Source organism: Ranitomeya imitator, chromosome 1, assembly GCF_032444005.1.
Source record: "Ranitomeya imitator isolate aRanImi1 chromosome 1, aRanImi1.pri, whole genome shotgun sequence".
NCBI lineage: Eukaryota > Metazoa > Chordata > Amphibia > Anura > Dendrobatidae > Ranitomeya > Ranitomeya imitator.
The window spans coordinates 630848036-630920124 of NC_091282.1; positions in this window are offsets into that span (position 1 = coordinate 630848036).

A 72089-nucleotide genomic window follows, 5' to 3' on the forward strand; every position below is an offset into this window, starting at 1 on the left:
TCAGCCACAACCCGATGTCTTTTTGGTCCCACCTTATCTCCGGCCTCACTGCTTTTCGCTGCCTGAACTATTCATCGTATCTCAGCCAAGCCTGGCCCCCGTAGGTACGATGCGCTTCACCAATAGCATCCAAATAACAAAACAGGCCCGAGCAATTCTCGGGGAATTTCTCCCCTATAACACTCGCTAGAATGGCAAAGGCCTGCTGCCAGTTAACGAACGTCTGAGGAATAAGGCGCCAACGCCTCTTTTCTTCCTCTTCCTTTTTGCTGTCGTCTTTCTTTCCTTTATCCAAGTTAAATTTTTCTAAAGGAAGGAGAGAGAAAATCTCTACGTATTCATCTTTCCAAATCTTTTCCTTGACTTCTTTCTTCAAATGGGCCCCCAGCGGACCCTCAAAACACACATATACCTCGCCTTTTGCCCTGTCGTCTAACTTAACGGTATCACCTTTTCCCGTTTCCGTTTGTACCGACACCGACACCCCCGCCACAGAAACAGGTGTCCCGCTACACGAGCTCGCAATCTCGTTCGAACCCCCTGCTACGCCCCCGGCAACTGACACCCAGGCACCAGCGGGCGACGATCCCACACTGTTAGCAACTGAGCTACCCCCGCCCCCATCCAATCTACGCAAAATCTGCGACATACCCGCTAGAAGTTCTCTGACCCCCGGGACCTCATTACAGCCCCCACCCCGCTCCACCACACCCGAAACACCCGGCACTGGGGAAAGACTGGACATGTACTCACGTGGCTGCGCAGGTGCTGTGTCCCCACCAGCCGTGCTTCCTGAATCCTGCTGGTCAATTTCGTCGCGATGTTCGTTCCCGGAATCATCGCTGCCGCTCATCTGCCCCAGGCCCGCGCCCCTGGCCTCCACGTCACCAGGGGGGACCGAGACTGGCGAAGGCGACCGGTCCCTTGACCTCCTGCTGGATCTGGATCTGTCCGGCTCCGTGATTCCTCTGCCTCCAGCCGCTGGACTGTCTCCTCTGGACGCCGCTCCTGCGGCCCGACCGCGACCCGCTCCTTGCCGTGATGCCGCCGCTGTCCTGCCCGATAGTCTGCTCTGCCGTCCTGTCGCAGAGCCAGGTGCACTGGGGGGATGGGATCCGGGTGCCCCCGCCGCAATTGCGCCCGCCGCGATACTCCCCGGCTCCTGCCTGGTGGATGCTGCCGCCGCCGCTGGGCTCCTTCCCCGTCCCCCTGCTCGTGTCGCCGCCACCGCGGGAGGTGCTCCCCGGCAGGTAGAAGCTGCTGCTATCGGTGCTGCGGCGCCGCCGCGCCCTCTGCTAGGCCGCACCGGAAGTGCGGCCCTGACATCCTGTGCAGCGCCGGCGTCCTGCCGCGTCTGCACCGCTCGCCCAGCACCGCGCCGCCTCGCGCCGGCAGGGCCGCCAGGTGGATTCCTGCCGGGGGAGGGGGCGGGCAAGGTGGATCGGCCGCGTCCCCCAGCCCCCGCAGGGTCCCTGGAGGGGCTCCGCGGCCTGCGCCTGCCGCGCGGTGTAGTGTCGGGGGACAGCCTGTCTGGCGGCCTAGACCGCCTGGTTCTGCTGCCCCAGCTCCCGCTGTCCTGGCTCCCACTGCCTCCGAGCAGCCCTGTGAGCTGCTCCTCCAGCCATCCGGCCCTCCTGGAACTGGCCTCCCGACGAAGCTGAGCTACCAGGCTGTCCACAGAAGACATGGTGAGAGGGATGTGGCAGCAGGTCCACTCACTTCGCCCGTCTAAGGTAACTGATCTCCCCTTTTCCCGCACTTTCCCAAGCCCCCACCTCCCTTTTTGCATAAATCCCCACCCCAAATCCTACTCTTCCAATCCCCGGGCTCCTTTACTCAATAACACCTTTATTTTTTAAAAGAAAACCTACTGCACTGCTCCCATGGCAACGCAGTCATGTGGGGGCCTCCTTTTAGCTGCGCCCCATACAGCCCCCCCTCTTTCTGCTTTGGACCAGGTAGAAGATAATGCAAAGGAACTGGAGCCATTCTCAGCCATCCAGTCTAACACCTTTTTAAAATCTTGTGACCTCACCATTCATGCAGCAGTATTCAAGCCTACGAAAGGATGCATAACGTCCTGTTGCGTGCGTGCACCAGAGGAAGGTGTTGTATTTGGCCAGGTAGTAGGTGCAGAATGACTATGTCCTCTCACTGCATCAGCTACACCACCACTATCAGCAGCTACACTAGCATCAGCACGGCCACATCCGTGTACCTTATTTGATGCTCTCCTCATTTTTGGAAGTTGATTTTCTAAACACTGCTTGCAAAGAGATGATGGCACAGTAGTTTTATTTCTTTTCAACAGTACTAGAAAAAACAGCACAGTTGTGAAAAATTATTTCTTTGGCCATTTTATGGCAATGAGACGCCTGAGGCCAATTATTTATTTCTCTGACTACTAGAAAACATATCCAGTTTCTGAAAAATTATTCCTTTGGCCTACTAAATTTAATGAAACAGCTCATGCAAATTATTTTTTCTTAGGCTACTATAAAACACATACCATTCCTGAAAATGTATTTTTTGGGCCTACAAATATCAACGATATGGTCAATTGTTTGTTTCTAAGACTGCTAAAAACACAAAGTGAACCTGAAAAATAATTTTTTGGCCTACTAATGGCAGTCAGACAGATGATGCCAATTATTTATCTCTCCGACTACTAGAAAACACACAGCAACTTAAAGGAACAGTACTTCCACTGGCAGGGTGTTCACAGTACACAACGTGGCTTAAAGGACCGTACTCACACAGGAGAAGGGTGCAGAGTACACACAGCAGCGGCTTAGAGGACAGTACTCCCACAGGTGGAAGCTACAGAGTACACACAACTGCTGAACGGACAGTACTCCCACAGGTGGAGGCTGCAGAGTACACACAACTGCTGAAAGGACAGTACTCACACAGGAGAAGGGTGCAGAGTACACTCAGTAGTGGCTAAAAGGTCAGTACTCCCACTGGCGGAGGCTGCAGAGTACATGTGGCACCCCAGGAGTTCGGGTACCACAGTGGTGCTGCATTCTTCCCGAGGAGGGTAATGCCATGCCTGGAGACAGGAGGGATCCGTTTGGAAGGTAATCTTAAATGCAACACTTTCTGACTCCATGCCAGAAGGGGGAGCTCTAAACCTGGTTTAAGGGAAACTTCCCTAGATACATCCTGGTGTGGAGGAGGAGTTAGACAGTTGGTAGCAGACAGTGAAGGAGCACAGAAGGACCTAAAAGCTAGAGGTGGGCTGCGACTGGGCTCCTCTAAGCAGAGCGCAGAAACCAGGCACCGGGAGCCCGAGGCTGTGTGGAACTGCAAGTCCCACAGCAAAACTGGAGGACAGGAGGCTAAAAGTGACTTCCCCACATAATACCTGAGGTACAGCAACAATTAGAGTCCGGAGTCACCGTGTACAGAGACCACAAGGGAATGGCTCAAATTGTCTACCGTGCAGGGACTGTCACAGGACAGAGAGTAACCAAGGACCTTGTCAGGACGCTACAGGCAGCAAGGGACTAATAGTCAGCACAAAGTGGAAGGCTCCCAAACTGACCTGGCAAAGGGATTTCCTCTTGTCTTCAGGTGCCTGGACTTCATCGACACCTGTTGCCCGTACCCTGGATTGAGGCTGACTACAACATCAGGAAACCAGGTAAAGACTGCAACCCTGTGTCCTCTATTTATTTGCCGGCATTTATGATCCTTGCCAAACATACCGGGAGCCCTGGGGACCCTGCTTCACCTGTGGAAAGCGTCACCATCTTTGCTGCAGTAACATCGCCCCAGAGGACCCCCTTTAAGCAGCGTCGGTCCCCTCTGACTGAAAACCACAGGTGGCATCACGAATACAAACTTTATTTGTAAGGCACTGCAGACTTTCAACAAGCTTTATTAGGCTGTCGGACCCAAACAGGAAACTGGACATACAGTAAGAAGTCCATGTTCAGGGTTCGGTACCTGACACTAGGTGTCCAGTACGAACCCTGAACTTTCTATTTTGGATACGCTGATCCCTAGACATAACCCTAACAGTAGTGATGAGCGAGTGTTCCTTATTGCTCGGGTTTTCCTGAACACGCTCGGGTGGTCTCCAAGTATTTATGACTAGGATTGAGCGAAACGGATCGGACAATTTCAAAAATCGCCGACTTTTGGCAAAGTCGGGTTTCGTGAAACCCGACCCGATCCTAGTGTTGGATTGGCCATGAGGTCGGCGATCTTCATGCCAAAGTCGCGTTTCATATGATGCTTTCAGCACCATTTCTCATCCAATGAAGGCGGACGCAGAGTGTGGGCAGTGTGATGACATAGGTCTTGGTCCCCACCATCTCAGAAAAGGGCATTGCAGTGATTGGCTTGCTTTCTGCAGCGTCACAGGGGCTATAAAGGGGCGTGCACGCCGACCGCCATCTTACTTCTGCCGATCTTAGCATAGGGAGAGGTTGCTGCAGCTTCATCAGAAGAAGGGATATAGTTAGGGAGGGAAGATTAACCCCCAAACTGCTTGCGCTGTAGCGATTTCCACTGTCCAACACCACCTTTTCTTTGCAGGGACAGTGGAGTTTTTTTTTTGTGCATCAGCGCTGTAGCTTATTAGGCTGCCTTATAAGGCTCCCTGATAGCTGCATTGCTGTTTGTATGCCGCTGTGCAAACCAACTGCTTTTTTAAAAGCAAAAATCCTGTTGCTCCTTTCTGCACAGTTCTCTTGTTTCTTTGTCCACACTTTTGTGTGCAGCAGTCCTTTTTTATTGCTGCCATACTTGTCCTTTCATCATTGTAGGGAGATTGAAATTGTACTACATCTCTTGTATTTTTTGATATATCTGCCAGCCACGTTCTGCCACTTACATTGTGTAGTGTAATACACAGGGCCTGTTTTTTGCTGCAGTCTCCCCCAAAAAAAGGAGATTTAAATTGACAACAAGTTTCCATACGTCAGTTCTGTTTGTCCTATATCTGATTATCTGACCCTGATGAGACTATGGTGCCCCGTCCCGAATGCTCTAGCACCTTACACAGTGACACAGAGGAAGGTGCACAAGACATTGAAGAGGAGGTGATAGATGACCCAGTTGTTAACCCAGATTGGCAGCCATTGGGGGAACAGGGTGCCGCTGGCAGTAGCTCAGAAGCGGAGGAGGATGATCCGCAGCAGGCATCTACATCGCAACAGCTTTCATCTGGCAGGCCCGAATCTGGCCAAAAACGTTTGACAAAACCAAAAACACTTTGAGGGCAGCGTGGCCATCCGATGAAAGGAGAACAGCGTGCTTTGCCTGAAAAGGTATTCGATAGTAGGAAGAGTGCAGTGTGGGAATTTTTTAACCAACATCCGAATGATCAGTGCAAAGTTATCTGTAAGAAATGCTCAAAGACCTTTAGCAGAGTGAAGAATGTCCAAAATTTAAATACAACGTGCATGCATAGACATTTAACCAGCATACACTTGCAAGCCTGGACTATTAACCAAACATCCCGTACCGTTGGTGCACTCGCTCAGAATGAAGGTACTCAGCAACGCTACATTGCTTCCCTCACTGTAAGCCCACCGGTTAGGACAGCACCAACAGCAAATGTGGAGGTATCGTCGCAAGGTCAAAGCAGTCAGGGAATCACAAGGTTCTTGGTAGGAAACACTGTAGGTAGGCCAACATCAAAAATACCATCACCAACCCTCTCTCAATCTGCCATGTCCTCCACCACCCCCGCTAGTTCCACCATATGCACCTCTCCAGTCCAGCTCACCCTACAAGAGACTCTCATTAGGAAAAGGAAGTACTCATCCTCTCAACCGCGTACACAGGGTTTCAATGCCCACATTGATAGACTAATCTCGTTAGAGATGATGCCCTACCGGTTGGTTGAAAGCGAAGCTTTCAAAGCCCTGATGGTCTACACAGTACCACGCTATGACCTACCCAGTCAACACTTCTTTGCGGGAAAAGCCATCCCAGCCCGCCACCAGCATGTCAAAGACCGCATTGTCCATGCACTCAGGCAATCAGTCAGTAGAAAGGTGCACCTCACAACAGATGCATGGGCCAGTAGGCATGGCCAGGGATGTTACATGTCCATCATGGTGCACTGGATTAATGTGGTGGATGCACCACAGGGGACAGCCATAGTGGGACAGTTCTGCCTAGCCCACAGTCTAGGAAACAGTTGGCACCCCTCCTTCTCCTCTAGAAGCGAAAGCTCATCCACAGAGCGCAGTCGCCCGACCACTCCATCCGCTGCTGCCAGTATTGCACCCGAGGTGTCCCATTATGGAACAGCAAGTGGTAAGCGTCAGCAGGCTGAGTTGGAAATGAAGTGTTTGGGTGACAACAGACACACCGCGGAAGTGCTGGCCGAGTACTTGCGGCAAGAAACTAAGTCACGGCTGGGCAGTGTACATCTTGAGGCAGGCAAGGTAGTCAGTGATAACGGAATGAATTTTATGGCTGAAACACATACCTTGCCTGGCTCACGCCTTGAACCTGGTGGTGCAGTGCTTCCTGAAAAATTATCCGAGGTTACCAGCCTTGCTCCTGAAGGTGCGAAGATTTTGCTCGCACATCCTCCGGTCGCCCGTACACTCCAGCCGTATGCTGAACCATCAGCGATCGCTAAAGCTTCCCCAGCACCGCCTAATAATCGACGTTGCAACATGGTGGAACTCCACACTGCATATGCTTCAGAGGCTGTGCGAACAGAGGCGTGCTGTAATGTATTTGTGGGAAGATACACATACACAGGCAGGCACTTGGATGGCACACATGGAGTTGTCTGGTGTGCAGTGGTCGAAGCTACAAGACCTCTGTCAAGTCCTTCAGTGTTTTGAGGAATGCACACGGCTGGTAAGTGCAGACGAAGCCATTATAAGCATGAGCATCCCACTAATGCGTCTGCTGATGCAAAGTTTGACGCACATTAAGGAGCAGGCGTCTGCGGCCGAGGAGGAGGGAAGTCTTGATGCCAGTCAGCCATTGTCTGCTCAGGGAACTCTCCTGGACGAGGTGGCGGATGAAGAGGAGGAGGAGGATGATGGGGATGAGTATTTATGGGAGGAGGATGCTTCTCAGGGGGCAATAGAAACTGGTGGCGTTGCAAGGGCAGGTGCAGGGTTTTTGTGGGAGACAAGTGATGTTGATTTGCAAGAAAGTGCTCCTCAACCCAGCACAAGCAGTGAATTGACACCTGGAACATTGGCCCACATGGCTGATTATGCCTTGTGCTTCCTAAAAAGGGACCCTCGCATTATAAAAATGATGACCGATGATGATTACTGGTTGGCCTGCCTCCTGGATCCACGATATAAAGGGAAATTACAAAATATCATGCCACATGAGAACCTTGAGCAAATATTGGCTACCAAATAAGCAACTCTTGTAGGATCAGGCATTCCCAGCACATAGCGGCGGTGATGGTTCTCACACGAGCTGTAGGGGGCAACATGGCAGAGGTGTTAGAGATGCACAAATCATAAGTGGCGTTGGACAGAGGGGATTTATGACCAGGTTGTGGAGTGATTTCGCAATGACCGCAGACACGACAGGTACTGCTGCATCGATTCAAAGTGACAGGAGACAGCATTTGTCCAGTATGGTTACCAACTATTTTTCCTCCCTTATCGATGTTCTCCCTCACAGGTCATTCCCCTTTGATTACTGGGCATCAAAAATAGACACCTGGCCTGAATTGGCAGAATATGCATTACAGGAGCTCGCTTGCCCAGCTGCTAGTGTGCTATCAGAAAGAGTTTTCAGTGCTGCTGGTTCAATACAGACCGAAAAAAGGACTCGTCTGGCTACCCGAAATGTTGATGATCTAACCTTCATTAAAATGAACCAGTCATGGATTTCAAATTATTTTGCCCCACCTTCCCCTGCTGACACATAGCTTGCCTGAAAAATGTCTTGCTTATGGCCTCCTCTTACTGACTGCTCCAATTCCTCCATTTGCAGCTGCTGAATTTCCACCATTTTATACCTCCCTAAATGGTCTGACTCCCCCCACAGGGCCTTGGTCACCACTTGGCGCAAGCATCCGTGCGAGTGCCGTTTGCCTGGACAGTTGGGTGTGCCCACTTTTGGGCGATGGCACTGGCACAGGGTCCCTCATAGTACACACCGTCGTAATATGAGGGGCCCTGTGCCAGTACCGCCGCCCATTAGAGAGGGTTCCCCCCCAGCTCGAACAGTGCTCTACCACTTGCAATACTTACAGTACCTCTCCCTGCTTCACCACTGTGTAGTCTGTGCTGTTAAATCCTTCAATGGCACTGCCAATTCAAATTTGTTGAAATGATAGATGATAGTTAAAATATACAGGGGCCCTGGCCTCCATTTAGACCAGTTAATACTTTGTGACTACTACCACTGTCTGCTACTCAGCAGAGGAGCCCATCCCAGTACCTAGCTATGCCGCCTGGTTAGTCCTGTTACCAGTTTTGAACAGCATTTAGCCTACTTTATTATTTTGGCCTACTAACTGTGTCTGCGCGACTCATTACAGTTGTCCTCCATTGAACAAAGCTAAGCCACCTGTTTACTCCTGTTACCAATTTTGAACTGCTTTTAGCCAACTTTATTATTTTAGGCCTACTAAGTCTGTCTGCGCCACTCATTACAGCTGTCCTCCATTGAACAAAGCTAAGCCGCCTGTTTACTCCTGTTACCAATTTTGAACTGCTTTTAGCCAACTTTATTATTTTAGGCCTACTAAGTCTGTCTGCGCAACTCATTACAGCTGTCCTCCATTGAAGAAAGCTATGGGGCCTGTGTACTGAACAATTTTGAACTGCATTTAGCCTACTTACTTATTTAGGCCTACTAACTGTGTCTGCCTCCCATTACAGTTGTCCTCCACTGAACAAAGCTGAGCCGCCAGTTTACTCCTGTTTCAAATATTAAACTGCATTTTACCTACTTGTTTGGGCCTACTAATGGTGTCTGCCGCTGCTTGTTGTTCTCCTCCACTGAACAAAGCTGAGCCTCAATTTTCATCCTGTTTCAGATATTAAACTGCATTTGGCCTAGTTGTTTGGTTGGGCCTACTAACCGTGTCTGCCGCTCCTTGCTTTTCTCCTCCACTGAACAAAGCTGAGCCTCAATTTTCATCCTGTTTCAGATATTAAACTGCATTTGGCCTACTTGTTTGGTTGGGCCTACTAACGGTGTCTGCCGCTCCTTGCTTTTCTCCTCCACTGAACAAAGCTGAGCCTCAATTTTCATCCTGTTTCAGATATTAAACTGCATTTGGCCTACTTGTTTGGTTGGACCTACTAACGGTGTCTGCCTCTCCTTGCTTTTCTCCTCCACTGAACAAAGCTGAGCCTCAATTTTCATCCTGTTTCAGTTATTAAACTGCTTTTGGCCTACTTGTTTGGTTGGGCCTACTAACTGTGCCTGCCGCTGCTTGTTGTTCTCCTTCAACTGTACAAAGCTGAGCCTCAATTTTCATCCTGTTTCAGATATTAAACTGCATTTGGCCTACTTGTTTGATTGGACCTACTAACGGTGTCTGCCGCTGCTTGTTGTTCTCCTCCACTGAACAAAGCTGAGCCTCAATTTTCATCCTGTTACGGATATTAAACTGCATTTGGCCTACTTGTGTGGTTGGGCCCCTCATAGCACGCAAAAGTGTATTATTATAAAGTAAATTAAGATTGACAAGCTTTAGTAATAGGAATTGTTGTTTTTGGCATTAAAATGGACACTGTAGGTGTTTTCCTGTCCTCCACTCACTGCCGACTTTGATTCCTCATTGACTTGCATTGGGTTTCGTGTTTTGGCCGACCCTCGACTTTTCGCAATAATTGGCCGATTTCACCCGATCAGACTTTTGAGAAAGTCGGGTTTCATGAAACCCGACTTGATCCTAAAAAAGTAAAAGTCGCTCAACTCTATTATGACTGCTTGGAGATTTAGTTTTCCTTGCCGCAGTTAGATTATTTGCGGCTACTAGACAGCTTGATTACATGTGGGAATTCTCTAGCAACCAGGCAACCCCCACATGTACTCATACTGGCTAACAGCTGTACATCATCCAGCTGAGGCAAGGAAACTAAATCTCAGAGCAGTCATAAATACTCAGAGATCACCTGAACGTGCTCAGGAAAACCCGAGCAACAAGTATATTCACTCATCACTACCTAACAGGCTAATTAAAGTCGGAAACCTTGGTCAAACTTTTCTGAGCACACAAATCTACAGGGGTGCCCAAACATTTGCTTCGGCCCATTTTCCTTTTAGTAATTTTTATCATATACAAAATGTGATTTATGAACCTGTGAATGATCGAGTTCATTGAGTTCATCCGTACTAGAGTTAAAAGTTTGGTTCAAGTCTGAACTTGACCGCGAACCTGAGCCCAATAGAAATAAATGAAGACCCAAACTTTGATATTTTAAAATGGCTGCAAAATGGTCATAGTAAGTGGCTACAAAATTAAGCTAAATGGGGGAAAGAGCAGGACAATTTCCTGCAAACAAATCTGGATAAGGAAATGACTTAAAAAAACAGAGAATTAAAAAAAAAAAATAGAGATGGCAGTGTAGGCGTAAAAAGGGTACAAGGAGTAGGTAGCCAACACTGTTTTTGTGTGTGGGATTTTTTAAATTGATATTTTTTTGGGGGTACTCTGTATCTAGGCCATGTAATACTAAGTAATATATAAGATTTGGGGTTGAAAACAATGAGGAGAATAGTAGATGTGACCTAGTTGCTGGTGGTGAAGATGTAGCTGCTGCAGGGACTGAGATGAACCTTCCTCTGGTGCAAGCAGACGACAGGACGTTCTGTGTAACTTCGTAGGCCCGAGTACCGCTGGGTGAATGTTGAGGCCTGAACAGGTAGAAGTGGTTTTAGATTGGTTGGCTGAGAGTGCCTTCAGTCCCTTTGCTCTTTCTTCCATCCGTTCACCACTGAAAACTACAGGTCCTTCTCAAAAAATTAGCATATAGTGTTAAATTTCATTATTTACCATAATGTAATGATTACAATTAAACTTTCATATATTATAGATTCATTATCCAACAACTGAAATTTGTCAGGTCTTTTATTGTTTTAATACTGATGATTTTGGCATACAACTCCTGATAACCCAAAAAACCTGTCTCAATAAATTAGCATATCAAGAAAAGGTTCTCTAAACGACCTATTACCCTAATCTTCTGAATCAACTAATTAACTCTAAACACATGCAAAAGATACCTGAGGCTTTTATAAACTCCCTACCTGGTTCATTACTCAAAACCCCCATCATGGGTAAGACTAGCGACCTGACAGATGTCAAGAAGGCCATCATTGACACCCTCAAGCAAGAGGGTAAGACCCAGAAAGAAATTTCTCAATAAATAGGCTGTTCCCAGAGTGCTGTATCAAGGCACCTCAATGGTAAGTATGTTGGAAGGAAACAATGTGGCAGAAAACGCTGTACAACGAGCAGAGGAGACCGGACCCTGAGGAAGATTGTGGAGAAGGACCGATTCCAGACCTTGGGGAACCTGAGGAAGCAGTGGACTGAGTCTGGTGTGGAAACATCCAGAGCCACCGTGCACAGGCGTGTGCAGGAAATGGGCTACAGAGAAGCAGCACTGGACTGTTGCTAAGTGGTCCCAAGTACTTTTTTCTGATGAAAGAAAATTTTGCATGTCATTCGGAAATCAAGGTGCCAGAGTCTGGAGGAAGACTGGGGAGAAGGAAATGCCAAAATGCCTGAAGTCCAGTGTCAAGTACCCACAGTCAGTGATGGTGTGGGGTGCCATGTCAGCTGCTGGTGTTGGTCCACTGTGTTTCATCAAGGGCAGGGTCAATGCAGCTAGCTATCAGGAGATTTTGGAGCACTTCATGCTTCCATCGGCTGAAATGCTTTATGGAGATGAAGATTTCATTTTTCAGCACGACCTGGCACCTGCTCACAGTGCCAAAACCACTGGTAAATGGTTTACTGACCATGGTATTACTGTGCTCAATTGGCCTGCCAACTCTCCTGACCTGAACCCCATTGAGAATCTGTGGGATATTGTGAAGAGAAAGTTGAGAGACGCAAGACCCAACACTCTGGATGAGCTTAAGGCCGCTATTGAAGCATCCTGGGCCTCCATAACATCTCAGCAGTGTCACAGGCTGATTGCCTCCATGCCATGCCGCATTGAAGCAGTCATTTCTGCCAAAGGATTCCCGACCAAGTATTGAGTGCATAACTGAACATTATTATTTGTTGGTTTTTTTGTTTGTTATTAAAAACACTTTTATTTGATTGGATGGGTGAAATATGCTAATTTATTGAGACAGGTTTTTTGGGTTATCAGGAGTTGTATGCCAAAATCATCAGTATTAAAACAATAAAAGACCTGACAAATTTCAGTTGGTGGATAATGAATCTATAATATATGAAAGTTTAATTGTAATCATTACATTATGGTAAATAATGAAATTTAACACTATATGCTAATTTTTTGAGAAGGACCTGTATGAGTTGGCACCTGATGAAAATGGTAAATATGGCTTCCACCTCACCCCCTTGTAATTCAGGCAAGCAGTTTAAGCCCCAAGTTATGCAGCAGTTACTGTTCTTTTTGATGACTCTGCTGGCTGTGGTTCTGTGGTCCATCCACCTGACCCTAGCTCAAAATTCAAAAAGATTGAGTGCACTGATGCCCAAACACTTGTTCTGTTGGAGGATGAATATGTGGGAGGAGTAGTGCAAGCGTTCAGCGGACCACTGCAGCACATCTCTGATGATGCAGATGACACATCACAGGTGCTAACTGCTGCAGCTTTCTGCTGTGCAATGGAAAGGAGGGAAGAGGTGAAAACTAGGTGGAACAACATGATGGGGATTATTATCTTTGATTCCATGGTGCTGTACATGAGGAGGGATTACATACCAAACACAAATTTGATTACAATGTACAAACTAATAGTAACAGGTGCAGTGGGGAGGGGACCCTAGCCCTGCGGCCTTACATTCTAGAGGATAATAGGGAAGGAGACAGTAGATTTGTGGGCTGCAGCAGCTCTGGTGTTTGAGGGACGCTGAGGCTTGAGTGGCCGCTGTCCCCTGTCTGCTGGGCCCCCTTTTCAGGTTATTATGGTCCCCCATGCAGTGACGCTGGCAGAGGCTTGACCACGCCTCCAGGGGGGCAGTCCCCTCCCCATGATGATAAACACCAAAACCGCACTAGCAGCATAAACTTCCCATAAAAATAACTTTATTAGTACAAAACACATAAAAAACTGTACAGCAGGTAATTGGACAACAGGGAAACGCAGGACACGCACTACATGTCGGTACATATGCCCGCAGGCTCAGAGCAGATTAGCTGCGACGGTATAGAAATACTAAAACAGGTATAAGCCATACACTGTGGGACCCATACTTAATAATATAGGGAATCAATGCCCCAGACAGCGCACATAGTAACATACCAGAATAACACCAGTGTATAGTAAGTATAACTACCTGATACCATACACAGCCAAAGACTCCGAGCACACCCGACGTACGTTTCGGAGCTACCTGCTCCTTCCTCGGGGGGCACGAGTAGCTTGAAGAGGTTACATTGTAGAATTGTGAGACAATAAAGGGATTTGTAGAAGGGAGAAGAGGCGTAACGAGGACAGAAGTTGGTTAGAAGAACAGCAGAGTTACGGACAGACAGGAGAGGTGTGACTATGCAATGGGGGATGATGAGGTTCTAGACCCCACAAGGAATCAAGGCTATCTGAGTGACATCGGCAGTATGGATGAAGTGGTGGTCACACTGCCCCAGCTGCACAGCAAAAAGGGAGCAGGGTGCAATAGCAGATTCCAGCCCCTAGCCATTATGTTGGCTGCTACTGCGTACCGCGGCCACCCCTAGTCTTTTCTCTTTCTATGTTGTCTCCTCAACTAACTCCACTTCCTTCACAGTCTCCTCATCCGATCAGAAAGTGAAAAAGTGAGGGCCATCTGTGTGCGCTTTTGGTGTTCTCACCCTGCTGCTTACCTGTCTGAGGTGCAGCTTCACTTCTCCTTTTCTGCTCCACGCCTCATATGTGATGTACCCGCAAGGTGGAACCACCTTGCATATGCTAGAGAGACTGTGCGAGCAGCTAGACACAATGGTGTTGTTTCAGCTGCAGCACACACAGGTGAGTCAGCCTGCAGAACAACACCACTTCAAGACCAATGAGGTTGCCTCCATGCAAGATATGTGTGTACCATGTTGTGCCGCTTTCAGTACTCAATAAACATGGCCAACCCTGATGACGCCATCATCAGCGTTACTATCCTATTTATATGCTTCCTTGAAAAAATTCTTCTGGCTATGATGGATCAGGTGCTGGCACATAAGAAAGAGGAGGAAGATTACTTTAGAAATATATGGAGTCAGATTATGGACGGCTTTTGTGGTCAGTTTTAGTAGCTCAAACTGCATACATTGAGAGACAATGAAGGGATGTGCTGAAAAGATACAAAAGGGAGAATCATTTATTTACAGCGCAAGAGTGGCTGATGAATACTCCCATCCGCCGCTCCTGCTCTCACTGTTATTCGTGGCAGCAGGTGGCAGCTGACGGGAGCAGTAGTCCCATCAGCTGACACCAGTGCCTGGAGGTAAACTTTAAACCTCTGATCACAGCTGGAAGCTCATGCTGTCTTTTGACAGCGTGGGAATCGTGGCTCTCTGACCGGCGGGGATGATTACACCGTGGATCAGAAGCACTATGCTGGTGTTTCCCACGCTGTCACACAGTTTGGGAAACACCAGCTTTTGTGCTGTGTATGTTCGGCTATATTCGGTGATTAAATTGGCGAATATTGCAAATTTGGTAATCGTGAGCCGAACTGAATATCAAAATATTCGCTCATCTCTAGATGAGGTCCTAATCAGGGCCATCAGAGTGACGTGGGCAGTTCAGAGGAAGAGGTGGTGGTCACTCTGCCCCAGCTGCACAGCAAAAGAAGGAGCGTGGCCTCTAGTCAGTACGCTGCTACTGGCCACCGCACTGATGAACTGAGCACATCACAGGTCTGCTCAAAGGAGCTCCCTGAAAAGACACAAACAGTTTGCATGCTGTGCTGTCAGACACTGAAAAGAGGCATAAATGTTCTTAATCTGAGCACCATATGCATGACAAGGCATCTAAATGAAAAGCATGAGCTGCAGTGGAGTACACATCTGAAAAACCAGGTACGATCTGACCCTCTTCCTGCTCCATCTTCTGTTGCAGTCTCAGCCTCTTCCTTCCCCTCCCTAGCTCCCCACAAAGACAGGATGTGACTGCACCACCAGCAGCAGTGTCACTGAGCATCTCCACACCATCCCACTGAAGGGTTCAGTATATGGATTCTACTGTCATGTCTCACGACTTAGGAAATCATTCAATGTTTGCATTGCTTGTGTTCGATCCTTCTTTCTAGGCAGAAGTTTGCCTTTCCCTGTATTTTGGCCCAACTCTCTCACTGTAGTCTTGTGATGTATGTTTGTTCTCGCCCTTATTCTCCATTTTGTCATCATTCCTCCATCTGTATGCATCCTACTACATGTCCTCTGTTGAATATTCCTTTTTACCTGCTACTTTCATCATAATACAAGAATTTCAGTTAAAGCAACCCTCTTTTCCTGGAGTCTTCTTACATGAGATCGTGGCTGAGTTAAGCTGTCTGATTAATCGGTATGAACGTGAGTACAGGTGAATACGGAAGCGCCTAAAAAGAAAGGTCTATCCAGACACCACTACGTTCTACATATCCATGAGTCAGAATAGTAAAAAGGAATAGCCTGCCTTCAGAGACAGTAACTCAAGGTCTGTGCTGAACCTCAGTGGAAAAGGACATTTCCCAGATAGATAGTAACCCAGTTCCCAGCCAGACCCCAGCGTGCATAGAAGCACACACTGCAGATAAACAGGAAGAAGTATAACCCTCATCCTCCACTCTTCCTGCCTGCAATCAAATCATGTCTGAAGCAAGGAATACAATGTCCCTACCAGACTTACAAACACAGGAAAGAGACCCAGATCCCCATCCACCAGCTAGTGAAAGGGGAAAACGTACAGTCAAACCTACATGGAAAGTCATGGAGAATTTAGAGACTGCAAAATGTGTCGTATATAGTGAGGTGTCTTCACTGTGGGAGAAAGTGCTGAATCACATAGACACTGTATCAAGGCCTGCTTCTCATGAGTTACCACTTGAGGGAGCCCTAGAACAATTATGCACAGCATACCAAATGTATATGGAGAAGACTGACCAATACATTATTCTCCTGAAAAAACTGAATCTACCAGAGACTTTAAACGAATTGCAAAGTTTCCAGCAGCTTAATTCTGAAAGAGACTGCACCGTACGTGACATTAAAACCAAGTTAGAGGCTAAAATTGCACGGACACCAGATGCTCATCTAAATTGTCCAAGCACTCAAAACGCTTATCTAGGTCAAGTTCATCAAAATATTCCACTCTCAGCGAGCAGCTTATAAGACCACGTGCTAAGGCAGAAACGTCTAAGATACAAGCTGCCTTTGCGCAAAGGAGAGCAGAAATGGATGCAGCCACAGCACAGAAGAGAGCAGAAATGGATGCGGATGCAGCACGCAAGGAAGCTATGGAGAAGGAATGTGAGCACGCGAGAGCCATGGCAGAGTTAAGGATCCTGGAGCGAGCTATCAGTGGGAGTCAAAGAGACAGCATCAGTTTGTGTGAAATGGAGGCAGAAGACCCTATTGAACGCACAAGAGACTACGTGCTAAGCCAAAATGGCGAACCGCAGATCATTACTAACATTCCTGATGGCGTTCATGCTTCTCCAGGGCACCAGGATGCCGATCCACTTACAGAACCCTGCATTCAAGGTCAGTACAATGCTCCCAAACTTGAACTTCCTTCGTATTCCAGTATGCGCCAAGACCCCGCATCTCACCAAACTCCACAGGCTAATATCTACACGCAACCCATTATGCCGGCAGGTCATTATACTCTCCACAACCGCGCAGTGCCAGCTCCGCATGTAGCAGAGACTATACCCACCAAACCGGTTGCTGGACTAAATGCATATGCCACTCCATACTTACCCACGTTTCAAGGCCAGGACGTCTCCACCCCTATGTACAACACTGCTCAGCCTACATTCGTGCATCCTAAGTCAGAAAGAACAGACATGTCCGACTTCGCAAGGTACATGATTCGCCGCGAACTTACTAAAACCGGTCTCACAAGGTTTGACGACCAACCTGAAAATTACATAGGTTGGAAAAATGCCTTTAGAACCGTAACTAGTGACCTTGGCATCACTGCTACCGAAGAGCTGGACCTGCTAATCAGATGGCTAGGACCACAATCCACAGAGCGTGTTAAGAGACTCAGGTCTGTACATATCAGTAATCCAACGGCTGGTCTCATGGCTGCATGGGAAAGACTAGAGAAAAACTTTGGCAGTCCAGAAGCCATAGAGGATGCACTGTTCAAGTGATTACAGAGTTTTCCAAAGATATCAAGCAAAGACAGTTCAAAGTTCCTAGAGCTCAGTGACTTGCTGTAAGAGCTCCAGCTGGCCAAGGCAGACACCCACCTACCTGGCCTCAGCTACCTGGACACTGCCCGTGGAGTAAATCCCATAATCTCCAAGCTACCGTACAACGTACAAGAAAAAAGGACTACACTAGGGTCAAAATACAAGAAAGACCATCAAGTGTCATTTCCTCCATTCTCCTACCTCTGTGAGTTTATAAAAGACGTGGCAGAGCGTAAGAACGACCCAAGCTTTTCCTACGAAGAATCCAGTGGCCCAGCTTCACCTCGTTCTAAATACGTCAGCGCACGCTCGAATGACAGAAACCGCAGGGGTCCAGTGTCAGTGAAGAAGACGGATATTCTTCCCTTACCAACATCAGCCCCAGGCAAGAGTAATAAGGGTGAAAAGATAGAGAACCCAAATCGTGAATGTCCCATCCACAAGAAGCCACATCCCTTAAAAAAGTGCATTGGCTTCAGGAAGAAACCGCTCCAAGAACGTAAGGAGCTTCTAAAGAAGTTCGGGGTATGCTACAGATGTTGTGCTTCTACTGAACACCTTGCTAAAGACTGTAAAACTACAATTAAGTGCATGGAGTGTGACAGTGAGGACCACGTACAAGCACTCCACCCATTCCGTCCTGACTCTACACTTACTCCTTCCCCCACCACGAGCCATGGCGGGGAGGACGCAGCTCAAACTGCAAGCCATACCACAATATCTTCTTCATGCACAGAAGTCTGCGGAGAAGACCTCTGGGACAAGTCCAGTGCGAAGATTTGCCTGGTGAACGTGTATCCCAACGGTCACCCAGAGAAAGCCGTGAAGGTGTATGTCCTTCTGGATGATCAGAGCAACCGATCACTTGCAAGGTCAGAACTCTTTGATATGTTTAACTTTAAGGGAAATGCTTACCCTTACACCTTAGGTACCTGCAGTGGTGTTACAGAGGTTTCTGGGAGAAGGGCCAGTGGTCTTAAAGCGACATCTCTCGAGAACCCCGTCGAGATACCGTTACCTACACTGGTCGAGTGCAACCAGATTCCATCCAATCGAGAAGAGATCCCAACGCCAGAGGCTGCTCTTCATCATCAACATCTCAAGAGGATAGCAAACAAGATACCAGCCCTCAACAACAATGCAGATATCCTGATTCTGCTGGGCAGAGACATTCTCCGGCTGCACAAGGTACGTCAGCAAATTAACGGACCACACGATGCACCATTTGCCCAACGCTTAGATCTAGGCTGGGTAATCGTAGGCAATGTTTGCATACACAAGATGAAGAGACCTAACAACATCTCCTCTTACAAAACACACATCTTGTCAAATGGTCGCAGCACCCATTTCCAACCATGCCCACATCACTACTGGGTGAAAGAGAAAGTGAGCAACACCAAGTGGCAACAGGAATCCTTCAACAACATGAACACGCACCAGCCCTGGGATGAAAACCTCGGGTCATCAGTGTTCGACTCTACAAGTAGTGACAACAAGTTGGCACCCACAAGGGAAGATAAAGAATTCATAAAGGTTATGGATAAAGAAGATGACCCCAACAGTTGGGTAGCTCCTTTACCCTTTCGTTTCCCAAGAGTGAGGTTGCCGAACAACCTGCAGCAAGCAACTGCAAGGTTTTCGTCCTTAAAGCGTACCCTAAAGAGTAACCTAGAGATGGAGAAGCATTTCATTGACTTTATGCAGAACATCTTTGACAGAGATCATGCTGAACCTGCGCCACCACTGAGGGAGGGAGAAGAATGTTGGTATCTTCCATCCTTTGGTGTCTATCACCCTCGCAAGCCTAATCAGATCAGAGTCGTGTTTGACTCCATTGCTCAGTTTGAAGGACTCTCTCTCAATAACCTGCTCCTAACTGGGCCCAACCTGAACAACAGCCTCCTTGGAGTATTGATCCGCTTCAGACAAGAACCTGTCGCCATAATGGCCAACATTCAGCAGATGTTTCATTGCTTCATCGTGAAAGAAGACAACAGAAACTATCTTAGGTTCCTATGGCACAAAGACAACAATGTCAACAATCCGGTCATAGACTACCGGATGAAGGTCCATGTCTTCGGCAATAGTCCCTCACCTGCTGTGGCGATCTATGGTCTGAGACGGACAGCCCAGGAAGGTGAGAGAGAGTACGGATCCGATGCTCGGCAATTTGTAGAGAAGAACTTCTACGTGGACGATGGGCTCAAGTCCTTACCCACAAGTGAAGATGCAATTGACCTACTCTCCAGGACACAGGAAATGCTATCCACATCAAACCTCAGACTCCACAAGATTATCTCTAACAGTCAAGAGGTAATGAACGCGTTTCCATCTGAGGACCATGCCACAAACCTAAAAGACCTCGACTTGGGTTCTGATGTTCCTCCAACACAGCGCAGCCTTGGTCTACTGTGGGATATCAAACGGGACACCTTCACCTTCCAAGTGTCACCCTATGACAAACCCTTTACCAAACGAGGAGTCCTATCTGTCATAAATAGCATCTATGATCCTCTCGGGTTTGTAACACCCGTCACTATTCAAGGCAAGATACTGTTAAGCTTACGGCCGAGAACACGGATTGGGACACCCCGCTTCCAACTCAGAAACAGCAAAGGTGGGAAGCATGGAAGAAGTCTCTGGAGTTCTTACAGCATCTCCAAGTTCCACGTTGTTATTCTCCAAGATCACCTTTGACTGCAATCAGAAGAGAAGTCCATATTTTCTCTGATGCATCTACTGAAGCCATAGCCGCAGTAGCTTATCTGATGACCTTGGGAGCCAATAAGGTGCATTGTGGTTTCATCCTGGGTAAGACCAAATTAACTCCAAAGCCTGCACACTCTGTACCCAGACTCGAGCTTTGCGCTGCAGTATTGGCAGTAGAAATTGCTGAAGTTGTACGAGACGAAATGGACATTACAATTGATTCCTTTACCTTCTACACAGACAGCAGGGTGGTACTCGGGTACATACACAACCAAACGAAGCAGTTCTATAAATATGTGAGCAACAGAGTAGAGCGCATCAGAAGTTTTTCTACCCCTGAGCAGTGGCATCACATCGCCACCGATTTAAACCCAGCCGACCGAGGTACAAGACTCACAGCTGCTTCTGAGCTTGGTGATAACATGTGGTTGGCGCCTCCTAGTCTCCTGTACGAAGATTTCTGTGCTAACAACACCAAAAATGCTTATGAGCTGGTGGAACCAGAATCTGACAAGGAGATAAGACAAACTATCTCTGCTCACTATTCTTCAATGACATCTAGGCAACTTTTGAAGTCTCACCGCTTTGAACGCTTCTCAAGCTGGTCTTCCATTGTACGAACTGTAGCTCGTCTTATCCACATTGCTCGCTGTTTTACAAAGGACAAGCTCTCAGGGTGCCATGGTTGGCACGTGTGTAAGAGTCATCTTACTGCCGACGACATAGACCATGCTGAACAAGTCATCATCAGGTGTGTGCAACAAGAAGAATATTCACATGAGATTGGCAGTATTACCAAGGGAGTCAGTGTGTCCAAAAACAGCACCCTACTCGACTTGAACCCAGTAGTCGATCATCTCAAGTTTCTAAGAGTGGGTGGACGTTTAAGTAAATCAGACCTATACGATAAGGAGCAGAACCCTATCATCATTCCAGGTCGACATCACGTCACTACTCTGTTGATTCGGCACTATCACGAACGAGTACAGCACCAAGGCAGACATCTTACTGAAGGTGCCATCAGGTCTGCTGGCTTGTGGATCATGGGAATGAAAAGGTGCGTCTCCTCAGTTCTCCATAGATGTGTCAAGTGTCGAAGGTTACGAGGAAAACACCAACAACAACAAATGGCGAACCTCCCAGCAGATCGACTGAGCACGGACCAACCGTTCTCATATGTTGGTGTAGACGTCTTCGGGCCATGGTCGGTTGTTACCAGGAAAACCCGTGGAGGAGCCGCGAACAGTAAGTGGTGGGCTGTCCTATTTACCTGTCTCAGTATCCGTGCAGTTCACATCGAGATAATTGAATCCGTGGATACCTCCAGCTTCATCAATGCCCTAAGAAGATTCTTTTCCATCCGGGGACCTGCCAAGCAACTCCGGTCCGACTGCGGCACAAACTTTGTAGGAGCCTGGAAGGAACTGCAGTTTGACAACTTCTTGTCCGACAATGGATGCACTTGGGTATTCAACCCTCCACACTCTTCACACATGGGTGGATCTTGGGAACGCATGATTGGTGTTGCACGACGGATCCTCGACTCCATGTTGCTGGACCATAAACTTCCCCTTACTCATGAAGTTCTGGTCACTTTCCTCGCAGAAGTGTCAGCCATAATAAATGCTAGACCTTTGGTTCCAGTATCATCCGACCCCGATGCTCCAGCGATCCTTACTCCAGCTACACTTCTTACACAGAAGACTGGAGCTGCTACAGTTCCGCCTGGGAATTTCGATAACAAGGACATTTACAAACGCCAGTGGAGGCAAGTACAACATCTGGCTAACGTGTTTTGGCATCGCTGGAAGACTGAATATTTGCACTTGCTTCAAAACCGTCACAAATGGCAGACGCCCAGTCCCAATCTCCAAGAAGGAGACCTCGTTCTCTTAAAGGACAAAGAGGCTCATCGCAATGACTGGCCAATGGGACTTATCGCCAAGGTCCTACCCAGTGAGGACGGAAAGACTCGTAAGGTAGAAGTTAAGGTGACAAAAGGGGGCTCTACCCGAACCTTCTTCCGCCCGGTCATTGAACTCGTGCTGCTTCTACAAAAGGAGGTCATCACATGAACTGAACATGCTCCTGGACGTTGCTCACGGCGGGGAGCATTCCTCCTCATCCCCCAGTTTTATTGAACTGTTAACATTCCCATTGGATTCTGGGTTGGTGGAAGAGTTGGCAAGTTTGCGGCTTCCCCAATCTGAAGATGGGTTTAATATATTTGGACTTATCTTTCGGTTTGATCTACGGGTCGACAACAACGAGTTTGGACTTTAAAATCTTTGATGTTTATTATTGCATGCATGTTTTCTTTCCTCTTGTTTTTTCAGGTTCGAACGACTTCGAAGAATTACGGACATCGTGAAATTCAAGGATTTCAGACAGGGAGTGTCATGTCTCACGACTTAGGAAATCATTCAATGTTTGCATTGCTTGTGTTCTATCCTTCTTTCTAGGCAGAAGTTTGCCTTTCCCTGTATTTTGGCCCAACTCTCTCACTGTAGTCCTGTGATGTATGTTTGTTCTCGCCCTTATTCTCCATTTTGTCATCATTCCTCCATCTGTATGCATCCTACTACATGTCCTCTGTTGAATATTCCTTTTTACCTGCTACTTTCATCATAATACAAGAATTTCAGTTAAAGCAACCCTCTTTTCCTGGAGTCTTCTTACATGAGATCGTGGCTGAGTTAAGCTGTCTGATTAATCGGTATGAACGTGAGTACAGGTGAATACGGAAGCGCCTAAAAAGAAAGGTCTATCCAGACACCACTACGTTCTACATATCCATGAGTCAGAATATCTACATGTGGCCTCACAAGTGATTTCTAAAGGGCTAATAATATGATGGGATCACGGGAACCACAGTACATAGTTCCCAGCCGCCACTACTTTTCTAGCGGGCAATCCCTGCCCTGGACAAACATGTTGCATACACAATCAGGTGTGCATTGTGCAAAGCCATCAGTGTAAAGGTACACATAACCACTGATACATGGACCAGTAAGCACAGACGAAATAGGCAAAATAATAAAGCAGATCAATAGAGGAAACACAGCCAAGCTGGAAATATGATCGTTATATCTTTCTAACTGCTCACTGGATAAATGTGGTGGCTGGTCCAGAGGCAGAAAGCATTTTAGTGCAAGCCCTAGCATCGCAGAGGATTTCTGGATGTTTTTGGGATGTTTTTCTCTCCATGTTGCCTCCTCCTCCACCGCCTTCTCATCTGGTCAGGGGGTGTTGCGGGGAGAAGACACAGGGGGGTCCCTGTCAGGCGTGGGAACCTGGCAGGTGCCTGGCGAACAGAAGAGAGCGTTACGGAACCTCGCCTGCACACCTTGCGGCGGTATCCTAAGAGAGAGACACGAAGGGAAGAATATTGTGGAACAGTGTAAACGAGATCAGCACAAAGGAGAGCCAGTAAGAGTCGTGCCGAGAGAGGAAGGCAACATCTTACTGAGGCGCGTAGTCGGTGGCCGGATCACCGTAGGAGTAACTGACTTCAGGCCTTACTTCAAATTCCGCTGGACAGTTGATTATAGGTTGGCTGTCTACCTTTTACACCTATGAAGACATAGGGGGCAACATTGGGAGAGGGGCGTCTCTAGGGTCCCGGAAGACCTCCAAGCCTTCCCGTCAAATGGGTGGCGTCCTAGCCATACTATATCTGGGGGACGTTAGAAACTAGCAACATCTGGAACCAAAGAACGAGAGAGAGAGAGAGAGAAAGCTGTAGAGAACGAACGAAGGAGAACAGCAGTTGTGAGGACTAATCCGAATGCTCAGCAGGGTAGGACTACAACACACAGGCGCTATTTGTAGGCAACGATTTCCATCTGCGAGGGAAACTCTGGATGTGCCCATCGGACCGGCCGGTCTCTGATAGCCTGGTTGAACGTGCTCTGGACTGAGTGTATTGAAGCCTTCAGTAAAAAAGGTAAAGAGACTGCAACCCTGTGTCCTCGTTATTGACTGCACCTCACACCATCACCCTCCACCTTACTTGGAAGCCCTGGGGACATACCTCACCTGTGGGAAGGTATACCATCCAGCTGCCATTCCATCACCCCAGCGGACCCCACAGCAGCGTCGGTCACCCTGACCGAACACCACAGGTGGCGTCACGAACCCCTGACAGACTGAACTACCACTTTCATTGGACGCCGCTTAGCAGGGTCACGACCGGGTCCAGCCACCGTGACAACCGCATAACTGAGCAGAAAGGACCGGTACCGAGTGACTAGTGGCCCTGTGTCTGGGGGCGCTCCATATACTTCTAATTATTCTGTATCTATACACCGCACAGTACCACTCCTCATTATAGAGTGGGGCTGTGTGTGTGTCTCTACACAGTTGGGTTGTGTGTGTCATTAATTATACAGTGGGGCTCTGTGTGTGTGTGTGTGTGTGTGTGTGTGTGTGTCATGATACAGTGGGGCTGTGCCTGTCATTATACAGTGGGAATGCGTGTGTCAAAAAAAAAAAAATATATATATATATATATATATATATACATATAAATAATATCTCTATCGCATGCTTGCGGTCACCAGACCACCTGTTCCCGGTGCCGGCACCAGAGAATCCTCACAGCGCACAGTGCGCACGATATGAGGATTCACACATAGTGACTGTAGACATGTAGCTTGAGATCCAACAACCCCTTTAGGATGGGCCACTGCTTGTGCTTGCCCCCCAGGCTAAAATTTGCCAGCCAGCCCCTGGATATGTCACACAAAATAGTTAATAAATAACATTTCCCACATGTCTACTTCACATCAGCACAATTTTGGAAACACATTTTTTTTGTTAGAAAGTTATAAGGGTTAAAAGTTGACCAGCGATTTCTCATTTTTACAACAAAATTTACAAAACTATTTTTTTAAGGACCACCTCACATTTAAAGACACTTTGAGCAGCCTACGTGACAGAAAATACCCACAAGTGACACCATTCTAAAAACTGCAGCCCTCAAGGTGCTCAAAACCACATTCAAGAAGTTTATTAACCCTTTATGTGCTTCACAGGAACTGAAAATGTGGAAGGAAAAATTAACATTTAATTTTTTTTTACAAACATTTTACTTCAGAACCAATTTTTTTTATTTTCACAAGTGTAAAACGAGAAAATGAACCACAAACTTTGTTGTGCAATTTCTCCTGAATATGCCGATACCGCTTATGTGGGGGTAAACCACCGTTTGGTGCACGGCAGAGCTTGGAATAGAAGGAGTGCCGTTTGACTTTTCAATGCAGAATTGGCTGAAATTGAGATCGGACGCCATGTCTCATTTGCAGAGCCCCTGATATACCTAAACAGTAGAAACCCCCCACAAGTGACCCCATTTTGCAATCTAGACCCTTTAAGGTACTTATCTAGATGTGTGGTGAGCAGTTTGAACCCCCAAGTGCTTCACAGAAGTTTATAACGTAGAGCAGTTAAAATAAAAAAAATTGTATTTTTTCCACAAAAATTATCTTTTGGCCCCCAAATTCTTATTTTCACAAGGGTAACAGGAGAAATTGGACACCAAAATTTATTGTGCAATTTATCCTGAGTACACTGAGACCCCATATGTGGGGGGGGGGGGGGACGGGGGAGGGGGCACTGTATGGGCACATGGCAGAGCGCGGAATGGAAAGAGCGCCATTTTGGAATGCAGACTTTAATAGAATGGTTTGCAGGTGTCATGTTGCGTTTGCAGAGCCCCTGATGTGCCTAAACAGTAGAAACCCCCCACAAGTGACCCTATATTGGAAACTAGACCCCCTAAGGAACTTATGTAGATGTGTGGTGAGCACTTTGAACGCCCACGTGCTTCACAGAAGTTTACAATGCAGATTTGTGAAAATAAAAAATATTATTTTTTCCACAAAAATGATTTTTTAGCCCGCAGTTTTTTATTTTCACAAGGGTAGCAGGAGAAATTGGACCCTAAAAGTTGTTGTCCAGTTTATCCTGAGTACATTGATACCCCATATGTGGGAGAAAACACCTGTTTGGGCACACGTTGGGAAGTAGTGATGTTTTGGAATGCAGACTTTGATGGAATGGTCTGCAAGCATCATGTTGCCTTTGCAGAGCCCCTGATGTGCCTAAACAGTAGAAACCCCCCACAAGTAGTGTTAAGTGATACCTTCCGATATCGGGAAATATCGGTTTGGATCGGACCAATACCCCAAAAATATTGGATATTGCGCCGATTCCGATACCGGAAACCAATGCAAGTCAATGCGACAAAAATATCGGAATGAAAATAAACCCTTTCTTTCCTTGTAGGTTAATTCTACATGAAGGAAAACAACTAAGAATAATGTAGATATCATATAAAGAAATGGCTATAATTATGGCACTTCCCAAAACTCAAGAAACACCTACAAAACAAGGAAGCCAATGCCAGATTTCCAAATAAAGTCAACAATATATCTTTATTAAATAATCATATTAAAAAATATTTACACAAACGGAGATACAATGCAAAAATATAGTACCGCCATATACAGGACAATATCAAAGCATATATATTCAGAAAACCATATAGTAGTAGTTAATTTAGTCAAGTCACAGGTTAAGCTAATATCTAGATCTGAAAAAAGACGCAATAATTCCCAATCTTGATCCTTATAGCAAAGGTATGTCCACTACACAAATGCCCTAGGTAAATTAACAAAGTAAAGTGCTCAATGCACCGCATATACAGGTTATGTATTTACTTTTTTCTACTATAGCTTACATTTAGGCGCATGTCTATGGAGCATTTGCTATGGATTGCACTTTACCTTTCTGATATTCCTTACATCATTCTGGTTATATACTCTTAGTGGTATTATGATAATAGCCAGGGATATGCATTTGCACTGTTGCAATTATTTATATGGCACTAAGCTCTTTTTGTAATTACCCCAATATGGCTTTATATGCATTGAGCACTTTACTTTGTTAATTTACCTAGGGCATTTGTGTAGTGGACATACCTTTACTATAAGGATCAAGATTGGGAATTATTGCATCTTTTTTCAGATCTAGATGTTACCTTAACCTGTGACTTGACTAAATTAACTACTACTTTATGGCTTTCTGAATATATATGCTTTGATATTGTCCTGTATATGGCGGTACTATATTTTTTGCATTGTATCTCCTGTTTGTGTAAATATTTTTTAAAATGATTATTTAATAATGATATTTTGTTAACTTTATTTGGAAATCTGGCATTGGCTTCCTTGATTTGTAGGTGTTTTTTTAAGAATAATGTAGAATGTATTGGGGGAGGTGGAGGAGACATTAAAAGCATACAGGTTTAGCCCAATCAAATGGAATAGCAGGAATTAATTTTTTTTAAGACGTTCGGAGTTACAAAGACATTGACTATGTTAAGCTTTTTTATATGTTGTCAGATATTTATGTTTCACTACTTCCATGCTCTTCACCTTTTTTTTTACTTCTCCCACACTTTCTCCTTCATCATCCTCCGCAGCAGCATCTTTTTCATCAACTTCTTCTTCAACTTCTTCCTATTATTCTTTTTTTTTACATTCTTCATATTCTTCTTATTCAACTATTATTCTTCTTCATATTCTACTTCTTCATCTTCTTCATATTTTTCTTCTTCATCATATTCTTATTCGTGACAGGCATTCCTGTATTTGTTATCTATAAAAGTTTGAAGATTTCACCGTCCGTTCTGCCTGTCACAAAAGATTTACAACAGGATTTGTCCGCGTTCACTTTTGCCTGCAGTAGCAGGTTTTTTCCAGGGGCACAACAAGGAGGAACGGACTCACCCCCATACACTGCTTAGTCTTCTTCTGCTTAAAATTTAGATAATATCTTTTGCTCTGATTTTTAGTCTTATGCTTAATGTTCTTTTGCTTTATGTTCTGCAGCTTCTTGTTCTTCTGCTTCTTTGTCTTCTGTCTCTTGTTCTTCTGTATCTTGGTGGTTGTCTTCTTGTTCTTTGTGCTTTTGGTCATCTTCTTCAGGGTCATCTTTTTGGTCTTCATTGGGGTGGTCTTCAGGGTCATCGTCTCTAGGGTCTTCGTCTCCGGTGTCGTTGTCTCCGGGGTCGTCGTCTTTCTTCGGGGTGGTCTTCAGGGTTGTCGTCTCCAGGGTCGTCATCTCCGGAGTCGTCGTCTTCTTCGGAGTCGTCTTCTTCGGAGTGGTCTTCAGGGTCGTCGTCTTTAGGGTCGTCGTCAGGGAGATCCAGAGTGACTACCAAAAACCATTTCAAAAAGCTTGAACTTGGAAATGTAGCAGAAGGTACAAGAAAGCTGAGGACCTGCTGAGAATCAGCTGATGGTACTGGAACCCAGATAAGTAGCCGAAGGTACAAGAGCCAATGGAACTACCGAGGACCAGCTGATGGTACTGGAACCTGGTTACTAAGCAGGAGGTACCCGTGCCAGAAAGCACTATCAAGGACCACCAGATGTTGGTAGAACTCGTATACCAAGAAGGAGGCACCTAAGCCAAAGGCTCTGCCTGGAACCAGCTGACGGTACTGGAACCAGGATGGGTAGCAGAAGGTACAAGTGCCAAAGACACTGCCGAGAACCAGCTGACGGTACTGGAACCCGGATGGGTAGCCGAAGGTACAAGAGCCAATGGAACTACTGAGGACCAGCTGATGGTACTGGAACGCGGTTACTAAGCAGGAGGTACCCGTGCCAGAAAGCACTACCAAGGACTACCAGATGTTGGTGGAACTCAGATACCAAGAAGGAGGCACCTAAGCCAAATGCTCTGCCTGGAACCAGCTGACGTTACTGGAACCCAGGGGGACCTATTCAAGATTGACTTCCAAAGAACCAGCTAATGGTGCTGGAACTCAGATAGGCAGCAGAAGGTCCACATGAGAAAAAAAATTGCAAGGCCATGAGCCGGCTGGAGTTACTGAAAACCCACAGTCCTACAGGGGGAGCATGTCCTATTGGCTCTACAGAATCAGCCTTGATTACCAGATCCCGCAGCCCACACAGGAAGCACCTAAACTGCAGGCACTATAGAGTTGGCTAACCCAACCACAACCCGACAGGACAACATATAGGAGGCAAAGTGACCTTGACACTACCTGGAAACAGCTGGCATGCTGGAACCAGGCAGAGCAGGAGGCAGTACCCATGCCAAAGACACTGCCGGGAACCAGCTGACGGTACTGGAACCTGGATGGGTAGCAGAAAGTACAAGAGCCAAAGACACTGCCGAGAACCATCTGACGGTACTGGAACCCGGATGGGTAGCCGAAGGTACAAGAGCCAATGGAACTACCGAGGACCAGCTGATGGTACTGGAACCCGGTTACTAAGCAGGAGGTACCCGTGCTAGAAAGCACTACCAAGGACCACCAGACGTTGGTGGAACTCGGACACCGAGAAGGAGGCACCTAAGCCAAAGCTTTTGCCTGGAATCAGCTGACGGTACTTGAACCAGGATGGGTAGCAGAAGGTACAAGAGCCAAAGACACTGCCGAGAACCAGCTGATGGTACTGGAACCCGGATGGGTAGCCGATGGTACAAGAGCCAATGGAACTACTGAGGACCGGCTGATGGTACTGGAACCCGGTTACTAAGCAGGAAGTACCCGTGCCAGAAAGCACTACCAAGGACCACCAGACATTGGTTGGTGAGAAGGAGGCACCTAAGCCAAAGGCTCTGCCTGAACCAGCTGACGGTACTGGAACCCAGGGGGACATATTCAAGATGACTTCTAAAGAACTAGCTAATGGTGCTGGAACTCAGATAGACAGCAGAAGGTCCACATGAAAAAAAAATTGCAAGGCCGCGAGCCGATCGGAGTTACCGAAAGCCCACAGTGCTATAGGGGAGCTTGTCCTATTGGCACTACGGAACCATCCTAGATTGCCAGATCCCGCAGCCCACATAGGAAGCACCTAAACTGCAGGCACCATAGAGTCGGCTAACACGACCGCAACCCAACAGGACAACGTATTGGAGGCAAAGTGACCTTGACACTACCAGGAAACAGCTGGCATGCTGGAACCAGGCTGGGCAGGAGGGAGTACCCATGCCAAAGACACTTTTGAGCAGCAATTGGCAGTGTTGGAGCCCAGGGTCACTGCTAGAAGCAGAGTGGAGGCAGAGGCATAATTGGAGCAAGTTTAATATCTGTAGTAGTGTGAATGTGGAGGGAGCAGGAGAAATTGCCGCACACACAGCAGGGGATCAGCTGATGTTACTGAACCCCAAAAACACTGGAGCATGTGTTGACTGTGCTGACGGCACTTCTGAGCAGCAACTGGCGGTGTTGGAGCCCAGGGATTACTGGAGAAACAGAGTGTAGGCAGAGGCCTAATTGGAGCAAGTTTAATATCTGTAGTAGTGTGAATGTGGAGGGAGCATGAGAAATTGCTGCACACACAGCAGGGGATCAGCTGGCATTACTGAACCCCAATAACATGGCAGCAAGTATTGACTGTGCAGATGGCACTTCTGAGCAGCAAATGGCAGTATTGGAGTCTAGGGTTAATGCTAGAAACAGAGTGTAGCCAGAGGCCTAATTGGAGCAAGTTTAATATCTGTTGTAGCGTGAGTGTGGACGGAGCAGGAGAAATTGCCGGATACACAGCAGGGGATCAGATGACGTTACTGAACCCCAATAACACTGGAGCATGTGTTGACTGTGCAGACTGCACTTCTGAGCAGCAACTGGCAGTGTTGGAGCCCTGGGTCAATGCTAGAAACAGAGTGTAGCCAAAGGCCTAATTGGAGCAAGTTTAATATCTGATGCAGTGTGAGTGTGGACGGAGCATGAGAAATTGCCAGAAACACAGCAGGGGATCAGCTTACGTTACTTAACGCCAATAACACGGCAGCAAGTGTTTACTGTGCAGACGGCACTTCTGAGCAGCAACTGGCAGTGTTGGCGCCCAGGGTCAATGCTAGCAACAGAGTGTAGCCAGAGGCTTAATTGGAGCAAGTTTAATATCTGTTGTAGTGTGAGTGTGGACGGAGCAGGAGAAATTGCTGGATACACAGCAGGGGATCAGCTGACATTACTGAACCCCAATAACACTGGAGCAAGTATTGGCTGTGCAGACGGCACTTCTGAGCAGCAACTGGCAGTGTTGGAGCCCAGGGTCAATGTTAGAAACAGAGTGTAGCCAGAGGCCTATTTGGAGCAAGTTTAATATCTGTTGTAGTGTGAGTGTGGACGGAGCAAGAGACATTGCCAGATGTACAGCAGGGGATCAGCTGACGTTACTGAACCCCAATAACATGGCAGCAAGTGTTGACTGTGCAGACGGCACTTCTGAGCAGCAACTGGCGGTGTTGGAGCCCAGGGATTACAGTTCAGGTGGTAGAAACATGAACACAACAGGAGACCTGGATACTGTTGCCAACCTATTATTTAATCTGGAAGAGAACTGGCAAATTCCTTCGAGATCCAGGCCTTGTTCATTTTCAGAAAAGTAAGCCTGTCAACGATATTGGAAGATAGTCGCATGCGACGGTCTGTTAGTACACTACCTGCAGCACTAAAGACGCGTTCCATTAATACACTAGCAGCAGGGCAAGCCAGCACCTCCAATGCATACTGGCTAAGCTCTGGCCATGTATCCAGCTTAGAGACACAAAACTTGAAGGGGGAGGAGCCGTCTGGGAGTATACTGAGAGGGCAAGACATGTAGTCTGTCACCATCTGACGGAAACGTTTCCTCCTGCTGACTGGAGCCATCTGTGATGATGTAGACATTTGTGGCGGGGACAAAAACTTTGCCACATTTGGGCCATACTGGTCTTGCCTTGTGCTGAGTCGCTGCTTTTGCTCCCTTTTTGTGCAGAGCTTCCTCCACTGCCTCGACGCACTGAGCTGCTTTGTAAAGCACTAGCAGCACTGCTCTCGGTTGGAATGGAGAACATGATGGAATGCAGCAGTGTGTCTTGGTACTCCCGTATTTTACGCTCCCGGTTCAACGGTGTTATGAGGCTTTGTAAGTTGTCCCGGTAGCGAGGATCTAGGAGGGTGTACACCCAATAATCAGCCGTGTTGAGAATGTGGGCGATGCGGCGGTTGTTTCTCAGGCACTGCAGCATGAAATCAACCACGTGCTGCAGACTGCCAACTGGCCAAGAAATGCTGTCCCCTGCTTGAGGCATCATCTCTGCCTGCTCTGCATCACCCCACCCTCGCTCTGCATACTGACTACTAGAGCATTGTGTATCAGCGTACTCAGGACAAATTGCACAACAACTTTTGGGGTCCAATTTCTTCTGTTACCCTTGGGAAAATAAAAATTTGGAGGCAAAAAGATAATTTTTGTGAAAAAATAATTTTTTTGTTTTTACGGCGATACATTATAAACTTCTGTGAAGCACTTGCTGGGTCAAAGTGCTCACCACACATCTAGATAAGTTCCTTAGGGAGTCTACTTTCCAAAATGGAGGGTTTCAATGGTTAGGCATATCAAGGGCTCTCCAAACGCGACATTGCGTCCTATCTCAATTCCAGTCAATTTTGCATTGAAAAGTCAAATGGCGCTCCTTCGCTTCCGAGCTCTGTCATGCGCCCAAACAAATTGAAGCTGAATTAAATTTTTTGTGAAGAAAAGTTGAATGTTCATTTTTTGTTAAACATTTCAAAAATTCCTGTGAAACACCTGAAGAGTTAATAAACTTCTTGAATGTGGTTTTGAGCACTTTGAGGGGTGCAGTTTTTAGAATGGTATCACACTTGGGTATTTTTTATCATATAGACCCCTCAAAGTGACTTCAAATATGATGTGGTCCCTAAAAAAAATGGTGTTGTAAAAATGAGAAATTGCTGATCAACTTTTAACCCTTATAACTCCCTAACAAAAAAATGTTGGTTCCAAAATTGTGCTGATGTAAAGTAGACATGTGGGAAATGTTACTTATTAAGTATTTTGTGTGATATATCTCTGTGATTTAAAGGCATAAAAATTTTAATTTGACAAATTGCGAAATTTTCAAAATTTTCGCCAAAATTTCTGTTTTTTTTACAAATAAACGCAGGTAATATCAAAGAAATTTTACCACTATCATGAAGTACAATATGTCATGAGAAAACAGTGTCAGAATCATCAGGATCCGTTGAAGCATTCCAGAGTTATAACCTCATAAAGGGACAGTGGTCAGAATTGTAAAAATTGGCCCGGTCATTAACGTGCAAGCCACACTTGGGGGTAAAGGGGTTAAACTGAGCACGCTCCAATTTATTTAGGACCCAATTAGCCAGATTTGCTAGTCGGATCCATCAAAAAAACAAATCCGTCACATCAGTTTTTCACAATCTGTAACTGATCTGTCGATCCGTGGAGCCAACAGATTGTGACTGACGGCAAAAAACTGATGTGTGAAATGGGCCTTAGGATACACTGTGCCGAACAGGAGTTTGTTTCTACTGGAGATTCTTCTTCCTGTACTGTGTGCTTATACTAAGTGTTTGGAAAGATGTGGAGGTGTCCTGCAGTACGTGTGTGCTAGTCCCTGTCCCTATCCTCCTTCCTATTGTTAGCTTGTTTCCTATTGTGCTTTTGCATAATAGAGACGTCTGTCATCCTCGTTTTTGTCTTTTGTGTCTTGTTCACATTACATTTTTGTCCCAGGCTCCACAAGGTGGGGGAGGGGACAGATCAGGGATTGACAGGAGCATAGTGAGGTTGGAGACTCAGGCCTCTCTACAATCAAGCGTACCACCGGGACAGGGATTGTTAAAATCCCAGTTCCAGGGATAATTTGAGGCCCCCTCCCTTACATAAGACCATCACTTTATGACAGCACAGCGGTAGAGTAGAATTATTTTTTAGGCTCACTACTCGTAGAGACATAGCTGTAAAGTATACAGAGAGGCTTTTTGGCACAGTACCCCAAAGAGGCTTTTTGACACAATACTCACAGATTCTTTTTAGCACAGTATGGCAAGAGGTAGGGTTGCAGAGTACACACAAAGCCTTATAGGCATAGTTATTTTTTTAGGCACAGCCACAACTCATATAGATACAGTGGTAGAATAGATTATTTTTTATAGGCACACTACTCACAAAAAGACGGCTGCTGAGTAGAATCATTTTTTAAAAACACTTCTCATATAGACACAGAAGTAGAATAAAATATTTTTTTGGCTCACAAATGGGAAAGCAATGCTGGAGAGTAGAATTTTATTTAGACACATTACCACCAAAACACAGCTGCAGAGTACATACATTTTTATACTCTGTCTACTCTTCTAGTCACAGTGGTGCAGTAAAATTATTTATTTGGCCTACAAATGGCAACAGGGCGGCTTCTGCTTTGTTTATTTGCCACACTACAAGAAAAGACACAGTGGTGCAGAACAATTATTTCTTTGGCCAACAATTGGCAGCTAAACGGCTGATGCCAATTATTTATTTCTCTGACTACTAGAAAACACACAGCGGCTTAAATAAACAGTACTTCTACATGGTTGTGAGTGCTCTGGAAGTACCCACAGTCTAAAAGCATGCAGATTAGTGCTGCAGCGTTTCAACAAGCTTTATTAGACTGGCGAACCTGAACATGAAACTGGATGTACAATAAAAAGTCTTTGTCCGGGGTTTGGTGCCAGACACTAGTTTTCCAGTACGGACTCCGAACTTTCCTGTTTCGCTTCGCTCATCCCTACTTAAGATACAAAGAAATGTGCAATCTGTAACTTTAGGCCTGTTAGAGATCATTTCATCTTAAACTTGCTAACCTGTTTCATAATAATAGTAATTTTGACCAAGGGTCCCCAAACTTCTGCATGCCACTGTATATATCACTTTATATACATTTAGTATAGGCACTTTCATTATGTTCACCAGTTGAAAACAATGAAGTCGACCATTGTCAGGATTCGTCTCAAGAGTGTGGATGAGACGCGAACAATTATTTTGCCGATAATCATGATGATCCTATCTGCAGTTCTTGTTTTCTTCAGAATTTCTGCTGATCACTACTGTGTGCAGACAGATGCGGAGCCTCTAGCAGGTGCCGCTCTGTATTTAATAAGTCCAAATGTACTGGATACAAGGTAAAACATATGTCAACTAAATTAATAAGTTGGTATGGAAGATGGTAAAGCTGTCCAAATTTGATTGATTTACTCTGGAGAGTAGAAGACGGAGAGCTGGGGGTTATAATTATCTGTAATGAAAATATGTTCATATTCTAGACCAAAACTTTTCTCCAATGTGATCTGGATCTCATGAGTTGATTGGTCATTATGTGACAGTCAGTGGGGTGCAGAGAATTGGAGACCAAGTTGGATATTCCTAGTTGGATATGTAATAGGGTGATTGAGGGGTCTCACTTTAAAGAATCAGTTGTATAATTGTTAGGATATGCCATGGGTACTGCTGTTTCTATTGCTTCATGTCTAAGACTGCACCAATTACTTTTCCTTCCAGAAAACCTTACCCTAGGAACCAGTCTCCAACTACAATTCTTAGCTTTATGGCTGATGCAGTAAACAAGGCGAGTGTCAACTCTATTGGTCAATTCCTCAGAGCCTTTCCCGATGATTCTACCCCTTCCTAGCACACTCCCTCTCAGTCTACTATACCACAAGGCTTAGGCTATGTTCACATTAGGTCTCTAACATGCATTTGTGGCTCTTTTGGAGCTTCCTTATGGGGTCCTGAAATACAAATTTTGGAATGAACATCTGATAGAGCTATAACGGGTAGTGAGAGATAGTTAGACAACAGTGTTGTCATTTTTGGTGGGCACATATACATGATAGACTGCCCTTTTGTGCACACCTTACAAAAGACACACTGTTGAAAGGGATCTCTGAGAGTCTAAAGTGACTGTCTAAATACATTTAAAGGCTCCTGTTCTTCAATGCTTCAGACAGAAACCCAGAAGGGACCATATTTGTGTACCAGAAACCAGGTCAAACTTTAGGCTTTTAGGGCAGCAATTCTTACACCCAAGCAATTGACTCTTACTACATCTTCACCAGATGGGATGCATGGTCTCCAATCAGAAGGTCAGTATTACAGGACAGTTACTGCTCAACCTGGCCATACGCCCCATGAACTTGTTTACCCCTTCCTACAACATTGTCACTTAGGCTAGTACACCACAGAACTGAATCAGCTGGGTCACAGACCAGGTCTATATGACAGTCAACTCTATGCTTCACCAGTCCCTCGTAGTCTAATGATACTGCTCGCTCACCAGATGTGAAGCATGTTCTCCAGATCTTTTAAGCACTTCCTTATTATAGAAAAGTGTCATGTTCCACAACTTCCAGCAGTGTTTAAATCTCCATTCACTTTCTAAAAAATTTCTGTATCTGTTGTGACCTCATCAGTCCCACAAACACAGTTAGATAGACAGGAAAGAGGAGGGAGAAGCAGCTGCAACTTTTTTCTTGGTAAAAGACCATTAGGTAGGGAAGGATAATAGTGTGGGGAAACATATTATTGATTATGCACATCAGAAGCTTCACACTAGGGATTGTCTGCTCACTTAGCAGGCATCGAGTGAAACATTTGCTTCTTCAGGAGCTCTGCAGGCCCAGAAATAGCCTAGAAGCCTTGAACAACATTTTGTTTAGATCCAAATTTCAGTGCCAATTTCTTAATGCATGGAGCTACCTTAACTTTTTGGCACTTGCTAGATAGTTTCTTTCATTTGGAGAGAGCTAATTTGCATACTTTTTCCCAAAGAGCACTGCAAATAGTACTGCATACTCATCTGATCTCCATAAAGAGAACCAGTTCCCATGCCAAACCTCTCAACATCCGGAACTTCAAATCCAAAAACAGAAAGGGGGCTGTCGTATCCACTACTTCTTAAATAGGAGGAGATCCCAGGAGCTGCAGCCATAACCTGATGATATGCGGGGTGGTTTGACAATCATCGGAGAATGCCGATCCAGCTGGTAAAAGGAGCCACAATGATGAAAAGGAAGTCTTTAGTCCGACACACCCATCCTGATAAAATGGTAACATTTATTTATTTCAGTCTAAAAAACATAAAAGATATTAACGTGTTTCTAGCACAGAACATGACTAGCCTCTGCTAAAGTAAGATTTATGGCATATCAAACATCGGCGCTAATCGAGACGGGGTCGCTATACCCAGTCACACCGCAGTCTTACCCACTTTGTCAGAGTTGGGGCGAGAATAGTGAGAAAATGCCAGAATTTGCACTTTTTTCGCAAAATCATGTTTTGTGAAAAAAGCAACTTTTCAAAGCTGTTGTCTTAAGAGATCTGGAAAAAAAAGTTTTTCAATTGCCCCCATTGAATTTAGATTGAGGTTCCTCAAGTAGTGGACATAACCTTTAACTAATAGATTTCTATCGCTGTCCATCAGCTGTACTTTGTACTCAACTAAAAAACAGGATTTAGAGAGCTCCAAAGCTCCCTCTAGTGGTGGTGAAAAGGAGATAGAATTGTAGCCATGGGACTGACTTTAGGTCTTCGGGTTACACTGGGTTTTGTGAATAGTTGGTGGATAATTTAAGAAAATGCTGTACATTGTTCCACGCAGTCTCCATCCTCCGTGCAAGCTGGACTTCTTCTGCAGGTAATTAGAATATTTGGCAGAGCGGTTTGAAGCTTCCTTGGCTTTTCTGTACACCGAGCTCCTAATTATGCTCCGGTCGTGCTGCCCACGCTGTATACAATGCACTATATGTATAAATAGAAGATTGTTAGAGGATAATGCCACCTGTACTTTCTAAGGCAATGTTCCCCAGCAATGTATTTCACTGCCCATTCAGACGACATTACGTGACTGCTGATATACAGTTGCAATTATAATTATTCACGCCCTATTGCAAATTAGGTTTATTGGCAAAATTTAGAAACTTTTCACTGTTGGCAATAAATCAGATATACAAGAATAATTTAAAGGAGTATTCCACTTTCAATAAAGTAGTCGCTAAACAACTGGATACTGCTGACCTTCAAGCAATGAAGCTGGTCCGGGTTTGGTGTTTTGGCAGAACTGATGACATCACAAGCAGATCAACACTGCAGCCAATAGCCAAGCTCGGCCGCTCTGCCGATGTAGACCGTACGAGCTGCTGAGCTTGGTGATTGGCTGCAGTGTTGATCTGCTTGTGATGTCATCGCTTCTGCCAGAACACAGAACCCGGACAAGCGCTACAGCCAATCACCGAGCTCAGCAGCTCATTCTATTTACATAAGCAGAGCCGCTGGGCTCAGTGATTGGCTGCAGCGGTGATGTGTACTGTACAGTAATTGTGATGTTACTGTTACAGCCAAAACAAGGAAGCCAGAGCAGTGGCAGACAGCAGGTGCTAGAACGGGAGATGGTAAGAACAGTGGCTGATTTTTTTTTCTCTCCATTCCACACCACAAATATTTATTTTTTATTTTTAAAATCATTTAAAATGACAACTCATCCAGCACTAACCATATAGAGATTTCAACGGAAAAAAACGTTATGGATCTTGTGAAACAGGGATAAAAAAGTATAATGGCAGTAGCATAATAAATCTCAAACTCTCTCTCGCATCCAGTAGTCCAAAACTTTTTTTTCTAGAAAGATCATCAAAAAAGTAAATAATTTGGGTGTAAAGGAATTTCCTCCAATTATTACAGTATATTGTTGTTGTTATTATTGTTATATATTACTAGATTGCTGTCGTTACTATTGCATTGATGTGCTGCATATATGAGAAAGCATTCACCGACGGTGCTGTGACTACTCTGGAAACCTATAAGTGAGTGACGCCCCGGCCATAGGTGACAGCAATGATCAGGTCCTGCACAAACATCGCTCTGAATATAATCTATTATGAGCTTTCATGCACACAAGCCGCATTCGGAAAATAGCAGTGTGTCGCAGTCAATAACTGTATTCTCTTCCTCCTATTACCTGGCTCCCACAGTGCCGGCAACCTGGTACCGAGGATATGTCGCAGTCTCCACATCACTACTTACTCCTGCCAAGCTAATCACAATGTTGCTTCTGAATGCATTGGCCATTTTTTGAAGAAATAAAAGTATATGGTAAGTGACGGTATTCCACTGTGTATGGCAGATGACACAATTAATCAGCAGGTAACGATGAGATGAGCCAAAGATGAAGCAAGGAAATGAGAGCAATCAGCTTCCTATGTCCAGGAGATAGAATATACATATGATATCTGTCCATGATGTCTACTGGTAGCACTTAGAGTTCTGGAATATTGGGGGTCTAAACACAAATCTAAAGTTAGGTTAGCTACAGCTGGAAGCAGGCAGAAGATATCTGGAGTCCTAGGCTATTAATATCAGCCTGCAGCTGTCTGCCTAGTCTTTGCTGGCTATTAATTATATGGGGGGCCCCATGTCATTTTTGGGGGGTCCTCCATTCTATTAACCAGTAAATGCTTAGTATACAGTTGGGAGCTGATATTATTAGCCTAGGAAGCTCTATGGGTATTACCCCTTTCCAAGACTATAAACATGTGCCCCAGCTGTCCACTTTCCCTTTGCTGGTTAATAAAATGTATGGGAATCCCACACCATGTATTTCAGATAATAAAATATTTATTAAAATACATGTACAATAAGCTACACAATCATTATACTAACTATATACTGAATGTCACTGACATACATATTTATATCAATTATATATATATATATATATATATATATATATATATATGTATATATATATATATATATATATATATATATCCTGTATAAATCTATTCTATCTATTCTATTCTGTCGGGTCATGCTGTGATTTTGCTGTACGTGGCAGATGAAATGTAGGGTTTTCAAGGACATGGGTTTGTAAAAATCGGATAGCACTTGCATGGTCCAAGTGTCATGCAAGTTTTTTTTTGCTATCACACCCATTGACTTGCATTGGCAAGTCTCGTCTGAAATACAAGAACAATCAGAGCATGCTGCAATTTTTTTTCTCAGACCGATCTGAGCTGAGAAAAAAAATCACAGATTAGCAGAGAATCATAGATTATACATTAGTCAGAGTGCAATCCAATTTTTGTATCGGATTGCACGGGTCCATTTTTTTCTCAAATGAGTATGAGTCTCTAAAGGGTCTGTTTACAGCACCCCAGGGTCCTGGTCGTTGCAGTGATGTCATTCTTCACCAGGGGGAGTGATGTTACGTCTGAAGGCAATAAAGGAGATCGCTTTACCAGGTATCACAAACCACACAACACACTTCACACTCCAGCCCACAAGGGGGAGCTATGCTCCTATTTTGTAGGGCACTCTTCACAATTAGGTAAAACTGGTGGTCTGGATAGGAAGTTAGGCAGAAGCTGGCTGGGCTTCACCCAGTTAGCTGCTATCTGAGCTCTGCTCAGGTAGTTGGTCCCTGACAGGGGTGGGATCCTGTCAGAGGCCTAGACAGAAAGCGACGGAGCTGCGTCAGCCCGGCGTGCGGCAGCATCATAAGGAAGGACACGAAAGAGAATTGTATTGTAGAGGGTGAGAAACAAAGTCATAGCAAAAGGAGAGGAAACCAGAAGGAGTTCTGCCCTGCAAAAGGCTGCCTCCTTCTGAAAAGCAGGATCCGGTAGCCGGAACACCGAGGGAGCAATTGTCTCCATGCCTTGCTCCAGAGACCGGCAGGACAGCTAATTCCACGTTACCTGCCTGACCTATACCCAGGAGGCACGGTGGCAACTTGTGGGGGCTGGGGTGTGCTAGAGTCCCTGTAAAAAGCCTCAGGCCATCAGTCATGCAGGTTATTCCTATCCATCTGGGGGACAGAGAGAGAGACATACCATCTACAACAGTTGTGAGGACCTTATGTGAAGCTCAGCAGTAAGGTACTACAACATCCAGGCGCTAGAGGAAGGCTACTGATTTCCACCTGGATAAGGGGACTCTGGATTTGCCTTCAGACCGGCCGGACTCTGCCAGCCCTGTGATCCGGTGCTCTGGACTGTGGATGCTGAAGCCTTCAGTAAAGGTAAAGAGAATGCAACCTTGTGTCCTCGTTCTTCACTGCGCCTTTCACCATCCACCATCCACACACTGGGAAGCCCTGGGGACATACTTCACCTGTGGGAAGGTATACCATCTAGCTGCCATAACATCACCCCAGCGGACCCCTAAGCAGCGTCGGTCACCCTGACTGAATACCACAGATGGCGTCACGAACATTATCCCTTTAAAGACCTTTCCCCCATTTACAACGGACGCCCCGAGGGCCACGGACCGGGTCAGCCACTGTGACATGAGAACCGAAGGGCCCAGCTCCGAGTACCCCACTGCCCTACTGGGGGCGCTCCATGTTCATGAACACTTCTCAACATAGAGCCATGAGGTTCAGATTCTCTAACTTTTGGAAGCCGACAACTGTTATCACTGGGAGAATCAGCAAAGACCACTGAGGTTTGGTAGTTAGAGATGACCTAATTGCCTCAAGGTGAATAAAATTAGCTCTTAATGTCACAAAAAAGCAGATTTTCAAAATTGTATTTTTTGGCTAAATTTGAACAAACTGCTAAATTCAAATTTCAGCAAATTTGCTCATCACTAGTAATATATGGTTTCATTGAGTCTGCTAGACTGAGAAACGCTCTGTCTGATAGACTGAAAGGTACATAGAACAGTAAGGATCTGGAAAGCAGGCTATGCTGAACAGCAGACAAACAAGCAAGGCAGAACCTAGGAGGGCAGAGAAAGTCAGATGTAGTTAGCAGAATTAACAGCAAAATGTAACATACTGAGGGTAGACTCTAAGAACAGTTGGTGATGCTTATACCAAATAATAGGTGAAAGTAATACAATCCACAGCATATTGTAGCATAAAGCTTGTGATGCTTGCAGCAAATGAGGGTTTGAATGGAAGGTCTAAGAAGTAGCAAATGCAAATACTTGAAAATCAGAGGAGACTGAGGAGATACAATAATGAGGCAATTCAAGAATCTAGATGATGGCAATCTCCAAACCAATGGCAACTGAACACATTACAGTCTAAATACTCAGACACAAAAAGAAGTCTTAGTGGGTCTTAAAAGGTCTTGAGAGCAGAGCAAATTGCAATGACCATTGGAGAAGGGAATAGAGCTTAGCCTAGAAGATGAAACACGTGTGAAACAGTGGGACTTTTATGAATACAAAAAAAAAACTGTTGAAAGGGGAAAAAAATCCAGTCCTTAGAGGGCTAATACACCTTTTATACATAACTCAGCTCAGACCTACCTTTTAAACAAGTGACTGCAGAAGAATCACTCCCCAAATGCATTGTGTACAATAAAAAATTATGAATGCTAATGCCATAGCTTTGTTGTCTGAAAAAAGCTAACAATGGAAAGCGTCAACTTTTATCACTGATTTCTTTGACAGTATTCCTTCAAGAGTAAAACTAGAAATGACACTAAGCAGAGGCGTAAATTGACACTTCTGGAGCGCAATCTAAACCCTCCACCATATATTATGATAATCTCAACCTATGTGGCAGCAGAATTTATGGGCTATCCTTAGATGCCAGAACTGGGTGTGACTATTTCTGCCTCCCATGCCTCTGACTTTTGGGAAAAGTTAGAAATTTGGGATTTTATAAAGGCGCAAGTAGAAAAAGACATAAGCTCCTTAATAGTCTGTTGGGCAAGCTTTACTTCTATTACAGGGTTGGGCTGCTGAGCATGAACCGCAGATCCACATCTGTAGCAAATATGAAAGTAAACTTTCCGAACATTTTTTTCCAGTGATGTGACTACTTTGGTGCTAACCACTTGATAGATGCGCTTCAAAGACAAACTTTTCATCCACTGATGAGGGATCTCCCAAACAACTCAAATCCAGATCAGAGACTTTCACCTTAGATGTTAAGCTTTGCATATATAAAAAAGACAGAAGAAGAGACTTCCCAGAAGGGAGTCAGAATGTGCATCTTTATTAAGCAGTCACGGGTCTCAGTGACCTCTACATCCCGGCTTCTATGATTCAGGCAGTTCTGACCTTTACCCTTCCCTCTGGCGAGCTTCAGGGTATATTGCATTGCTCTTCTCTCCATTCGCTGGTTTTTCATCTCTTTCTAGTTCACTTACTCGGTGATAAAGGCGCACAGCTTGCATTCATGGAAACAGAAAAGAAGCGAGGGATATGTTCCATAGAAATCAGCCCGGCATGCAATAATCTATCCCGCTCCGCAAGAAGAGAAGAATTCTACATATGTGTCGGCGAAGAAAAGAAAATGAGAATTTTGACTGCTGGAGTCAGGATGGCAGGTTTCGCTCTTGCAAATCATTGACCCCTTGGACATCCTTTAGAAGTAATAGAAAAAAAAAATATATATATATACATATATATATTTATATATATACAGTATATATACAGTATATATATATATATATATATATATATATATATATATATATAAATCACATATTAGAAAAAGAAGACTTTTGGAAAAGTATTATGGGACGAAAAGGCTTCAGTTGTGCCTGCATCTAGAGATGAGCAAATTTGTTGGGAAAACATTCGTCAATCTCAAATTCGGCACAAGCATTCAGATTTGTGTTCAGATTCGGATTTTCCTCAAAATCGGCAAAATTTGGCAAAAGATTGGTAAATCATTGAGTTTCAACTAATGCTTTTGTTAGGATTTTGGCTACAATAGTGGTTCTGTATGATGAATGGGGGGATGTGTTTGATGAGGGGAGAGGTTGGGAAGAGGTCAGAGTAGCGGTGGACTGTATTTTTTTTAATTAACTTAGGCTATGTTCACATTTGCGTTGTTGTGTGCTGCGTCGGCGATGCAACGCACAACGCACGCAAAAACGCAACAAAACGCACGCTAAAACGCAGCGTTTTGCGACGCATGCGTCCTTTTTTGCCGAAATTTGGACGCAAAAAAAAAAGGCAACTTGTTGTGTTTTCTGCGCTCGACGCTTGCGGCAAAAAACCCGCACGCGTCGCACAGTGCAGCACAAAGCATGTCCATGCGCTCCCCATGTTAAATATAGGGGCGCATGACGCAAGCATCGCCGCGGCTGCGCCCGACGCAAACACGCAAAACGCTAATGTGAACGTAGCCTAACTGTGTGGAGATTGAGCCAGCATGTTAGTGATGCAACTATTTTTTATTCATGGTCTTAAAGCAACTGCTGTGCTGCTGTAGATGGCCACAATGCAATGCCCCCAGTCCACAACATTCCACTCTTCCAACTTTTCAGGAGCAACACTGGAGCTATTTTTTATATGATAATGTGAGCAAGCCCTAAGATGTTGTCTGATTTCATAAATGTATGTGTAAGTTACCGGAGTGTTGACCTTATATCTTTTTGTGCTTACTGCTGTTATATTGACCTTATACACTTTTATAGCTTTACTGCTATTCACTTCCTTTTTCTAAATTGGTAATAAAAAGTACGCTTGTTATAGAGCCCAGCAGACAGGCTTTGTACACAGATAGACTACTGTGTATGCTTCATCTCTGACTTGTCTAAACTAACATTTGGTCAAAGCTGGCAAATGTGCAAGACCCCTTGTGTAGTGACCCAGTCCAGAGTGTGTCCTTCCCTTTAAGTAATCCAGCATTGTGAGTAGCTTCTGTACACTACAGCTCACTCTCTAACTGCCCCTCTACATTATTCGTGCATTTGTGAGCTGTAATTCTACATTTCTAGTCACCTCCATTTTAGATGCAATGCATTTCTTATTTGCTGTGTTCTGGCGCCATCTAATGGTAAAAGATTCATAATGACTCTGACTCTTAATTATTTTTTGTAAGGATCTGAGATGTGAATTCGGTGTCCTATTGGCCAGCTCCTAGTCACATGGTCAATAGGAGTAGCTGTTTTCCAATTAAGTCTAGAATGTTCTTTAGTCTGAGGGATGCCTTCAGGGAGAGCAGAACACACGTGGAGGCTCTTTTCACTACACAATTTTCTGCAGGCCTAAGGGCCTGGGTTCCCTCTCTATCCTGTACAGACATCATTCTAAAGTCTTTCTGACTGGATGCACCACAGTTTTTACATTCACCTATAAGTGACATCATTCTAAAGTCCTTCTGACTGGAATCACCTCAGTTTTTACATTCACCTCAGTAGCGTAGCTACCAGGGGGCAGAGGGGGAAATCACCACCGGCCCTGCGCTCTGAGGGGGCCCACGCTGAGCTACGCTACTGTAACTGTCCATAAAAAAAACAAGAAAAAAGCTGAATGGCACTAAGAAACAGGTGAGTACTCACTGTTTAAAGCAGTCTTAGCAGAGTCCTGTAGGATGAGCTGAGTCGACAACCCCACCAAATGGTAATCCACTGGAATAAGGCGTGCTTGCTTGAAAAAACATGAGTAGAAATCCAAACAGGAAGAAAATAGCAGCACCACACAAGTCTTCCAGTAAAAAAAACCTTTGCCCTTTATTTTAACAACGTGCTGTGGACATGGTTACAGAGGGCAGGATAATTGCAAGACTACGGCCGTTTCGCGTGGTATGCGCTTCAACTGGTCCAGATGATCTGGTTAGTCCATTAACCTAACCAGTTCATCTTGCAATAATCCTGCCCTCTGTAACCATGTCCACAGCACATTGTTAAAATAAAGGACAAAGGTTTTTTTTTACTGGAAGATTTGTGTGGTGCTGCTATTTTCTTCCTGTTTGGATTTCTACTGTAACTGTATCGGTGTGTGCATAGCGCGCCCATACAGTTACATTCTGTAGCAGAGAAGGGAGAAGCGATCTCCCTAGTCTGCCGCCCGGCTGCTGTGGGGCCCCTGAGCAGGCGGGGGACCAGGTGCCAGCAGTGGGCCCCCCACTTGTCATCGCAGGTTCAGCTCACCGCATTGATGAGAGAAGGAGCGCTATGCTCCCTCTCCTATCATCCCACTGTCAGCGTCTGACTCAGACAATGACAGTGGGCGCAACTATGTCACTACCCGGCACCTGCTGTCTGGAGATGAGTGGGCGCTCGGAGCTGCGGAGGAGCCAGGAAGAAGAGAGGTGAGTATTTATTTATTTTTTTTGGGAGCTGCCTTATACTACAGAGTCTGCCTATGAGGGGTCTGCCTTATAATACAAAGTCTGCCTATGGGGGGCTTCCTTATACTACAGAGTCTGCCTATGGGGGTCTGCCTTATATTACAGAGTCTGCCTATAGGGGGCTGCCTTATACTACAGAGTCTGCGTATGGGGGGCTGCCTTATTACAGAGTCTGCCTATGGGGGGCTGCCTTATTACAGAGTCTGCCTATGGAGGGTCTGCCTTATACTACAGAGTCTGCCTATGAGGTGGCTGCCTTACTACAGAGTCTGCCTATGGGGTGGTCTGCCTTATACTACAGAGTCTGGCTCTGGGGAGCTGCCTTATTACAGTCTGCCTATTGGGGGCTGCCTTATTACAGAGTCTGCCTATGGGGGCTGCCTTATTACAAAGTCTGCCTATGGGGGCCTGCCTTATACTACAGAGTCTGCCTCTGGGGGGCTTCCTTATACTACAGAGTCTGCCTATGAGAGGCTGCCTTATTACAGAGTCTGCCTATGGGGGGTCTGCCTTATACTACAGAGTCTGCCTATGGGGGTCTGCCTTATACTACAAAGTCTGCCTATGGGGGGCTGCATTATACTACAGAGTCTGCCTATGGGGGCTGCCTTATTACAAAGTCTGCCTATGGGGCTGCCTTATTGCAGAGTCTGCCTATGTGGGCTGCCTTATACTACAGAGTCTCAATATGGTGGCTCCCATACACTACAGAGTCTTCCTATGGGTGCTTCCTTATACTACAGAGTCTGCCTATGGAGGATTCCTTATACTACAGAGTCTGACTATGGGGGCTTCCTTAAACTACAGAGTCTGCCTATGGGGGGCTGCCTTATACTACAGAGTCTGCCTATGGGGAGCTGCCTTATTACAGAGTCTGTCTTATTACAGAGTTTGTCTATGGGAGCTATCTTATACTACAGGGTCTGCCTAAAGGGGGCTTCCTTATACTATAGAGTCTGCCTATGGGGGCTGCCTTGTGCTATAGAGTCTGCCTATGGGGGCTGCCTTATGCTATAGAGTCTGCCTATGGGGGCTGCCTTATGCTATAGAGTCTGCGTATGGGGGCTGCCTTATGCTAAACAGAGTAGGCCTATGGGGATTGCATTATTCTATATGAAGGTCTATGGGGAGTGCATTATACTATATTGAGGACTATCTGGTGCATTATACTATAGGGAGGCTATCTAGGGGGCCATTATAGAGTGTGGAGATTACAGTGAGGGGGGTCATCTTACAGTGTTGGAGCCATCAAACAGTTTGGGGGCTACTAAGGGGTGAGTATATATACAGTGAGGCGTCATTATACTGTGTATAAGAGAGCATCATACTGTGTATAGGGGAGCTGTACAGGGGAGACTTGGGACATTATTAAATGTAAAGTGGGCACTTATTGCTATAGAGGAAATCAGGTTACTGACCCTCTAAGGGGCACACAGAGGGCATTATTACCTTCTAGGGAGCAAAATATGGGCACTGTTTTCTAGGGCACTGGCACCCGGCATTACTATATTATAGAGGGGTGCTTTAGAATTTAGAAGGCCCAGAGAACCGCACAGCAGGTGCAGTAATAGGGTCCCATACGGCAGCAGCGGCTCAGTATTGGGGTATCAGGTGCAGTTAATAGGGTCACATACGGCAGCAGCGGCTCAGTATTGGGGTATCAGGTGCAGTAATAGGGACACATACGGCAGCAGAGGCTCAGTATTGGGTTATAAGGGGCAGTAATAGGGACACATACGGCAGCAGCGGCTCAGTATTGGGGTATCAGGGGCAGTAATAGGGACACATACGGCAGCAGCGGCTCAGTATTGGAGTATCAGCAGGATGAGGAGTTTGTGCAGGTTGGGAATAGATGGTGATGGGGCTGGAATATGAGAAGTGAAATGTGTCTTTGTTGTAATCTGCAGCCGAGTTGTAGCTGGAAGAAGTTGTCATGTCGGTCTGGGCTAGATGGAAAAGACGTGAAAAGTGAAGGATTCCATTATAAAGAACGTCAGCTGTAAGTCACTATCTGTAACTCTGCTGTAATCTCTTATATGTTCTGTGGGACTGGTATCTACCCCTGACCATATGGCGGTAATATTCATATTGGTCTTTATATAGAGATTATTTTCAGAAACAGCGCGGTCATCTGCTGAGGTTCTCATCCACTATTAGGATGTGTCACTGAATTGTAATCATGGTTACCTGGTTAGGGGCCCACTCAGAAGCTTCGCCCCCCCCTGAACCAAAACCCCTACGTCTCTGATTCACCTATAAGTACTTGTGCAGGTACCATGACACACTGTGGAGTTAACCCCAAGTACAGATCTGTAACCTCTAATTGCTGCATCTACCACCTTCTGTAAACTACCAAAATATACTGTCCAGGGCTCTTAAAGCTCCAGACCCCAATCACATCTCAGCATCTAAGTGTGAAATGGATTACCCATGAGAGACTGTGCGTTATTTGTTCCAAGTTATAATTCCTGTTCCTGCTGAAGTAAAAGCAACTGTTATCCCCGAGACCGGTGTGTGTCATAATTCCTTCGGCTGTGGACACGGTGTGGGGGGGATAGCAGGGAATTTTCAGCCTTGTGTCTCTCCTAAAGCTCTACCTAAATAGGGGTTTCCATGACAGTATCAAAAGCCATAACTTTTTTATTTTTCTGTTGATGTAGCTGTACAGGGGCTTTTTGTAGTTTGTTCCATTCAGTTTTTATTATTATATTTTAGGACCTCCCGATCAGAGTCACCTGCATGTATACCAACCAAGCTCAATGTTTGTGTTTTTTCTTTGTATTTTTGCATTCTGTGCAAGCCGGGGTGTGGCCTGAGCCTCCCATTCTTGAGCTGGAAATCACATTTAAAAGCTTCCCCAGACTGGTGTTCACTGGTTGGGACTCTGTCCTTTTGTCTGCCCTTATTCACACACTGAGGTCAACTTTGACACATGGTAAGATTTTTAATATTAGACAGCGTAGGACCTCCTGATCAGAGTCACCTTGTCGGTGGTGGTATGGCTTTTATGCTATTTTTGATACACATTTGCTCTTTACTTATTTAGTTTAAGCAGGGTTTTTTGCTCATTTCATTTTTGTAGGTTTTGTAAATATAAGATCATCTGTCTGACATTATATATTGTTTGTTGATGCCATCTCTGGAGCCTCCTGTGGAATACTTACTCTTTGTTCATGGTTTTACCTACTATTAATAATTAACTATTCATTTCCATAGGAACAACCAGAGATAAATCGCAGCAGCTTCAAGTATATATTTTTTTCTGTCTGTGTATAGCATGAGCTGTCTGTTGTGCACTTTGCACTTTATTGATGATGCATTATCAATTTTGTTATTGCAACCCTATGTATTTATTTTTGATAAGAACCTGATCTGTAAGTTCATAGTCATCATTAATTCTCATAGTATGCAATAGTCAGACACAATTCACATAGAAATTATAATGGTACTTGTTTGTTCAGTGTTAGTGTTTTTTCTTGTCTTGTATGGTATTTTAACATCGCCACAATTGTAATGGTTTTTATGTTTTTTTGTGTTAATAAAATTGGATATTTATATTATGTGCTGCTGTCTGGAGGACCTGCTTTCATTATAGGTTTTTGTGCAATCACGGTCCTCCGTGTTATTTTGTAGGGCATCCTAGGCTGTTTTGTATAGGAGATAAACCTCACACCACAGCAGTTACTTAAAGAATAGAAGAACAGACAGATCTGTGGCTTTTGCCGCTGAACCTCAAACCAGGCATGATCGTGTGTGATAATGATTGTAACCTGATCATGGCTGCGAAGCTTAGCAAGCACACACACATACCATGCTTGGCACACATGCTCAACTTAGTAGTTTTTTTATTTATTCTTTTTTTTATATAGCGCTAAAATATTCCGCAGTGCTTTACAGTTTTGTACACATTATCATCGCTGTCCCCGATGGGGCTCACAATCGAAATTCCCTATCAGTATGTCTTTGCAATGTGGGAGGAAACCGGAGTGCCCGGAGGAAACCCACGCAAACACGGGGAGAACATACAAACTCCTTGCAGATGTTGTCCAAGGTAGGATTAAAACCCTGGTCTCCAGCGCTGCAAGGCTGCAATGCTAACCACTGAGCCACCGTGCTTCAGCGGATTCAGAAAACCTACCCAGATTTGTGAGATCTTCTAGTCAAAGTACGCTGCCTCAGAGCTCATTTCCGTATGTCGGCTACAGTTGCCGTCATGCTGCCAGTGCTGCAACAGCTCATGCAAGTACCAGCTCACCGACTGGTGTGCCACCTACCTACACACTGAAACTGTACAATGCACATGCTGTCAAGGCTTTGTGAGCAGCAGAGGCCAGTTGTTGAGTACCAGCTCCAACACGCCTGTCGGTTTTATGGTCAGCCTCCGCACTTAACAACTGAAGAGTGGGCATGGATGTCTGACATTTGTGTAGTTCTCCTAGACTTTGAGGATTCAACAAAAATGGTGAGCGGCGATGATGCCATAGTCCATGCAATGATCCAGCGTCTGGGCCCACTTGAACAGTCGCTGTTCATAATTAAACATGAAGCTATGCATGTTGACGAGGTGGAGATGGAGGAAGACATGAGAAAGAGAGAAACTACCCAGCCTAGCCTTATCTCATCTGTTCAGGGTGGATTGGGTAACAATTAGGAGATGAAAGCTGAGGAGGAACAAGGGCTGTTGGCTAGATTAAGAAATGCTAGTACCTATACAAACTTTGTCCTGTCTCTCCTATGTGGATGGGCTGAGGAGGGGAATGAGGAGAAAGAGAAGGAGATGGAAAGCCATAGTCATCGTGGTAGAGACAAGGAAAAATAGAGAGCTTTGCACATATGGTTGACTTAACCTTTGACCCTCCTGTTATATTTATCTTGGCCAAAAAAAGAGTACTGGTTGTTCACCCTGCTAGACCCACGCTGCAAGGAAAACTTTGCATCTCTCCTTCCTGAGGCGGAGATGTCTTCTAAAATGTTTATATACCAGTAAGTCATTGTTGAAAATATGCTAAAAAAATTCCTATTAGACAATGCTAGCAGCAGGGGGAGAAGCTTCCTCATTGCTCAACCAAGGAGGAGAGGCCAGTGAGACACACAGCAGAGGCAAGGGTAAACTGTCAAAGGCTTGGGGCCAATTTCCTGACATTATCCCAGCATCCAGGGCCTGATGACCTGGTATTTTTGAAAAGAAGGGAAACGTTTTTTAAAGATGGTTAAGCAATACTTGGCTGGCTAAACCAACATACTCTCTAATTCCTCTGCAAATTTCAGCTATTGGGTGTCAAAGCTGGAGATCTGGCATGAGCTATCCCTCTATGCCTTGGAGTATTGGGCTGCCCTGCCACTAAAGTCTGGTATGAGTAGGATTTTAGTGCCGCCGGGCAGGTCATAACAGGCAGTCACTTTTGCTTGTGAACAGAGAATGCTAACAGACTCACTCTGATAAAAATGATCGAAGCCTAGATTAGCTCCAACTTTTCCACACATCAGATGACAGCAGCACATTAAAAACATTTTATGTTCAATATTTGACCAGTTGTTACCTTCAAGGGTGTATGGATGACCCTCTTTATAATGTCTTGTTAACTTTGCATTTTGTGCAAAGCATTTATGAATGTAGGGGTACAGCAACTATGCTTTAAAAATATTTGAAAGAGGCCCGCCAGTTGTTGCCTTTCAGGGGTCTATGGATGACCCTGTTTATAATTTTCACTGGCTTTGCACTTTCTGCAAAGTCTTTATGAACGTAGAAGTACATAACATTTATTGGTCGGCATTATATTAGTCATCAACAGACTATTACTTGTTCTTGAGTGCATTTCCGTGGTATCTAACCCTCCAAAAAATTGTTAAAAAATTGAATTGGTATTATACTGCTCATCCACACAGTATTAGGTGTTCTTGAGTACATTTTGATAGTATATAACCCTCAAAACAAGTTGTCACATATTTTTTGGCATTATATTGCTCATCCATATAGTATTACATATTTATGGGTACATTTTGGTGGTATACTGTATATAACACTACAAAAAAGCAGTGAGTAATTTGCTTGAATTCAATTACTCATCCATACAGTTTTATGTGCTGTCTGTTACATTTTGGTGTTATATAAAAATCCCCAAAAACCTTGAAAAAATGTTTAAGGATTCAATGATTAATTCATACAATGTAACTTGGTTCTGTTTACATTTTGCTGGTATAGTAAACTGTAAAAACATCTTTAAAACTTTTTAGGGATTCAGTGGTATGACTCATGCATACAGTTTAATGTGCTTTGTGTAAAACCATGATGGGTTAAAATTTTTAAACACAGCTTAGCCTAGTTACAGTTCACAACATATTTTTGGTCCAAAAATGTACTATTGTCATATATCCTGTAGAACCTGCTTTGTGTGAAATTGCATTGGTTTGAAGTTAAAAAAAACATAATTGGCCTGCTACAGGTCTACACTTTCTTAATATTGTAATGAGGCCGTCCAGTTGTTGCCATCAAGGGTGTATAGATGACTCTGCTTGCAATTCTTGGCAGGCTTTGAACTGTTCTCAACTTTTATGAGTTTAGGAATGCCACAACTATACTTTACTCACAATATATGAATGAGGTACTACAGTTGGTGCCTTCAATGTTCATTGGATCATCCTGCTTGTAGTTTTTAGAAGGCTTTGCACTGTCTGTGCATACCTTTTAGGAGTCGAGGAGTATGACAACTATACTTTGGTGCCTTCAAAGGTGTATGGATGACCCCGCTGGTAATTTTTTATCAGGCTTTGCACTTAGTGCATAGCCATTATGGGTTTAGGAGTACTGTTACATGACAATTAAAACTGAATGTGTATTAGTCCCTCCTTTATGTCTAATACAGTTTGTATCTCAATACCTGTTTTATCACATTTTTTGGTAGTTTATTGTAATTTTCCTTTGTAAATTTCACTGAAATTTCCAATTTTTTACTAAAAATGTAAATTTTGGTTTACTTAAATTATGTAAAAAAAAGCCTTGTTTTGCTTTATAGATAAGGCATTATACAGGAAATAATGTTTCTTAATATTTTTTTCCTGTAAACTCCAATTTCTTGTAAATTTTGATTTTTTTTGTCTGACCTTGAAGAGTAGTTAAAGTGTAACACCATTGTTCTCAGCAGTGGGATTCAGATATGCTTCCAGGGGTCTTCCCCATCCATTTTTCCTTCCATTCAACATGCCAACTTACTCACTGCCCCAGCTCTGAGGCAATGTTTTCCAGCATTACTCCTGCTACTTTCTGCTTTCAGTGTGTGTGTGCGCGCAGCAGTCAGGCGGCACGCCTAGTATGCACATTCCTGCACTTCCCCATTCTTAAAAGGACAGCATGCACATTTTGCTAAATGCTCTCAGCTTGTAGTTGAGAGGCATTTAGCATAAGTAGTACATCTTCAAAATGGCTCCCAGCCAATAGCTGGGAAGCATCTTGTATAAAAGACTCCCTCTCACCTTGGGAGTCGCAAAGCAACATAGTGAATAATAAGCTAGTAATATGTACTGCTAGTGAGTTGTATGGCCTGAGCCTGAATGTTATTCTCTGGTCCCAGTGTGACCAGTCATGTGTCTGTAGTTTCCTGGTCCCGGCATGGCCATTCCTGTATCCGTAGTTCCCTTGGTCCCGGAGCTGCCAGTGCCGGAACCCTGTCCCATGGTGTTATGAACAGGTAATTCAGAACCACAATGGACCTTGAAGTTCAGAGCACACAAGGTGACCTGACATTTACCAAAAACATAGGACAAGCTCTGAGACGTGGAAACTCTGCTGACCGCAATCCCTAATCCTAACACACCACACTAGAGGTAGCCGTGGATTGCGCCTAACGCTCCCTATGCAACTCGGCACAGCCTGAGAAACTAACTAGCCCTGAAGATAGAAAAATAAGCCTACCTTGCCTCAGAGAAATTCCCCAAAGGAAAAGGCAGCCCCCCACATATAATGACTGTGAGTAAAGATGAAATACAAACACAGAGATGAAATAGATTTAGCAAAGTGAGGCCCGACTTACTGAATAGACCGAGGATAGGAAAGATAGCTTTGCGGTCAACACAAAAACCTACAAACAACCACGCAGAGGGGCAAAAAGACCCTCCGCACCGACTAACGGTACGGAGGTGCTCCCTCTGCGTCTCAGAGCTTCCAGCAAGCAAGAAAAAACCAATATAGCAAGCTGGACAGAAAATATAGCAAACAAAAATAACACAAGCAGAACTTAGCTTATGCAGGATAGAGAGGCCACAGGAACGATCCAGGAGGAAGCAAGACCAATACTAGAACATTGACTGGAGGCCAGGATCAAAGCACCAGGTGGAGTTAAATAGAGCAGCACCTAACGACTTAACCTCATCACCTGAGGAAGGAAACTCAGAAGCCGCAGTACCACTCTCATCCACCAAAGGAAGCTTATAGACAGAACCAGCCGCAGTACCACTCACGACCACAGGAGGGAGCTTGGCCACAGAATTCACAACACATGATCCGGGAGCGGCCAGTGCCTGAACCTCATCCCCTGGTCCCGGAGCTATCAGTCCTGTTCCCAAAGTCCCCTGGTCCCAGTGTGGCAAGTGCATGAACACTATTCCCTGGTCCTTGAGAGGCCTAACCCTGACCCTGAATCCTTGACCAGCATGTCTGAACTAATCCCTGAAATAGTGTAAGCGTATCTGACCCCTCAACAGCTGTAGTACCAGGTTCTGCACAGGAGTGGTATCTGGTGGCTACCTGCTGCACAAGCCTGACCTCACAACTAGAGGCTCCAGTAAACACCAAGGTAGACACTTAGTTACACCTCTTCCTGGGCAGGCCCAGTTCTGTGGCACAGTAGGTCCACAAATCCAGGATGTAACAGTCTGCTCGGACCAACCATGACTGTAACATTTATTGCATGTGTCAGGTTACAATGATACAACTCTGAGGACCTGGTCTTAGCCCTTTTAGTCTGGCTTAGTTGGTGGCATACCACCAGAATATTTGGGTACTTGGTAAGCATACCTCTACTTTGGATTGTCTTTGTCCAACTCAGTTCTGGACTCTATCATATTAGTAAGTCACTAGTGTTGAGCGATACCGTCCGATACTTGAAAGTATCGGTATCGGATAGTATCGGCCGATACCCGAAAAGTATCGGATATCGCCGTTACCGATACCCGATACCAATACAAGTCAATGGGACACCAAGTATCGGAAGGTATCCTGATGGTTCCCAGGGTCTGAAGGAGAGGAAACTCTCCTTCAGGCCCTGGGATCCATATTAATGTGTAAAATAAAGAATTAAAATAAAAAATATTGATATAATTACCTCTCCGGAGGCCCCTGGACATCACCGCTGGTAACCGGCAGCCTTCTTTGCTTAAAATGAGCGCGTTTAGGACCTGAGAATGACGTCGCGGCTTCTGATTGGTCGCGTGCCGCTCATGTGACCGCCACGCGACCAATCAGAAGCCGCGACATCATTCTCAGGTTCTAAATTCCTAGAATGAGGAGTTTAGGACCTGAGAATGACGTCGCGGCTTCTGATTGGTCGCGTGGCGGTCACATGAGCGGCACGCGACCAATCAGAAGCCATGACGTCATGGAAGTCCCTAAACACGCTCATTTTAAACAAAGAAGGCTGCCGGTTACCAGCGGTGATGTCCAGGGGCCTCCGGAGAGGTGAGTATATCAATATTTTTTATTTTAATTCTTTATTTTACACATTAATATGGATCCGATACCGATTCCCGATACCACAAAAGTATCGGAACTCGGTATCGGAATTCCGATACCGCAAGTATCGGCCGATACCCGATACTTGCGGTATCGGAATGCTCAACACTATAAGTCACTTAATATGCTCTACTCTGCTATGTAGATGGACTCTGTTTTTTTCTGGTATACTCTCCTATATAATATAGCTCTGCTACTTCACTATAATGATTCTCCTGATCTATTCAGCTTTCCTGCTTAGCTGGACTCTGTTATATAAATAATACATCTTTGTTTCACAATTTTTTCATTGTCTCAGTGTTCTACAGCTGAACTCCAGTCGACACCTACCCAATATAAACTTCATTGGTCCAACCTATTCACCTCGTACACCAACATCATCTACCCTTGCTGTACAACACTCATCCAGGTTGAGAGCTGTGAGAATCTACCTCACCAGGCGAGACATAACCTAACCTATCTGCACAGTAAGCCTTGTTGCTCTATGCACCAGCTTTTTCAAACCACCAGAGGGACATAGCTAACTTGACAAATGGTAAGGTTTTTAATATTAAAGGTTAGAACCTTCTAGAATAGGTTCACCTTGACATGGTAGGATGACTTTTACATTTTTTGGATCAAAAGCATGTTTACAAAGCACCCTATAATATTTTCATGCACTATTGCTGTTCATTTATTTACTGCAGGGAATTTGCTTTTCATGTTTTTATCTTAGGTTTTGTCTGTTTAGTGGCCAGTGTGAACATGTGCCTACATGCTGAATGCACACCAACTTATATTCCAGTTCATCTCTTCAGGTGTTTCATTTATGATGTCAGAATGTGGTCCTTTGTAATGTGAATGTGTAAATGAAGGAGAAAAAAGAAAATCTCCTTCTTTTCATAAGCACCACCAAATTAGACAATTTCCATTCCAACAGTGAGGATTGGTCAAGATTTGGCGCCATACGCTCGGCTCTCTAAACCCATGTTATTACCATTATTGGAGAGAATTAGAGTAAATAATTAGTCTACTGCACTTAGCCTACTTAAAAGGGCATTTTTAATGTACCCTAACCATTTAAACTATTATCAAAACCCTTTGTAAGATGGGTGTAAATATACGCTTAGCGCTGCACGCATTCATTTCTTATTAACTATTTGAAGTGGGAATTATCCAGCATTGTAATTGAAATCCAAAAATGTAGAATGATGACACTCAAATTTATTATCCCGAAGTCCCTCTCCTTTCCCAAATGAGAGAACTAAAATGAAGATTAAATTAAGCAGTAATTCAGACAAATGTTCAGTTTTACTTAATTGTAAAAATGTTATTACCCACAGTAGTGCTTGGTTTTTACCCTCAGTGATTAGGCTTGATCATGAATCGATTTAATAGTTATGAAGACTTCTCGGCTACCGATCACCATCATATTATTTTAGAAATTTAAAGGAAAAGCTCTTTTTTTTCACTGTGACCTACGACCAACAGGTACAGATTCTAAGTAGTCTATGTTATGTGTGGTGGTTGAGGAAACACTTATTAAGACACTAGATGGAGGCCCGATGCTATCGCATCGGGAGGGTGGTGACCTCCCGATGGGGGCAGGCTTTGCAGCACTGAGAATCTCTTAAGTGTGAATCTTGAGGCTTAATTCAAGGCCATAAAGCAAGGGGAAAGTAGTTGAGTCTAAACTTCCACCAATTCAGAGGCTGCTGACATGTGCGTCACAGCATCTGTCAAACAGTGACATGCTGTGACGCAGTTCATAAATAAACAGACAGATCAACTGCGCATGCGCTCCCTGGGTTCACGCATGTGCAGTTAATGTGCCCGGCCACCGTCATCTGCCTCTATAAAGATGGCGGTCTGATTTACTGCGCCTGTGCAGTGAATCATTTTCCTATGGCTGCCAGGCAGGGAATGTGTCACGGTGGTCTGGATCCGAGAGGCAGCCGGGATTCCACCAGCGGAGGAGGAGGGGTCCTTGCTGTGTGGGGTTCTTGCGGCAGGGGAGTCCCAGCAGCAGGGGGTCCGGCGACAACCCACTGGTGGTACTACGCAAGGGCCTGGTACTACCAGCGGGTTCCATATTGGAATACCCATCACTTGGGTATTGCAACATGGCAGTCGGTGTACTTCCTGTGCGGCACGGTGGATTGTGGGATTCGAGGATGTCCAGACGGAAGTGGATGACAGACAATTTAAGGTAATTATATAAATAGATGACATCAGTGAAGTTTCATCAAATAATACCTGAACATTTTTGGTGGAGGTCCAGGCTCGTAGATCCTCAAAAATTAAATTTTTTGACATGACAGTAAACCTTTAAGACAAAAACCCACTAAAGACTAAACGTTTCCAATTTCACAGACAAATGAGGGAATGAATACATTTTATTTTTGACCAGTGGTCAGGGGTTATTCAATAATGCTACACATAAATGCCATTTTTTGGCAAAACTGGTAACTTAGCAGTGCTCTGTTGCTTTTTTCCTCTGAAATTCTGTATGGTTGCATTCAACCTAGTTACCTTCCCATGCAAAATGTTGATTTTTTTTACTATGATAATTGTCAAGAGTAGCCAAGAGAACCCTGTAACCTTATCAGTCTCTTCATATACTATTAGATCTCCTCCAAATCGGTCAAATAGAAATGAGCAAATAAATTTGAGTGGAATTGAATTTTACTGAAATTTTTTAAAAATCCGCATTTGCCAAAATGTGAATTTCTAGTCATTCGCTTCCGTGTGAAGTCAGCAATATGGTGGCAGCGTCCCATGTCTCTGATGAGATGCCAGAGCATAAAGGACATTAAATTTGTAGAAAATAATTTCTTAGCCAGTCAAATTTTCCTGGAAAAAAAATGTGAACAGGCAAACTCGAATATTGCCTGATCTGCTCATCTCTTCTTCAAAGATGACAAAAATATTGGTTCTCTTGTATGACTACAGGACCCTTCTCTTTGCTGTTAACTCATTGATGGGCTTCTTTATGGCTCAACATTTTTCATTTTCTTTTTATAATTCCCTATAAAATGACTAAACTAAATACTCATTTACTCTTCGCACACATAAAGTGGTGAGGAACTGAATAAGTACTGTATATCTTCATGATGTGGTCCAAGGACCTCATTTGAGATCTGCTATCTTCCAAGATTCATTTGGGGGTTAAGGAAATGTAAATTTTACTTAACTTACCTTGAATAGGAATGCTGAAATGTGCTTTGTGACTTGATGGTATAAGAAACTTGTCTTTTTCTGCTTTAGAAAGGGCATCACGATTTATGGCACAGAGCCTCTTACCACTCTTATCTCCAGACCCATATTGAAATAGAGGAGTTGATCTTGAAAATGCAGATGTCATTGTAGATAAGAACCAAAAACAAAAAAGGAACCAAGTAAATTTCATCAAGACCTAATGCCAAGTGACTATAATATGGGGCTGACATAAAGTCCATCGCTATGACACATCCTTGTTAAGGACACCATGAACATTAGAGAAAACTTGTCCAAACCTGACAATTTTGGTGAGACTATCTGACTATATTCTCCATCAGATGTTGGAGAAAAGGAACAATCGAGCATGTTGAGCGAGTTAACTTCCAATTCTTCTGTTCTCTTAGGGAGATGTTGTCAGCGAAGCCTCATAGTAGCTTTCCTTCCTCTTTCAAAGAAGACACATTCATGATCAGTTACAATAGCTCTTGTCAACCAATTTAGTGCTGGGGTGACCTCTGTTGTGCACGGGGCACCTTAAAAGAGTTGACCAGTGAAGATATGTTATCAGCTATCCATAAAATAGACTATAACTTGCAAATTGGGGGAGGTGTGACTGGTGGATCATGTAGTGATTGGCCCAAAGGGGGAACCTTTATCCGATTTAGACTGAAGCAGCAGTGTGCATGCCTGACCACCTCGCCAATTAGTCTCTATGGGGCTGCGGGGAAAAAAGCTGAGTACAGTTCTTGGCAGCCTCATTGGGAACGAATGGAATGATGTTTGGGCATGCACTCTGACGATCCCTCCTAACCAGGAGCCCCACTGATATTTAATTGATCACCTATCCAAAGGATAAGTGGTAACTTATCTTAACTGTATAACCCTTTTAAGATCTGGCAAGGCTAAAGGTACCTTCACACTGACCAACTTAACAACGATATCGCTAGCGATCCGTGACGTTGCAGCATCCTGGATAGCGATATCATTGTGTTTGACACGCAGCAGCGATCTGGATCCTGCTGTGACATCGTTGGTCGGAGCAGAAAGTCCAGAACTTTATTTCGTCGCTGGATCTCCCGCAGACATCACTGAATCGGCGTGTGTGACGCCGATTCAGCGATGTCTTCACTGGTAACCAGGGTAAACATCGGGTTACTAAGCGCAGGGCCGCGCTTAGTAACCCGATGTTTACCCTGGTTACCAGTGTAAATGTAAAAAAAAAAAAACACTTCATACTTACATTCCGGTGTCTGTCGCTTCCCTCGGCGTTCTGCTTCCCTGGACTGTCAGCGCCGGCCAGCCGTAAAGCAGATTACAGCGGTGACGTCACCGCTGTGCTTTATGGCCAGCCGGCACTCACAGTCAGTGCAGGAAAGCACAGCGATGGGGGACAGACACCGGAATGTAAGCATGTAGTGCTTGTTTTTTTACATTAGCACTGGTAACCAGGGTATACATCGGGTTACTAAGCGCGGCCCTGCGCTTAGTAACCCGATGTTTACCCTGGTTACCAGGGGACTTCGCATAGTTGGTCGCTGGAGAGCTGTCTGTGTGACAGCTCTCCAGCGACCACACAGCGACGCTGCAGCGATTGGGATCGTTAAGAGATGATCAGCTGATATTCTGTACACTCAACTGACATTGTACTGAGGGAGATGCAACTGGCCCTGAAGCTTGAAACCCTTGATCCTATACTTTAGGCCATAGGTTATGAAAAGACATCTGAATTTATTACTCTACAGTCAGTGACTCTGTCAGAGCTTACATTTGAAGCCATGTAAAAAAGGATTTGGATGTATATGCTGCCAGAGCTATTGATTGTAATAAAGCAGACAGCGTCACTGTGTGCTCTTTGGGACATAATTTTCTTGGAGTCAGCCTCAAATAGATGGATACGGCTTAAAAGGATGTTCGACACAGCACACGGTAAATCATTCTGCATCATTACAATCAATTACCCCATTAGCGCATACCTCCAGGCCCCTTTTTCTAGGGCTGCAAAGATATGGACCCACTGATGGTAAGGTAAAACGCAATGTGAACATAGTTTTACACTGATTTAATTAATAATATTCTGCATTTGATACACTTATGGTGTCAGGCAGGGCTGCCACCCGGGGCCCTATACTGGCAAACTTTTGGGGCCCCCTTGAGACTATGCCCAAGCTCCACTCCCAGATCCACCTCCACCTCTCAAACCTTCCACAGTCCCACCACCCACTCTTGTAAAAACTTCTCTTCTGCATCACATCCTCACTAATCACACATTAACAGTTCCCATTGAACACCAAATCACATATATAGCTATGAGCTTTTGATATGGAATATCCAATACTATTTTTAGGTATATTTTTATTTATTTTCATCAAGGGAATGAGTCACATATATTTTTCAAACTAATTGAGACCCTCCATTCAGCAATCCTTATCACTGTCTCACAAAGAGATGAATGGAAGTCATGAAGGAAGCGACCACAGTGAATATTCAGCAGAATGTGGCCGTGGCTATCTGTGCCAAACTTCTGCTTCAAGATCCACCATGTGAACTGACCCTAATAATTATCCCATGTCTTGTGTATATGGGATAATTATTAGGTTAGTACAATCACTGGGGCTGAATGTAGTAGCACTTAGTAGTTTGCAAACTGCAGACAGAGACTGCTTTCAACTTCACATTGCACAAGCAGGGGCGAAGGCACAAGGTAGAGGGCTGGCCGGCAACATCTGACATCACTGATGCTTACACCATCACCCCCCCGGCTTTGACCATAGAATGTAAGTATTTTTGGTTGTATGCCACGCCACTTGTGCCACACAGTCTGCCAGCTGGTTTATAAAGTTTTTCGGCAATTCAGCCTCAGTGCAGACTGTGTAGCTTGTCTTACCAAGTTCAGGCCCCCTCTTTGCTTCTGCTCACTGGGCTCCATATACCATGGGCAATAATGCCCCAATGGAGACCCTGGTGCCAGGTACCGATGATGCTGTATACTGCTTACTGCAGGCACCAGATGCCCCTACAGCTGGTGAAGTCTAGATACAGGGATCCACTGCCACTTGTTATCATTGATCCTCTGTATTATCTAGAAGTAATGCCACCTGTCAGTGAGCCATGCACTATGGGCAAATGAATGAAGAGTGGCTCAGTCATTATCTCATGGTTGAGAAATGCCAATCAATTTTATTGAGGAGGTATAGCCTTTCTCGAAAGCTGGAATAAAGAAGTGCACACTGGCGCTTACCACTCAGAAATAGCTGGTGAAAGTGACAGGCTTTGCGCCAGTTCCTGTAAAAAAAATTGGGGCTAATAAACGAGATACCAATTCACCACGCTATGCTGAGATAATAGAGAGATAATCACTCACAGAGTGAGTTTTTTTTGTCTCTCTCTCTCTATTATCTCAGCATAGCGCGGTGAATTGGTATCTCCTTTCTCGAAAGCTGTTTGAGCAAACAGTAGTACGATTCAGTTTTGGGATCAGATTTCTGTTTTTGCATCATCTACTTATCTATTCCCCTATAGCCAGGGGCTGGCTGGCACTTTTCAGCCTGGGGGGCAACCACAAGGCAGTGGCCCTCGAATTGTGGTTGCCCACCTCTGCCCTGCTTTTCTCTGGCCGCTGCATTAAATCAGCAGAGATAATAAGCTTTAAAGAGAGGCTGGTGCATAGATATGGGAACAGAATGGAGCTAGCTGCATAGATATGGGAGCAGAACCAAGCTTACTGCCTACATAGATACTGTAACAGAAGCAAGCTGACTACATAGACACGAGAACGGAACCAAGATTACTACATAGATAAGGGAACTGAAAGGAGCTTACTCCAAAGATGTGGGAGCAGAACTGAGCTTACTACAGAGATATGGGAGCAGAAACAAGCTTACTAGAGACATATGGCAGCAGAATCAAACTTACTACAGAGATATGGGAGCAGAACTGAGCTCACTAGAGATATATGGGAGCAGAACTGAGCTTAGTACAGAGCTATAGGAGCAGAACCAAGCTTACTAGAGAGATATGGGAGCAGAACTGAACTTACTACAGAGATATGGGAGCAGAACTGAGCCTACTACAGAGATATGGGAGTAGAACAGAGCTTACTATAGAGATATGGGAGAAGAACTGAGCTTAGTACAGAATATCGGAACTGAATAAAGCTTACTACGGAGTTAAGGGAGCTGAACTGAGTTTACTAGAGAGATAATGAAGCAGAACTGAGCTTGCAAGAGAGATATGGGAGGAGAACGGAGCTTACTAAAGAGATATGGGAGAAGAAACAGGCTTACTACAGGGATATCAGACCAAAACCAAGATTACTACAGTGATAAGGGAGCAAAACCAAGCTTATTACAGAGATTTGGGAGCAGAACCGAGCTTAGTACAGAGCTATAGGAGCAGAACCAAGCTTACTAGAGAGATATGGGAGCAGAACTGAACTTACTACAGAGATATGGGAGCAGAACCGAGCCTACTACAGAGATAAGGAAACTGAAAGGAGCTTACTACAGAGATATGGGAGTAGAACAGAGCTTACTATAGAGATATGGGAGAAGAACTGAGCTTAGTACAGAAATATAGGAACTAAAAAAGAGTTAAGGGAGCTGAACTGAGTTTACTAGAGAGATAATGAAGCAGAACCAAGCTTACTAGAGAGATATGGGAGCAGAACCATATCTAAAGAGATATGGGAGCAGAAACAAGCTTACTACAGGGATATCAGACCAAAACCAAGATTACTACAGTGATAAGGGAGCAAAACCAAGCTTACTACAGAGATTTGGGAGCAGAACCGAGCTTAGTACAGAAATATAGCCACTGAAAGAGGCTTACTACAGAAATATGGGAGCAGAACCAAGCTTACTACAGAGACATGGGAGCAGAACAGAGCTTACTACAGAGAGAAGGGAGCTAAACCGAGCTTACTAGAGAGGTAAAGAAGCAGAAAAGAGCTTACTAGAGAGATATATGAGCAGAACAGATCTTGCCACAGGGATAAGGGAGCAGAACTGAGCTTACTACAGAGATATGGGAGCAGAACCGAGCTTGCTACAGAGATATGGAGCCGAACCAAGCTTGCTACAGAGATATGGGAGCAGAATTGAGCTTGCAACAGAGATATGGAGCAGAACCAAGCTTACTACAGAGATATGGGAGCAGAACCGAGCTTACTGCAAAGATATGGGAGCAGAACCGAGCTTACTACAGAGATATGAGATATACAAAAAAAGTTGCACTCTATCGTGCCAAAGCATGTCTAATATGAAATACATGAAATATGCAGAGCAAAATGGCTTTTGAACATTGGTAAAAATATTTGAGAGACCCTTTGCACAGAATTTTGCAAAATAGTGTGAGCCCATCAACCATCGTCAAGGTGGTCGCATTAAATCTGATGGGTCCCTGACCTCCATGTCCAAATGTGAACACTTACCGAAGGCTAATGTCTGTATGCTTGGGTAAATGTGGACACCTCTATCAGTAAAGCCTACATGTGGGTTGGCCGGAACCAAGTGTGATTAGATGTAATTAAAAACCACATGGTGAAGGGAGGAGTGCTCAGTCAGTAAGCTAACATAGAAATGACAGAAAAACGACTGGCACATACAAATTAGTGTGAATAGGTGCATACCAGGAGCAGCTATCTCCATATACAATATACAAAAAAAGGTTGCACTCCATCGTGCCAAAGCATGTCTAATATGAAATACATCAAATATGAATAGCAAAATGGCTTTTGAACATTGGGAAAAATATTTGAGAGACGCTTTGCACAGAATTTTGCAAAATAGTGTGAGCCCATCAACCATTGTCAAGGTGGTCTCATTAAATCTGATGGGTCCCTGACCTCCCTGTCCAACTGTGAACACTTAAAGAAGGCTAATGTCTGTATGCTTGGGGAAATGTGGACACCTCTATCAGTAAAGCCTACATATGGGTTGGCCGGAACCAAGTGTGATTAGATGTAATTAAAAACCACATGGTAAGCACAACAGAGCTTACTACAGAGATAAGGGAGCAGAACTAAGCTTACTACAGAGATATGGGAGCAGAACCAAGCTTACTTCAGAGATATGGAAACTGAAAGGAGCTTACTACAGAGATATGGGAGAAGAACAAAGCTTACAACAGAGATAAGAGAGCACAACTGAGCTTACTACAAAGATATCAGACCAGAACCAAGCATACTTCAAAGATATAAGACCAGAACCAAACATACTACTGAAATAAGGGAGCAGAACCAAGCTTACTACAGAGATAAGGGAGCTGAACCGAGCTTACTACAGAGATAAGGGAATAGAACTGAGCTTACTACAGAGATAAGGGAGCAGAACCAAGCTTACTACAGAGATATAAGACAAGAACCGAGCTTACCACAGAGATATCAGACCAGAACCGAACTTACTACAGAAATAAGGGAGCAGAACCAAGCTTACCACAGAAATATCAGACCAGAACCAAACTTACTACAGAAATAAGGGAGCAGAACCAATCTTACCACATAGATATTAGACCAGAACCGAACTTACTAATTAAATAAGGGAGCAGAACCAATCTTATTACAGAGATAAGGGAGCAGAACCGAGGTTACTACAGAGATAAGGGAGCAGAATCGAGCTTACAATAGAGATAAGGGAATAGAACCGAGCTTACTACAGAGATAAGGGAGCAGAACCAAGCTTACTACAGAGATATAAGACAAGAACCGAGCTTACCACAGAGATATCAGACCAGAACCGAACTTACAAAAGAAATAAGGGAGCAGAACCAAGCTTACCACAGATATCAGACCAGAACCAAACTTACTACAGAAATAAGGGAGCAGAACCAATCTTGCCACAGAGATAATAGATCAGAACTGAACTTACTAATTAAATAAGGGAGCAGAACCAAGCTTATTACAGAGATAAGGGAGCAGAACCGAGCTTACTAGTCTACTACATAGATACGGGAGCAATATCAAGCTTGTAGTATACATATGGTACCAGAATCTAGATTACTACATCGATTCAGTACCAGAACCAAGCTTATTGCTTAGATATGGTACTATACCTGAGCTTACCTACAAACATACAACTCCAGAAACATGGACATGTAAACACACAGTACGTCAGGGGCGTTGCTACGGTCCTAAAAGATCAAGAGTCCAAGTCCCAAAGTGCATGTTTCCCCATATGATCCCCATATAGCCATTTAAAATAGCATCTATACATATGTAATTACAATATACCACTGTTGCTAGCCAACAACACACAATGCAAGACCAATATTATCAAAATGACTACAAACAATACGGCTACACAAGGTCCACTTCCATCACCACTACACAGTTAATACATAATAATATGACCATTACCTCTGCATAACAAAACACTCTATACAAAGACCAATGACACCACCATACACCTTCTGCTACATAATGACCGAAAGACATTCTGCTGTTACTAAATAAAAAAAAAATGAAAAAAACACTACTAAAAAGAGCAATATTACCACCTTACAGTAACCGTATATTGGTAAATACCAGTCCCGAAGAACATACACGTGATTACAGTACAGTTATATATACTAACTTACACATGACGTTCTTTCTGATTCGGGTTGTTCACTTTTCCAGTCTTGTCCATCTGTCCCAGACCTCCATTACCACTTCTCCAGCCACAGCTTGTTTGCACAGATTTAAAAAAAACACATTTCCAGCGACGTCACCATCTATTTCCAACCTACAAAAACTCCCCACTCTGCGTGCACTTGCAGTGTGGAACACTGGCCCCAATATGTAAAAAATTGTGCCATTATTAGGATTACTCCCTCCCCAAAAAATGAAAGTGTCCCATAGAAAGTATTAACCCCTTTCTGCCATTAGACGTACTATTCCGTCCATGTGGGGTGGCCCTACTTCCCAAGGACGGAATAGTACGTCATAGGCGATCGGTCGCGCTCACGGGGGGAGCGCGGCCGATCGCGGCCGGGTGTCAGCTGCTTATCGCAGCTGACATCCGGTACTATGTGCCAGGAGCGGTCACGGACCGCCCCCGGCACATTAACCCCCGGCACACCGCGATCAAACATGATCGCGATGTGCCGGCGGTGCAGGGAAGCATCACGCAGGGAGGGGGCTTCCTGCGGGCTTCCCTGAGACCCATGCAGCAACACGATCGCGTTGCTGTGAGGGTCTCCTACCTTCCTCCCTGCAGCAAGGCCCGGATCCAATATGGCCGCGGCATCCGGGTCCTGCAAGGAGGGAGGTGGCTTACCAAGTGCCTGCTCAGAGCAGGCACTTGGTAACGCTGCAGCGCTCTTTGACAGATCGGTGATCTGTCAGAGTGCTGTGCAAACTGTCAGATCACCGATCTGTATCGTCCCCCCCGGAACAAAGTAAAAAAGTTTAAAAAAAATTTACACGTGTGTAAAAAAAAAAAAAAAAAAAAAATCCTAAATAATGAAAAAAAAAATATTATTCCCATAAATACATTTCTTTATCTAAATTAAAAAAAAAAAACAATAAAAGTACACATATTTAGTATTGCCGCGTCCGTAACGACCCAACCTATAAAACTGTCCCACTAGTTAACCCCTTCAGTGAACACCGTAAGAAAAAAAAAAAAAAACGAGGCAAAAAACAACGCTTTATTATCATAACCCGAACAAAAAGTGGAATAACACGCGATCAAAAAACGGATATAAATAAACATGGTACTGCTGAAAGCGTCATCTTCTCCCGCAAAAAACGAGTCACCATACAGCAACATCAGCAAAAAAATAAAAAAGTTATAGTCCTCAGAATAAAGCGATGCAAAAATAATTATTTTTTCTATAAAATAGTTTTTATTCTATAAAAGCGCCAAAATATGAAAAAAATGATATAAATGAGGTGTCGCTGTAATCGTACTGACCCGAAGAATAAAACTGCTTTATCAATTTTACCAAAAGCGGAACAGTATAAACGCCTCCCCCAAAAGAAATTCATGAATAGCTGGTTTTTGGTAATTCTGCCTCACAAAAATCGGAATAAAAAGCGATCAAAAAATGTCACGTGCCCGAAAATGTTACCAATAAAAACGTCAACTCGTCCCGCAAAAAACAAGACCTCACATGACTCTGTGGACTCAAATATGGAAAAATTATAGCTCTCAAAATATGGTAATGCAAAAAATATTTTTTGCAATAAAAAGCGTCTTTTAGTGTGTGAGGGCTGCCAATCATAAAAATCCGCTAAAAAACCCGCTATAAAAGTAAATCAACCCCACTTCATCACCCCCTTAGCTAGGGAAAAATAAAAAAATTAAAAAAATGTATTTATTTCCATTTTCCCATTAGGGTTAGGGCTAGGGTTAGGGCTAGGGTTAGGGCTAGGGTTAGGGTTAGGGCTAGGGTTAGGGTTAGGGCTAGGGTTAAGGTTAGGGCTAGGGTTAGGGCTAGGGTTAGGGCTAGGGTTAGGGTTAGGCTAGGGCTAGGGTTAGGGCTAGGGTTAGGGTTATGGTTAGGGCTAGGGTTAGGGCTAGGGTTAAGGCTACAGTTAGGGTTAAGGCTACAGTTAGGGTTGGGGCTAAAGTTAGGGTTAGGGTTTGGATTACATTTGCGGTTGGGAATAGGGTTGGGATTAGGGTTAGGGGTGTGCCTGGGTTAGAGGTGTGGTTAGGGTTACCGTTGGAATTAGGGTTAGGGGTGTGTTTGGATTAGGGTTTCAGTTATAATTGGGGGGTTTCCACTGTTTAGACACATCAGGGGCTCTCCAAACGCGACATGGCGTCCGATCTCAATTTCAGCCAATTCTGCGTTGAAAAAGTAAAACAGTGCTCCTTCCCTTCCGAGCTCTCCCGTGTGCCCAAACAGAAGCTTACCCCAACATATGGGGTATCAGCGTACTCAGGACAAATTGGACAACAACTCTTGGGGTCCAATTTCTCCTGTTACCCTTGGGAAAATACAAAACTGGGGGCTAAAAAATAATTTTTGTGGGAAAAAAAAGATTTTTTATTTTCACGGCTCTGCGTTAGAAACTGTAGTGAAACACTTGGGAGCTCAAAGTTCTCACAACACATCTAGATAAGTTCCTTGGGGGGTCTAGTTTCCAATATGGGGTCACTTGTGGGGGGTTTCTACTGTTTAGGTACATTAGGGGCTCTGCAAACGCAATGTGACACCTGCAGACCATTCCATCTAAGTCTGTATTCCAAATGGCGCTCCTTCCCTTCCGAGCCCTCCCATGTGCCCAAACGGTGGTTCCCCCCACATATGGGGTATCAGCGCACTCAGGACAAATTGCACAACAACTTTTGGGGTCCAATTTCTCCTGTTACCCTTGGGAAAATACAAAACGGGGGGCTAAAAATAATTTTTGTGGGAAAAAATGTTTGTTTTATTTTTACGGCTCTGCATTATAAACTTCTGTGAAGCTCTTGGTGGGTCAAAGTGCTCACCACACATCTAGATAAGTTCCTTAGGGGGTCTACTTTCCAAAATGGTGTCACTTGTGGGGGGTTTCAATGTTTAGGCACATCAGTGGCTCTTCAAACGCAACATGGCATCCCATCTCAATTCCTGTCAATTTTGCATTGAAAGGTCAAACGGCGCTCCTTCCCTTCCGAGCTCTCCCATGCGCCCAAACAGTGGTTTACCCCCACATATGTGGTATCAGCGTACTCAGGACAAATTGTACAACAACTTTTTGGTTCCAATTTCTTCTCTTACCATTGGGAAAATAAAAAATTGGGGGCGAAAAGATAATTTTTGTGACAAAAAAATGATTTTTTATTTTTACGGTTCTGCATTATAAACTTCTGTGAAGCACTTGCTTGGGTCAAAGTGCTCATCATACCTCTAGATAAGTTCCTTAGGGGGTCTACTTTCCAAAATGGTGTCACTTGTGGGGGGTTTCAATGTTTAGGCATATCAGTGGCTCTTTAAACGCAACATGGCGTCCCATCTCAATTCCTGTCAATTTTGCATTGAAAGGTCAAACGGCGCTCCTTCCCTTCTGAGTTCTCCCATGCGCCCAAACAGTGGTTTACCCCCACATATGGGGTATCAGAGTACTCAGGACAAATTGTGCAACAACTTTTTGGTTCCAATTTCTTCTCTTACTATTGGGAAAATAAAAAATTGGGGGCGAAAATATAATTTTTGTGAAAAAAATGATTTTTTATTTTTACGGTTCTGCATTATAAACTTCTGTGAAGCACTTGGTGCGTCAAAGTGCTCACCACACCTCTAGATAAGTTCCTTAGGGGGTCTACTTTCCAAAATGGTGTCACTTGTGGGGGGTTTCAATGTTTAGGCACATCAGTGGCTCTCCAAACGCAACATGGCATCCCATCTCAATTTCAGTCAATTTTGCATTGAAAAGTCAAATGGCGCTCCTTCGCTTCCAAGCTCTGTCATGCGCCCAAACAGTGGTTTACCTCCACTTATGGGGTATCGGCGTACTCAGGACAAACTGTATAACAAGGTTTGGGGTCCATTTTCTCCTGTAACCCTTGGTAAAGTAAAACAAATTGGAGCTGAAGTAAATTTTTTGTGAAAAAAAGTTAAATGTTAATTTTTATTTAAACATTCCAAAAATTCCTGTGAAACACCTGAAGGGTTAATAAACTTCTTGAATGTGGTTTTGAGAACCTTGAGGGGTGCAGCTTTTAGAATGGTGTCAAACTTGGGTATTTTCTATCATATAGACCTCTCAAAATGACTTCAAATAAGATGTGGTCCCTAAAATAAAACGGTGTTGTAAAAATGAGAAATTGCTGGTCAACTTTTAACCCTTATAACTCCCTAACAAAAAAAAATTTTGGTTCCAAAATTGTGCTGATGTAAAGTAGACATATGGGAAATGTTACTTATTAAGTATTTTGTGTGACATATCTCTGTGATTTAATTACATAAAAATTCAAAGTTGGTAAATTGCAAAATATTCAAAATTTTTGCCAAATTTCCATTTTTTTCACAAATAAATGCAGGTAATATCAAAGAAATTTTAGCACTATCATGAAGTACAATATGTCACGAGAAAACAATGTCAGAATCACCGGGATCCGTTGAAGCGTTCCAGAGTTATAACCTCCTAAAGGGACAGTGGTCAGAATTGTAAAAATTGGCCCGGTCCATAACGTGCAAACCACCCTTGGGGGTAAAGGGATTAATGCCCCTACTGTGCAAAGGCCTGTATTCTATATAATATCCCAAGTGCCCCCTTCCAGCAACAAATACCCTTGAGTGTCCACTTAAAAATGCCCCCCACAACAAAAATAAATAAATAATGGAACCTGAGGGCGCCTATCAAAACTAATATTGTCCCCATGTATAACAAATAATGTCCTCTGAGTGCCCACACAGCTCTGTATATACAGAATGATGGTCCTACAGTCCCCAATACACAATTTGATGGTCCCCAAATCCCTTTATTATACATTGAGGACCCTAGAGCTACCTATATATAGTAAAATGGCTACATAACCCCTATTTACAATATCATGTCCCCACTGCCCCCTATATATATTATGAAGGTCCTCACTTCCCCATGTACAGCTCAGGCAAAAATTTAGAGTCCACCACATCAAAACCCGGTCATTGGCAGCTCAATCTCCAGACCTGTGCTCTTCACAGATGAAAGCAGGTTCACACTGAGCACATGTGACAGATGTGACAGAGTCTGGAGATGCCGTGGAGAGCGATCTGCGTGCAACATCCTTCAGCATGACCGATTTGGCAATGGGTCAGTAATGGGGTAGGGTGGCATTTCTTTGGAATGCCGCACAGCCCTACATGTGGTCGCCAGAGGTAGCCTGACTGCCATTAGGTACCGAGATGAGATCCTCAGACCCCTTGTGAGACTATACAGTATGCTGGTGCGGTTGGCCCTGGGTTCCTCCTAATGCAGGACAATGCCAGACCTCATGTGGCTGGAGTGTGTCAGCAAATCCTGCAAAATGAAGGCATTGAAGCTATGGACTGGCCTGCCCGTTCCCCAGACCTGAATCAGATTCAGCACATCTGGGACATCATGTCTCGCACCATCCACCAATGTCATGTTGCACCTCAGACTGTCAAAGA